At 40.4% G+C, this 63,841-nt stretch overlaps 2 protein-coding genes across 2 annotated transcripts; one reads left to right on the top strand and one right to left on the bottom strand.

Annotated features, from left to right (window-relative positions):
• Window positions 1–6,983: 6,983 nt before the first annotated feature.
• Window positions 6,984–54,769, bottom strand: TLCD4 (TLC domain containing 4). The gene is made up of 7 exons (XM_075182326.1): window positions 54,380–54,769; window positions 32,418–32,578; window positions 29,673–29,762; window positions 23,021–23,079; window positions 21,828–21,922; window positions 13,747–13,820; window positions 6,984–10,975 (listed from the first exon to the last, which is right to left on the bottom strand). The coding sequence occupies exons 2-7, from the start codon at window positions 32,570–32,572 to the stop codon at window positions 10,660–10,662; spliced, it is 789 nt and encodes a 262-aa protein (XP_075038427.1). The 5' UTR covers window positions 32,573–32,578; window positions 54,380–54,769; the 3' UTR covers window positions 6,984–10,659.
• LOC142100047 (inorganic pyrophosphatase-like) lies at window positions 41,030–42,133 on the top strand. Its single transcript, XM_075184042.1, has one exon. The coding sequence runs from the start codon at window positions 41,532–41,534 to the stop codon at window positions 41,928–41,930; it is 399 nt and encodes a 132-aa protein (XP_075040143.1). The 5' UTR covers window positions 41,030–41,531; the 3' UTR covers window positions 41,931–42,133.
• Window positions 54,770–63,841: the final 9,072 nt, after the last annotated feature.

Raw genomic sequence — 63,841 nt, 5'->3', positions numbered from 1 at the left:
CAGGAAGTGTGAGAACTGGATCCTAGGATGACCACTCCTGTCATCGACTAGACGTGGCATTTCCGGGCTTCTTGGTGCAAAAAGACTGCAGGTGACCAGCCTCTCCAAAATAAAGACACAGATGATTCTTAATACGGCGCTCATATTCTTCTTGAGAGAGGCTGGAGCGACCAATCTGTATAGGTTCCTCATCTGGAGGAGCTGGATACTGGAATCGGGGAGCGAAAAGTGTAGAAAAACGGCGGGCCTGGTCCTTCTCTTGCAAGAGTTCATGATGGTGAATATCTACTTTAATACTGAGGGAAATGAGGTCATCCAAGTTAGCAGGCAGATCACAAGATCCTAGATCATCCGTAATATAGTCACAAAATCCTTGCCAAAAAATGGCTACTAAGGCTTCGTTGTTCCACTTTAACTCAGAGGCTATAGTCCAGTATTGGACTGCATACTGTTCTGCCGAAAGAGACCTTTGGTGGAGACTGGAGGAGGCAGAAGAAACCTGACCGGGTTCGTAGAAGATTTTCTGGAAGTTCTTGATGAAGAGTTGTGTAACGTAATATCCTGTTCCACAGGGATAAGGCCCATGCAAGGGATTGACCAGTAAGGAAGGAGATGATGTATGCCACCTTGGATCTTTCAGAAGAAAAGTTCCCTGAAGCTAACTTGATTTGAATGGAGCATTGGTTTAAAAAAAACTCTGCAACCTTTGGGATTGTCATCATACTTCGCAGGAGTAGGAATACGTAGCCCCTTAGAACCAGCAGTGTTAACGGTAGTAGTGGAAGTGGTAGCTGGAACAGTTTGTTGGGTGGTCAAGGATCCCTGAAGAGAATCCAGATGAGAGACTACCCCTGGATGCATTGAACTAACTGTGCTTGATTAGTTTCCTGTTGCATAACTCACTGAGCCAAGTGAAGTGGGAGGTCGCACGCAGACGGTTCATCTTGTCCATCCATGGTGCCAGAGTAGAACTGTGTAAAGGATGGAGCTACTAGCTGGTATTGACACAACAGAATATGTAATCGCGGAGTCTAACGCACCCCTGAGACCCCCGCAAGAAGGTTTGGACTTGGCTGCAAGGAGTGCGCAGTTCTCCAGGACAGTCACCAAGGTAGTAGTAGTGAAGAGTAGTCGAACAGTCTGGGTCAAGCCAATCGGGAAGAAACAGTACCAAGGAAAATCGAGAGGATGGTCAGCAATAGCCAGGGTCAAACCAGGAGAGCTTATAATAACCGTATTACATTCCAGGAGAGTGGTCTAGAGTCAAGCCAGGTGAAAGCTAAAGGGATGCAGTAACAGGATAGAAGGTGCAGGCACAAGGCAACAGGGAATGCTGGAGAAAGGCTAGACCTGATACTCTGGCACCCTAGTGGTGCCAGAGCCAGGTTACAATAGAGGCAAGAGGGAACATATTGGCTGGTGAATGTGGGGTAGTCAGTAACGATGCTGACTGCCGAGCATAGCGTCCCGTTGCATAGCAACAGGATGAGCTACTACGCATGTGCCCGAAGGCAGTGGGACAGCCAGAGGAACAGCGTCTCTGCTGTTTAACAACAGAAAGCCCCCAGCCGGAAGTGACAGGCGGCCGTCCCTGCAGCATGGAGGGGATGTGGGGACGGCGTCTGACAGACAAGACTCAGACAGGATGATGCTAACCTCCAACCTATCTGGTCCAGCACTCTTTGTAAAATGTCAAGTGCTTCAGATGTCTCATCTTCTACTTAGATCACTGAGTTGACTACTGCTTTCAGATATTTTCGATAGTGTACCCACTATGGTTTTCAACTTAGCCTGAATTCCCTTGTCGAGCATTACATTGATATGGGGCTCATGGTCACTCTGTGAGCATATTTTCACTGTTTATGGTGGTACCTTTTAGAATGTGGTCATGACACCCCCAACTCCCCCATAGCTTTCAGGCTATTCTTGTTGTGTAGCAGTGATACCTTGTTTCCCCTTTTTATGTTTTTCTTGCATGCAATATCTTCATTTTGCTAATTGCTGGATTTAATTATTGTACATGATTGCTGTATTTTTGGAATGTTTGAGTAAATCCCACACCCTTACACTTTGTCATTAATGTGTCACTTTACTGCTTCTTTGGGTGCAAGAAACATACTGGTCCTGATTCATTAAGGAAAGTAAGGCAAAAAAAATGAGTATGTTTTCTCCTGGACAAAACCATGTTACAATGCAAGGGTGCATATTAATTTATTATTTTGCACATAAGTTAAATACTGTCCATTTTTCATGTAGTACACAAATACTTGATCTCTTTATTTTTACACTGAAATTTAAAGTGATCTAGGACATGCCCTACCCCAACTATAAATCTGTCTGCACATTTTAAATTTAGCTCCCACTTCAATGCAACATGGTTTTTCCAAGGTGCAAAGTTACTCATTTTTTTTTGCTTTACTTTCCTTAATGAATCGGGCCTACTGTATACATATGCAATTGCTGTCCGATTTCCTCATGCTCTAAAATTTCCTAAACCTGTTTTCAGTTGTTTTTTTTTTTTCCTGATAGGCATCTTATTTGATTTGGTAGGTAATGTTTATACATCAACTACATGTCAACATATGTTTTACATTTCTCAGTTTTCTGCTATAACAGCAAAATTGGTGGTTATTTCAGACTTCAACCTTACTATCAACACTCTTCTTGATAGGTCCTCTCCTTCCCCAAATACATGTGGGGTCTCCCATCTAAATTACTGTTGTGATTTAAACTATAGTGTGCCTGGGAGACGGTCATTTGCTGCTAAGGAAGCTGGGCCTACTGTCTGCAGATGACAAAGCCAGGTCTGAATCTTCACAGACTGATGCTGACCTCAAACCTATATGGTCCATCAACAGTCTTTCTTGCAAAGGGACATCTGCTTCAGCTAGCACTTCAGAAATATCATGTTGGTTCCACAAAAGTAGCACATTTCTAATCACAATTTAAAATTAGTTAAAGGAAAGCACATTTATTTTGTATTTCAACAGGTGCATTTTAGCCTTGACTGTATTGTTTTATTCCACCAGGTGGTGCCACATATGCATGTAATTTTCTACCATAAAAATCAGCTTTTAAATTTGGAAACAACTGGTTACAAATCCAGAAAAGTTTCTGATGCTAATAACATAGGGCCTGATTCATTAAGGATCTTAAATGAAGAGGATCCTTATTTGTCTCCTGGACAAAACCATGTTACAATGGAAGGGGTGCAAATGAGTGTTCTGTTTTGCACATAAGTTAAATACTGACTGTTTTTTCATGTAACACACACATATCAACTTTAAATTTCAGTGTACAAATAAGCTATCAAGTATTTTTACATGAAAAAACAGTCAGTATTTAACTTATGTGCAAAACAGAATACTAATTTGCACCTTTTGCATTGTGGCATGGTTTTGTCCATGAGACTGAAATAAGTAACCTCTTTATTTAAGATCCTTAATGAATCAGACCCATAGTTACTAATCATCAATATAAAGGAAAAAAATAATCAGTTTTTGTGGCATATGTGTCATTTTTAAGTTGAAAAATAAAGTGATCTAGAAAATAAAAAGAGAGGGATACAAAATATATTGAAAAGTGATTCCATACATCTGTATTTTGTATTTTTTTTGAGTAAATTAAATATTGTTGCTTCATGCTGTGGGTGTATAAAAATTCTGGACAGGGTCCAGAGGGTAAATGTATTAAGGAGCGATTTTTGGAAATCGCTGATATTCGGTGACTTTTACAGCTAAAGTTAAAATAGCAATGTGTTTAAGGCAAGATTTGCCTTTGACCGCTAAATTTAAAAGGGCAATGTGTTTAAAGTCGCTGAATATCGTCAATTTCCAAAAATCGCTCCTTAATACATTTACCTCCAGGTCTTGGCTAAACAAAAATACAGTAGTGATTCTGAGAGAGGGTTAATGGTTGGAGCATGTACTGGACACATCCTGCAGTGTATTGTCTGTTAGAGCAGAGCAGACATAGACCCGTATTCATAAACATAGACATTTCTTTACATCCGCTCCCTGCTGAATACGGACATGTGTATCAATGTATGTGAGTTTTGTTTAAAAAAAAATCACAATACATTCGATTTGTGTTATTTAATGAATTAGGCCCATTGTCTTCTATAACATTTACTAAACAAAAAAAAAAGTAACACACTCCTTTATTAGAGTTCCATCCAAATCTAGACTCTATGCCAATCAGCATGAAAGCTGTTTCCTGCTTGTGGTGAGCCAATGCGCTATTAAGGTACTTGCTATGCTATCATACTTATTTATATGAATACATTACCTTTATATTGGTAGTTACAAGTAGCAAGAGTTTTTTTGTGGTAGCAGCATGCAGACAGCAACTTATTCTGAATGGACAGGTCTCCAGCTCTTCCTTTGACGTCATCGCGACCTCGATTAATGTTAATTTAAAGCAGCAATGTCGGAACTCCGCAGATTAAGTGTTTAAACACTTAACTCGACATTGGTGCTTTAAATTAACATTGATTGAGGTCACGATGACGTCAAAGGTAGTGCTGGAGACCAGTTCATTTGGAATAAGTTGCTGTCAGGAGTTGATGATGATTGCTGCATCTTTGCTTTGGACGCATAACACTACAGGTGGCATGTATTGGGGTGCATGAACTCAAGTTGCAAACGTGGAAACGCACATCCCTGCTCATATACAAACAAGGCAGATTTACGTAATACGTTTTTTTTTTACCCCCATTTGCCCTCAGAACACCCTGAATCGTACACACAACATGATGTTGAAAGTGCAGAACCAAGATACTGGCCCACGTCACTTCCAATGGGTCCTGTAGTTACAAACTATCTGGTGAATCTCTATTCTGAATAGCTTGCTCCATTTCATCTCATGAATGCTTGAATGAATTGACATCTTGTGACTGACTACTGCATTGCACTGTATGAGGCCACTACATAGAACCATTGCAGGACTTTCTTATCGATGTAGGCATTAATAGTTGGGTACACCACTGCCCGAAAAGTACTACCCTAAATGACAACTGCATTCAGCTATTCTATTGCTTTTCAACTTTGATCTTGTCAGATCAAGGGATTCATTGTGTGCTATGAAAACACAACCCTCCAGCAAGATGGATCCTTTGACTCAATTTTGCTATTGTCTATTAAATTAATTTATTTGGTAAAGTGCTTTAATAACATTTTCAAGTAGCAATGTTGCATTTGATGTTCAATAAAAGATTTCATATTTGGCACTATAAGCAAAATATATGCCCAATATATCAGCTCCCCTCAAGACATGAATAAACATAGGATCTAAATATATGCTTATGGGATGTATGCTTTGCTAATATACTCTGAATATCTGTTCTGTTTTATTATTATGCAATTGCATATGCTTTTGATATATTTATTATAATGATCATAATTGTGATCATAATTTAGATTTTTGTATGAATGTGTTTAAATGCCTTATATATAATAGAAATGATATTGTTATTCGTTAATATATAGTAATTTAATCAAAATTGCAATTGATTAAATGAATGTAATATATTAAATAAAAATACAATTACACATCATATTTTTTTTAAAACTTCTAGGATAACTGCTGAACCTGCCCCCTATCTCTCCGTTGAATAGAATATAGAAGTAGTGGCATATGCCTAAAAAGCATGAGAAATTTACAGATAAGTTATAAAAAAAACAGTTTTCTGAATTGCTCACAATGATGTACATTTTTTTTTATGTACAGAACATTTTTGGAAGAGTGTGTATTGATCTTCTACACACTCTTTCCCTGTCATTTTGGGACTCGCTGTAGGGAGAGGAGCAAAGGCATGCTATTAACCCCAAGATTTAGTCAAAGACAGCGCAGCTGGACTCTGAAACAATATCACTAATTTCTGTGATGTTTAGAGCAGAGCTCTTGAGTGAGACATGATAAAAAAAAAAACTTATTTTGCAAGAGTTGCTATCGACAGAGAAAAGTGAACCTACATAAAAGTCACCACACCTCACAGCTGGATACACAGGGGTCTATTTAACAAGGTGAAGAACCTAAATACTTTTTCCTCAGTTTTTGTTATTTAGCAAAAGAAATCATTGAAATCAGATATTTCTCCAGCCTTAACTTAATTACTGGAGCTTAATGCCTACCCATAGACCTCTATGTGGACAGCAGCATTAGGCAATTTATAAAGCTATGAAAAGCTAAGATTTTAGCAGGAAAGTAACGAAGAAATGGCGATACTGGTTTTTTTCAATGGGATCCAGCTGAATCCTATCCGACTTCACTAGATCCCTCACCAGTGAAAGCACTTTACCATTTACCGGCAGTGTTAAGCTACCAGTAAAGAGGCAAAATAGTTCTTTGTGGAGGGAGGTCATCACCAGGGCTCAAAGAGCAGCCCTGCCATTGTAAATTGAAGCGGTACTTCATTATATATGGATGAGATTTGTAAGGATACTGATTGATGGTTACTGCGCTGGGGTCATAAATAGACCATTAGCTGTTTTAGTGGGGGATCTCAAGGAACAATCATATGGGACCATGACCTGTACTCAATTTTGGGGCCATGGGATCTGGTTGTGACTCAATTTGAAGGATAAACACAGGGGGTGTATGATTTGGCTTATTTTACCATAAAATAATCTCCTGATTCACCCAAATTAACAATATAAGTGGGAATAAGTTGCTGTTGCATATTCTCCTGTGAAAAAGGATGAACGAGGCAGATTGTGTGTCCTGAGGAAATTTCAGGTCATACAGGGTTCAAAATTATGGGATCCCCTATCCATGACCTGGGGAGAATCAATTCAGAGGGACATAATTTGGGCAATAATCAATCTTTACAGTACGATGTGTAAGAGAAGCATATCTTTTTGTGTGTGAAAATATTACAAAACCATGTGTCCCTATTTTCCATTACAGGGAGATCTGCTTAACGTTTATTACACCTCTTCGAAATGAGATCACATTCTATTAGTCAGATGTCATACTATAAGCCATTCTAGTTTAAGAGAAACTTTTATTGCATTCATTATTCAAAATAGCATAATAAATCTGAAAAGGGCCCTACTTGTAGACACAGAATAGCCCTGCAGTGGTGCAACATACCTAGACAAAAATAACATTTAACCTTTCAAAATGTCATAATCCATTTCATCCAAGTAACGGTTTTATTGGACATTAAGAGATTAAGAAAATAAAATCTGTTTATTTATTGCCCTCCTATAATTAGGAAAAAATAATCAAGAATATTATTTTGTGCGCAGACACAAAAATATCAAGTTTTATGTTTACCGGCGCAGTTTTACTGCTCCTGTAGCATTGTGGAACAAAAGACATATCAAACCATCAACAAATATGAACCTATTTACATTTTATCATCAAAGCACTGTAATAAAATAAATAAAAACTGAATCCCCTTTAGAGCTCAGTCTATGCCTAAACACAACAGAAAAACGTCAATGGATGTGATGGAAAATGTTCTAATTGCCCACCAATTTAAATGAAGGTGAAATTCATTAAATATGCAAAGCAATATTAATTATTTAGGATCAGAAGAACTCGGCTAGTTAACATGCTAGGATTATTCCTACCTTCTACTAAAACCATTTCATTTGTGAAGTGCATAAAAAAACACACTATCGAGAAAACCTGAGTGAATATTTCAGAGTACCTGCTGGAAATTCCAAGGAAAGCAGTTTGTTCCTGTGTGTGTCTTTTGAATCATTGTATACATTATCCGAGGCTATACCTGTGCCAAATGAATTATTCACAATAGGAGATGACAATGTAATTAGTATGCAAGGCACACCTGTCCTCTTAACACTCTTTGTGGCAAAGAATGTGCAGTCAAAATGCCTGGTTAACTTTTGAGAATGTCTCTTAGGGCTAGATTTACTAAGCTGCGGGTTTGAAAAAGTGGGGATGTTGCCTATAGCAACCAATCAGATTCTAGCTGTCATTTTGTGGAAAGTACTAAATAAATGAAAGCTAGAATCTGATTGGTTGCTTTAGGCAACATCCCCACTTTTTCAAACCCGCAGCTTAGTAAATCTAGCCCTTGGTGTCTTATGATTAAAATACTCTTTCTTTGAATTATAAATGATGAAATACCACAAGCCTCTCCATTAGCTCTAATAATACTGTATTTTTATTTTGTTGTTTATATCCATATACAGACAAAAGATTAATTTAGAAGAGTATGCCTTGATTCATTATAGGCTCTTTTTAACTTGTTTTCTAACTTATTAACGTATTCTCATTTTCTTCTCATTAATTAAGCAAATGAAATTTTAAGTTAGCTCTCTCTAAAGTTATATTATTAATTATGCTTACAAACTTGCAGTTCATCAGTAGGTATCAGAATTAGCATATCCATGTAGGAGGTTATACTTAATATACGGTTCCTTACTTCTTAATTTTGTTTACAGTGAATGCAGCCAGGAAGATAAGGTGACTGTAAACTAAAAATGGCAGTATCTAAATGGGGCTTTATTTTTCAATTAATGGGAAAAAATATTTATATAAAATATGAAAGTGCGTCCTAGTAATATGTTTTCAAGATTATTTTTTTTAATGATTAATTCCCTTTAAAACCAAATAGTCGGTGTGTCCAGTTAATACAATTTGGGTATTAAATTAAATTAATTTTTACAGTTGAATCAGCGCTTGTCCTCTATTTTTTACTTCTACATTATTTAGTTGGAATCAGATATCTAACTAGAGGTAGCAGCTGTCTACTGTACTCAACAACAATATTTGTAGATTACATAGCGCCCATTGTTGCTTTATTTTTATGTCCAGTTAATAGGCAGTCATAGAGTCATCTACTCAGTGCAAGTCACTTCATAACTGGAGCAAATTATGTCATTGCAACCAATATGCATGTCAAATTGTGTCTATTTTGGTCAATACGGTTCTGGCTGTGTTTGCTCATAGAAACAGGCTGTCTGGTTTCCTTTACTAAGTAAGACATGTCAGAGCACGTGCTGTGCCTGCAAATGTTGCCTCCAATATGATGGTCATAGTTGCCTATTATTTTAATATGTTAAAATGGGTGTTGCTGTACATTCCATTGCTTAACACGCAAACGTTTTGTATCTGGTAGCTGTTAGTGTCTGATATTAGGAAGTGAAAATCAGGGTCCGTATGGGAAAGCCAACTTCCTCAATTCACTTGGGTATGAAAGAGAAACACAACTATTGACATACCCATGGCCAAAGCATAACAAAAATAAAGGTGCACCCATACACATTAATTGTTTCATGATGTGATCATATTAAATAAGATCTTGGAATTTTTTTTATAAAGGGCCTGATTCATTAAGGAAAGTTAAGCAAAGGTAAGATAAATCCATGTTGCATGTGATGACAGATTTATCGTTGGGGTAGGGCATGTCCTAGATCAACTTTAAATTAGTGTACAAATAACGTTATCAAGTATTTGTGTGCTACACGAAAAAAAGACAGAATTTTCCTTATGTACAAAATAAACTAATTTGCACCCCTTGCATTGCAGCAAGGTTCTGTCCAGAACACTTGAGCAAGAAAACTTACTCAATTTTTTGCTTAACTTTCCTTAATGAAATTTTGATTGTGCAGTGGTAGTAGACAATTTCTATGTGAAGAAACTTATATCCCTATGTGTGTGGGCATAATCTGCCCATCCTCAGCATCAAGTTTATCAGATATACAGCATTTTGTGTGAATGAACAAACCGTTCAACGAAAAGATTGTTTGTGAAAAGATTTGTCAATTCAGCTGCAAATAATCACTGGATGTGTGAATAACTTAGCCTGAAATGAGCAGCGTAATGCTCATACAATGGTAATGTTCATTAAATGTGTGTGACGGGGCCATGGGAAAAAGGGAAACGGTGTTAGACATACTTTCAGCTTAAATGTAAACACGTGTCTCCTATGGAAAGTTCTGAAGCTAGCACTATACTAATTCACTCTGTCCCGGTATATGTATGTGCACAGCGGACAGAGGCCCCAGGTGACATAAATATGCTTGAACATAGATAAACTCAATGCAAATTGGCGCCTACACTGTGATCCTACTAAAAAAAAAAAACAACTATTGAGTGCTTAAAGTATCTCTCTGTGTTCAAGAATAGAAGAGTTCCAACTTTAACCACCACCAACTCCTTTCCAGAGATCTGCAAGCAGTCAAAGACCACACAGGTGAGAAATATTCACTTTCTTGGGGAGATCATGAAAACCAGTCAAAAGAAAATCAATTATCCAAAAAACTGTATTTATGAGCTTTTTATAAAGTGAATGTGTATTCATGATAATATTTAGTTAATTCTGTTTATTGAATATGAAGATTGCTTCATTTAATGAATGAAAGCCAAGAGGATCTGTCAAATGGGCTATGTGTTTCCTGACAGCCAGTACTCCTCTCACTTATGCATTCTTGTAAGAGCGTAACAGAATCACAGGATGTCTTTTAAAGATCTGAAGTCGAACACCTGGGATATCTCTACTGAACAAAAAGGAAATATGTTCTTTCTTTGGACTAGTGTATTTGTGGAAGTGTAAGTTGTGAACATAAGATTGACTTTGCAAAGAGGTAATAATGGTAGTTCATTAAAATGCATTTTATGTCAGAGGGAGAAAGAAAAAGAGACATGCAGGTTGATGGATGGAAGACACAAGAAAATATGTTGCCTCTACTCAGCTTTTCCATTTTTCTGAGTTTTGGTCAATATCCCATCAGTGTGATACAGGACTTTGTAGCATCCCCTTGTAATTTTCATCATCCACATGACGTTCATTATATCCAGGGAGATGCTGGAGATGATCCATGCACACTGTGCACCTAGACCCAGTCTATAAAATGCCTCCGTCCCAAAGGTGGAGAAGACACGCCCATAGTAGGTGGGTATGACTGCTATTCTCACCACGAAGAAGACGATTGTCATCAAGACTCCATTCACCATGTTAGGTAAAGTATGCTTGGGGTATCCGAGAACTTCAAAGAACCACCTGTAAGACTCAAAAGAAGTAACAACTTTAGTGCTAAATGGAGCCAGGTGGAAAACTAAAAACAAATTACTGAATATTGCAAAGAATCACACACCTTAATCTGCCTGGATATTAACATATGCTCAAATAATCATAGTTTCTTGAACGGAAATATGCATAAAATTAATTAAAGTATTTCTCCATGTTAAAGTTAAAAATTAACTATGCACTGTACTGCTACCTGCCACTTGGTCAAATGCTGGTGCAGCCTGCTGTACAGTAGTAAGTAAGCAAGGTTCTCTTTGAATTGATCATCGTACCCCTCTATACACGGACTGGAGAATTGTACACACCATCTATAGAGGGACAGGGTGATGAATTGTTCAAGTTGCACCTGGTTGATGCACAGTATGGTGCATCGAGAGATGGATGGATTTTCCAAGCTGGTGGGCAGAGGGAAATGTGAGAGAAAAGATGGTGAGCAGAGGAGCATGTGACAGTTAAATTGGTTGGTAGAGGGCATTTGAGAAATGTTGGTGGACAGTGGGGTGCATGTGAGGGAAAAGCTGGTGGGCAGGGAGTGGCATATGGGAAAAGCTGATGGGCCGGGTGGAAATGAGAGAAAACTTAATGGTCAGCAGGGGACATGTGAGAGAAAAGCTGGTGAGCAGTGGGGGGAATGTCAGTATGTACCAGTTGTGATATCAGGGTGTCCTGTGTATAATTATCAGTGTGACTTCTGTATAGGGAGCAGTGTGTAACAGGTGTGTGATATCAGTGTGAACTGTTTATACAGATCAGTATGTATCAGGTGTATGATGGATGTGTGACCTGCTTATAGTGATTAGTGTGTATCAGATGTGTGTTGTTGGTGTGACTTTTGTATAGTGATTAGTGTGTATCAGATGTGTGTCGTTGGTGTGACCTGTGTATAGTGATTAGTGTGTATCAGGTGTGTGAAATCAGTGTGACCTGTGTGTATCAAGTGTGTGACCAGTGTATATAGGGTAAATAAATAGAGTGGCATTGATCAAATCGGAGGAGGGGACCACAAACTATCTTGCCTAGGTCCCCATGGGGTCTTAATCCAGCTCTACATAGAGAACACAGGTTGCAGAATGCATAAAAACGCCAGCATTTGAATGAATGAAATGAGATGGGCAGCAGGGGTGAGATCACATGAGTTTACATAGTTTTTAACTTCTATGTGGAGAAACCCTTTAACTATCATTGAGTAATTGCTTACCTTTGCTTGAGAGTCCACAGGCTGCACTGAACAGTTGTCAATGCAGCTAATTGGCCAAGCTGCGGCAGACGTCCAAAATGCTGAATCAGCGACTGTTTAATGCAGCCTGTGTACTTTTAAACACCTTCAGGTTTTATGCCTGGAGAAGACACCACTACAATCATTGTCAGGGTGAGTTATTCCTAGAGTCCCAAGCATCAGATCCCCATGGCTTTTTAAAGTTGAGAGCAGAACTTCTTTGAACAAAATGTATTTTTTTTCCTGATAGTTCACTTTTAAAACTTTTTCATTTTATTTAAATGCATGCTGTCCTTTGAACAATAAAACAATTTATATGGTTGTATTAGTTGCATATGTTCAGTCTTCCACTCCTTTGCCTTTCTAATGGAGCTCAAGAAGCATGAATGGAATGGAATGCATAGGGATCATTAATTTCTATGTGAAGGCAGCTGATCCATTCCCACAAGTGTATGAGGAGACACTACATTTTCGTGGTCATACTACGTTTTCATATATGCCCATATGAATGGATGATGTGTTATAATATAAGGATCACTGATCCTTATACTACTTTGAATGCTGCAAATGTAAACATTAGGAACGCAATGAGAATGTCTTGCAAATGGGGGAAAAATCCTCAGATAAATATATCTATTTATGCCTTCAACAAAATACATGTAGAGTAAAGTGTTAATAAACTCTACCATACACACTAACAATTCGATTCTATCAAAAGCTATTTATGAAGGAAGAATATAGTATCGCACAGGGCAAAAATAAGGCAGTTTCCTATCCAATCTGTGCAGACATGGAAAAAAAAAAAAGTTTACTATGAATTAAATGTGCATGGTCTACAAAAATATCAACTTAAAGCCCTGCTTCAGATCACCGATGGACCTCTCCATATTTTAACTTTTGATTGATTTTACTCATTTTAATGCTCACTTGGACCTCATTTAGCAATTATAAAGTAAGAAAACATTGCTGTCTTTGTTTAAGAAGTCCCATTTTAATAAAAAAATAAATAAATACATTGGTTTATGGGAAGAGAATAATTAAAATGTTTTAATTTTATGTGTGCACACAGATTAACGAAAGCAGCTGAAATTAGTAAGAGAAGTGAATAACACCAAACATGTGCGCTTAGTGTGCAACTAAACAAATCCTCTGAGGCTTAATGCAAAACTGAAACACCTTCAACAACATCCTATCCTTTCCCCTTGTAGTGCATTTTAGTGTCTCATAATCCTGTTTTAGTGGTTGCTGGGCATAGTCAGTCACATAACGATGATTATTTTGATATTGATAAACCACAGCTCACTTTACCCAGATTCAACAAGGGTAAACAGGGAAGCCTCCACAAGAGATACCATGTTAGTGTACAAACCTAGGTGATGCCGTGTAAAATTAAGCACAAAAGCAGATTCAGGACATTTTTTACTGCAGGTACATAGATAACCCCCCACGTATTACAAAGGACAGCATAAAATGAGAACTGTACACACACATATTTAAGCATTTAGGTACAAGATGGGTTTCTACCTACCGTTGATTGACAAAGGGCGTGGAGAATTCGGCTAAGAGACGGAAATTACCAAAATATGGCAACATTCCTTCACCCTGGAAAGTGAAGCAAGTATGTAAAAATATTTGTTGCAAACATTTATTATATACAGTGCTCCCTCTTTTTACATTTTGCTTTACACTTTAAAAGTCTGGCTGTAGGCCAAGTGCTTTTATACAGGTCAACAATTTATAGTACGGGGTGCATCATTTTTTTGAATACACTACTCTCTTAATAATGCCACATCAGAACCCACTTACATATTATAATGGAATGTATACACTTTAATGTATTTTGTGCATTGCATATACCTGATGGTAAAGCATACTTGTCTACATTGACAAGGACTCCTCCGGGAGATCAGGGGGAGGTTGGCAGGCTGGGGCGGGGCCCGACGGGTCACGTCATTTGGCCCTGCCCCCAAAACCATCAATCACTGTTTCTGGCCAATTACAGCAGGTGTGGGGGCCACAACGATGTGAGAGTTGTGTCATAAGCCCCGCTCCCCACCACTTTACTATAGGTGGCGATTAGAAACCGGGAGAGTAGGCAACTATGTGGTAAAGCGAGGGTTGTGTTATAAAGAGGGAGTACTGTATAAACAAGAAAAGTGATAACACATGATTACAAAACATTGCAGAAAAAGTAACAAAGACAAGTCCAAAGATTACATACTATACTGTATCTAGTTATAAACGAGAAGTTGTAGCTGCAGAAGATCAGAAGTTAAGAGATTATCTCAGGGTGGAGTCACATGGCAGCTCAGAGCTGAATCACTTATACCAATGTTGTGTCACATGGCAGCTCAGAGTATTTCCTCTTCACTTTAATGTGTTCTATGGAGCAGAGGCGGAACTAGCGGGCTGTGGGCCCCGATGCAGGGAGGCAGGAGAAGTAAATTGGGCCTCCTGACCGCCTGTATCTGCCATGCAGCGAGCCCCATTACCTCCATGGACCCTGGTGCACTGCACCTGCTGCACCAATGGTAGGTCAGCCACTGCTATGGAGCGATTCTGGAAGTCCCTGTCCTATCTGCTACAGTCTGTTACATACACACCCTAGTACAATGAATTTAATGTTTTCCTTACTTTTATATATCTTCTCTGTTGCAATGTGCAGATAGACTATCAATGGCTTTCAAATCCCCGGGGAAAATACAGAAAGTTCACAAGACGTAGACTTTCAGGCTCATTTAAAGATGGACACATTTGAGCATTGAATCTACATAGGAAAAGCCGCAAAAAGGCATACTTTCCTGTTGATGTTGAATTGTACACAACTCAAGGTGCATCAAGCTCAAGTGTTAGTAGTAAATACCTTGACAGGTATTAATAATCGTCCTAGCCGCATTTTCCATATAAAATGAAATAAAGAAAAACCCTCCACATCTGTTGTTTACCACTTTAAAAATCAAATGTAAAAGGAATGAAGGAATGTCAATTAAGTAATGTGAATAGATGGCTGGGTCTTGATAGAATATAGCCACAACAATGACTAATCAGCCAATCAAAAGGCTGCTAAATAATGCTGCTGATAGTCATTATCATTAATGTGTATTATTGCACCAGCCCTCCAGTACCCACAAGAGAGACGCTTCCTAAAAGGCATATCTAGGGATGTGTCCATGTGTAATTATGTTGCAATTAAGTGAACGTGCCATTACTGTACTCAGCCTTCCTCCCCCGTTCCGCACCCCTGGGCATAAGTTAACGCGAGTCAACAATACACAAAAATCTACATATGGACTTTTGCACTGCCAGTTTTTGTGCGCATACACAGTACAGTAATGCCTAGCTGAGCTTGGCGTACGTCCAACTCTAAATGAGCCCACTAGTGTTTAAACAGAAAAAAAATAAGCTGTTACACAGAAAAAAAAGAAGTTTAAGAACCCCTGGTCTAACAATTTGGAAAATGAAAACTCAAATACAGGTTTGAATTTATAAGACAGTGATACTCATTATGGGCCTGATTCATTAAGGATCTTAACTTGAGAAACTTCTTATTTCAGTCTCCTGGACAAAACCATGTTACAATGCAAGGGGTGCAAATTAGTATTCTGTTTGCACAAGTTAAATACTGACTTTTTTTCATGTAGCACACAAATACTTGATAGCTTATTTGTACACTGAAATTTAAAGTTGATATTTGTGTGCTACATGAAAAAGCAGTCAGTATTTAACTTGTGCAAACAGAATACTAATTTGCACCTCTTGCAATGTAACATTGGTTTGTCCAGGAGACTGAAATAAGAATCCTCTTCATTTAAGATCCTTAATGAATCAGGCAGAAGATCCTTAATGAATCAGGCCCTATGTCCACAACCAGGCCAATATCACAACTCAGTATGGGTTACTATAAATCACATGTTCCTTGTAGTTAGTTAGCACTCAAAAGGATTACATTTAAAACAAAACTTGTTTCATGGAACATTTGGAGATGGTGCTGTTACGTCATTCTTTTTTTTTAGAATATAATGTTGACTAAAGAATGGGAGAAACTGCCCTATTCAAAGCACTCCAAAATATTCTTATGTGGTTATCAAGTACCAGGGAATAATAACATATAACAATAGTTCAGTGTCAAAATTGGTAGTGATGTAACCCCTTTTAAAAAAAGTGTAAGGTATGAATATGATATATCAGCAATTGTGGTATGTACAAACATTAACTTATTTATTGAAAAAGATTTTTAGTAATGCCCATTCATATCATTAAGCTCTTTGCAAAAGGGATTATACAATCTCAGTAGGGGATTTCACCTTCAAAGAAGATTGGAAGGTCATGGAGATGATCTTAATAAACATCAATGCAGGTTACTCACCATAGTATATTGTTAACTGTATTGATAGCTCATAACCCAGGTAATTAAGTTATGAGTTACCACATGAACTATAACAACCCTTATTTGTATTCTTACCATTTTGAAACAGGAAAAAAATACTACATTTTATAACGAATTAATCATCCAAAGCACGAGTCACACTAGAATAAAGATGCGTTAACTCATTCATTGCGAGGGGGTAGTGAAACAATATTAGATGACCATTATTTCTGGTACAGTTATTCACATGCAGTTGCAAGATTCTGAACATAGAAGTATCTGTGAATTTACGAATTTACATCTATTGAAAATATAATGACATTATTACATATATTGTAAATCTGATAGATAAATGTGGTTTGGCAGGAATCTTCACTATATAAAAAAAAATATAAACATATTCTTATTGTGGTCAAATTGTGCAGAAATAATTTTATAGCACGTGCACAACCCAAAAAAATGGCTCCCTCACAGACAAATGAAAAGAACACAAGGAAAGTTCACTTACATCTAATAAGAATACGTAGTGGTGAAAAGTATAAATAGATTGGCAAGGACTCTACACCAGTTAAACAGGGGATATACAAAGAGATGATAGCGATGGAAAGACACATAATTCACATACACATAAGAACAGGTAGACAGATATGGTATATACACAGAGTGGCGGCTGAGTTATTCAATATTCCTCATACTTGCCAACTTTGGAGACCACCCCTCCAGGAGATCTCCAAAGTTGGCCGTGTCTTGGGGGCGTGACCACGCTAATCGCATCATTAGGCCTTGTCCTCTGTTATACAACACCAATTTTGGTCTATTATAGCAGGGGGCGGGGCCAGGATGATGCAATTAGCCCCACCCCCACCCACTTCACTAACAAAGAGAGCAGGATTCAGGAGGTTGCCCTGCTCTCCCAAAAATTACGGAGTCTCCTGGACATTCCGGGAGAGTAGGCAATTATGATATTCCTTGGTCTGTATGTGCTTGCACATTGTAAACTGTGGATCTCCAGCTGTTTTCAAACTAAACCCCCGTAAACCTTACACAGGTAATATTTTAATGACAGTTGTAATATTGGTGGTTGCTTAACTGGATCCAAGTGGCAGGCCCCCCTCTTACCACTTAAAAGCCTGCTACACTAGCAAAGCATACTTACAGCTCCGTGAGTGCATATATACCTAAAAAGCAAGAGGTGACTCCAACTTAACAGATAAGAACAGTCTTTATACCAGTACTCTTACATACTGGTAAATCTATATATGGTCAAGCACTGAGGCTGCTTGGCTTATACTATTAGTATTACACACAGACAAGTCAGTAAATGGCTTATTATATGTTTGTGGAAGCTGAAGATAGGAGTTAAAGAACAACAATCTATTCTTATGTTTAGTATTGAGTACTGAGAATGTGGGCATTAGTCGGGGTTAAGATACTTAGAGACATATCACCATGCACTCAAATCCTCAAACAAACATCTAATTAGATCTATCATTATATAATAGACAAGTGACACTAATAAATGTATATAATATCTATACAAAATAATATCTCAACAAACAATGAGTCATCACTACAGTGTCCATTAGGATATTAGAAAAGTATGTATATTATAATTAATAATGCAGTATTACATGGTTATGGCTCTTGGAGACCTATAATATCCTAAGGGTACATTAATCTATTTATATATATATATATATATATATATACACATACATACATACATATATATATATATATATATATATATATATATATATATACATACATACATATATATATATATATATATATATATATATATATATATATATATATATATATATAATGTAAGGCACAGAAGGATGTACTGAGGGGGGCGGATTATTACGGATTTTAAAATTTAAGAAGGTATAGGAACTTTTACCAATATATATGTTAGGGTTATCAGATTCCTATGTATGCATGTATATCAGCTGCAGTTCTTACAAATGGGATTTACACAATTAACAGTACTGATGCCTACTTGTTTTTGGCAAAGTAATGTTAGATGTCAAAATAGAATTTCGCTCTAACTAAAGGACAAATATCTAGTATATGCAGGTGATATCCAGAAGTTAAAGGTTCTCAGATGGGGAGGTTTTAACAGTGTTTTAAGTCCCTTTAAATACACTGTAGTCAATGTTTGTCATGATACCTGTTATTGACATTTTTATCAAGTTAATTTTGGACACAATCCCAGTAAAAATGAATGTTCTGGAGTCACCCTTCTTTGAATCTTATCAAATGTTTATCTGTGCAATCTATACATTCCTATCTATAAGTAAGGGAACAATCAAAATGTATTCCTGAATCTGCATGGATCCATTAATTTATGCATTAACTTTTAATTTAGGTAATGATGGTACTCTTTAAGCAAAAATAGACCCATAATATACTTTGTGAATACCATCTAAAGCTGGGTACAAACCTATGCAATTATCGCAAGATTGACGACTGTGTGGTCACATATCGCAAGAGTGCGTACGCTCCCACGATCCTGATTTATCATACCAAGACAGAGCGCAGCTATTAATTTGGTTTTATAGACTTCCTAAAAATCACGATCAACAATGAATCAATATCTTTGCAGCAGATGGTTATGAGAGATGAAGATCACAGATCTGAAGGTAAATTGTGTGGGTGTGTATGCATGAATAGGCATGTTCATCTGGACTTACAATCATTGGTGAAATCGTTAGAGACATTGCATCTGAAGTATGATTGCATAGGGAGGTACCCAGCTTAACATTATGAACGGTGATGTAGCATAGTTGCCTACTTTGTGACTCGGTCCTCCGGGAGGACAGGTCACGTGACAGGGGTAGGAGGGGGCGTGGCGATGTCTTTGCGTCACCATAGTCACACCCCCACTATAAAATGCCTAAATTAACAGCAGTGAATAGCGGGGCCAGGGCTTAATGACACGATTAAGCCTCACCCTGATATTCAATGCCGTGAATTTCTGCATTATTTAGAATCCGGGAGGTTTGCCTACTCTTCCGGGAGGACTCCCTGAAATTCGGGAGCCGCCTGGAAAATCCAGGAGAGTAGGCAAGTATGTGATATAGATCACAAGGCAGACAACCTACAGCTCTCTAATTTAGTAGCTTTGAAGCTCAATTAATCATCCACTAATTTGTGAGGAACAACTTTTGATCATCAGTGTACACATTACTGGTATATGATATTCACAGTGTTTCACAACATGCTCACTGAGCTAACAAATATAACACATTACATGGAGTGGGGGGTAGTGTGTAAAACATTTACAGATTATGTGGATTACAACAAAATAATAGTTGGCAAGGACTTGAAGTGCTATTTCTCTCGGTTTAGTTGATAAAGATGCAGCTGGTATTCTCAGGATTCTATGATGTTATTTAATCATTTCTGTGCATTTACTCTAGAAAAGTTGGTTAAAAATGTTGAATGTTAAAAATGTATGCGTAAATAAGGAAGATATTTGGGGTCTATTTAACAATGATAGTCCATATGAAAGATTTTCTAGTAAATCTACTTGCGTCCAATTTAACAATAACATTTTGCCATGGCAGCTCAGCTCCTCGCGGTAAGAGGACTCTTACCAGTCTTTGGTCCATCTGCACATGCGTGAGCCGACTTGCTGGCTCACACGTGCACACTGGAACTGGAAGTCTGACATTTGACTTCCAGTTCCAGACTCGTTTTTTTAAAAAACAAACTAAATAATTAAAAAAAAAAAATGTTTAAAAACTTAATTGGACCACTCCGATTCAAAGAAATGCTTTGCCATGATATAGCGATAGGAAGTATATAGGCGCCCAGCGAAAACATCCAATAATGTTCACCAGACGGGTGAATAGGGAGAAGCCCTAAATTCAGCTAAAACTCCAGTTTTCGCCAGATGTAGGGCTATGCTATCTATAATAAATAGACCCCTTAAAGATATCCAGCCAAATTTTTTATTTGTACAATAAACCCCTCTTCCTTATGTTGTACAATCCCTATCGGAACCCCTGCCGTTTGAAAGGAGCTCCCCTTTGCTGGTATCAGTAGCTCGTTGATGCTCCAGAGCTTGAGTTTGAATGTAAACATATAACGGTAGTCTATGCAGCTCATTTGTTTCATTAATAGCCATTACCAGCAGGAGTCTACATTCACACTCCAGGTTGTGAGCTGTAGAGCATCACTGAACAATAGAACCACTGGGTTTTTGCATGACATAAAATACAACAACTACTTTTTTTTTTTTTTTTTCAAACAAAATTGCTGTCGTAACTGCAAACTTGTACAGTTAAGGGCCTCAGCACATGCAAACCTGGCTCTATGAAATGCTATTATTATCTCTAATACATGCACATATACGTTCAGGGGCTATGTACTCTAAGGGGTATATTTACTAAACTGTGGGTTTAAAAAAGAAGATGTTGCTATAGCAACCAATCAGATTCTAGCTGTCATTTTGTACAATATACTAAATAAATAATAACTAGAATCTGATTGGCTGCTATAGGCAACATCTCCACTTTTTCAAACCCGCAGTTTAATAGATATACCCCTAAGCGTTTTGCAGACAAACATGCAGTACAATTTCCTCTCGGATGCCATTAAATTGCTAACACTACCATGCAGACACAGAGGTGTTGGGTCAGTTTCACAAAAGGAAATAAATTCAGCATTCCATGCAAACATTCAGAGTTTCTTCACCACCAGGATGAACCAACGTGCATTACAGTGTTAGGCATTCCAGGCCCGGTCTGGCAGTGAAAAGTAAGATAACTCAAGCCATATTCTTACAAGACTGACCAAGAATGAGCTTTTCAGCACCTCTGCTTTATTTTTCAGGATATTTTGGTTTTGCTAATTCTTTGGAGATAGGTTGAGAAGTCATGATATGATGATTGTTATGTTTACACAAGGTGCTTCAATTTCATTTGCACTCACAAACTCCGACATCAAGTGCTATTATTCTTTACTAACCGGCCTTTATTTTTGGTTTTGGATACAGGAACACCAGATAAAAGATATGAATGAAGCAATCAGTTTCTAAAACCCAGCTTTACAAAGTGTGTTAATCCCCTGTTAATCTAATTAGGATTTAAGGTATTATTTGGCATTACATGCTCTTAAGGAATGCCGATCTCACATCCAATTAGATCATTGTGCTCAGGGAGTTCATTCATGGCCAATCCTGCCAACTTGTCTGCCTATACTACTGACGTATAAGTTAATATAGCACTCACCAGTACATAGTAGTAAGCATACAGAGCTGCCACATGATGTGTCACAAAATATATATCACCAATTGCCTTCCAGTAATAAATAATAAGCAACAAGTCTGCAAGAGAAGAAAGAAAACACAATAATAGAAGCATAACAGCAGTAAAACAAACGCATGAGCTGGACGGTTCGCAGCGACCCATGGACTTCCCGTATTGTTCCAAAATGTTTCACCGCAAGTAACATAAGATGGTAAAATAAAAAGTCTTATTTACATAGTCAGACGTAATCAAACCAGATCTGGTTGCTTTCTTACTAACCCCTATAAAATAAACATCTGCAGCCTCAGAGACTGGATCAGTTTTGACTTATACTTGAAATACTAGAAACGACAAAGAAATCCACCTGGGCACTAAGAATTTAATACTTATCAATCCAATCAATTATGTACAATTATCCTATTTATATATTTTCTTGTACTATGATCATATCTCTGACCCTTTTTCTGTTGAACAAGTTCCCACAGCCTCATATGCTATACAATTCATATCACATGAATGAAGAGTTTTAGAAAATATTTATTAGACTTCAATGAACCGTTTGGGGATGTTTTATTTAAGACGTTAAAATTGTGTTATTACCCATGTGAATCAAGTGAGCCTGTGAGATTATATATATATATATATATATATATATATATATATATATATATATATATATATATATATATATATATATATATATATATATACACACACTGTACATTGATTTTTTTGATTATTTACTAGGAATTATTTGCAATAGCAGTGATTTTCAGTCCATAGTTACAGATATGCTCGATAACAATTTTCTAGCAGTATAGTAGTATGTGAACAGCTTAATGAATAGTTAATAATTAAGTGTTCAACAAAAAGAAAAAAAGTGTTTATCCTTGAGCACAAGTTTTCCAGGAAGTGGGGGAGATGCCTTTGATTAGATCAATTCACCACCAAGAATGACCTGATCAATAAGCTACAGCCTAGTGATATGTGGTGCCCTTTCCCTGGGGCACATTGCTTTACTTTTTAAACCAGGGTTCCCATTTTGCTTAGGTAAAGACTCACAGGGGAGGAGGAGGGGGGTTGGTGGTAAATACTTTTTTAAAAGCTGTAAAAACTAAAGTTTTTCTTTAATGTTTTAATTCAGAACATTCCCAGTTGTCCAAACATACAATTACCTGAGATGAGGTAGCCTGAGGTTATTGCAACATTCAACTTGACCATGAAAGGATCTCCCCTGGAAAATATATTAGTTACACTGTCATACATACATACATACAAAGAATGATTTTTGCAATGATGAGTAATATTTTTGTTTTCCAGAATTAACTCAATGATTTTTTTTAACAGGTTTTTTTAAATATAAACTTAACCCCAACCCATAAAACTCCCCATGTCAACACTAACCAGACGAAATTGATATTACAGTGTGACAAGAAGGCATTTAACATTTACAGTAATATTGCTTACTGTAACCTAACACTCATATATAAGTAAATTATGATCACAGCCCTACCATCATTTATATTTAGAGCTCTATATATATAAAACTTCCAACATTCTTAGTGCCACCTATAAAATGCTGGTTGTTTGCTTGGCTATAAGAGTCATCAGTGACTTGAGAAAAGGGATGATTGCATATTTTAGTGGCGCATGATGATGATGATGATTTTCAGAATCTTCAATAATCAATTGAGTTTAGTTTTATCAGCAACAATTGTTCAGCATTGGGACAGTGGGCAGTTTATCAGAGGAGAACATTTATTTACTGTGAGCAAACATCCAGGGAAAATCATGTGTTGAGAATATGCTTAATAATATGTGGGATTACAGCACTATGGAGTATATAGATGTTTCATAAATGAACTAGAGCTATAATAATTATATATCTGCCAACATTGCACAAGTTGTGGATTACATTGATGACTCCAGCACAGTGTGATGACTGGCAATAAGATATAGAAGAAGTAATAGTAATATATGTAATAGGCTATGTAATGTAATGTATGTAATAGGCTATTTGCACAATGGTAATACAAAGCTCACTGTGTCTACAGTTGCTTCCTGAGTACAGTATTATCTTTTAATAATTAGAAACTAGAAATGTAATCACTCAGTAAATCTAAACTAATGACAGTTCAATGTCATGTGCATTACAGATTATCTGCTGTTTCAACAACATACACAGTATAAGAGTGGACATAGGCCATTAATGAGCAAGGAGCACAAACAGCCAGAGTAATAAAAAGATCTGTGGTTTGTACCCAGAATCAATGGGATTTACAAAGACCCCCCAACCTTTTATTCACAGCAAATGCTATATATGACTAGAAGGCACATCACAATGTACTACAATTGGTTTCTTACAGATCGCATGCAGTGGTATATATTTATTTTTTTATAAATTAGGTTTATTCATTCAGTATTAAACCAGAGTGCAATAACCAAGTACAATATAAAACTGATGGAGTATATTGCCCCAATGTAACATATAAACAGAGAAACAAACACATGTCTATGACCATAGGACATTTGTCTTCATCCCATTATGTAAGAAGTATACATATGTGATGTGACCATTGTTCCACCTCCACTAGAATAGAGAGGGATTAGTGATCAGGAGTGATCGGCAACAGGAAGTCCTAGGGCTCCTTGCGACCCGCAGAGCCTTCACCTGGACCCTCAGCTCCTTCCTGCTTAATTGTTAGATTTGTTTGGCATAGACTGTAACACTTGTTTAAAGTGCCCGCTGATATGCTATTACATGAATGTGTATCTTTCTGTCATTAAATGGATTGTTTTAACTTATTACTGAGATTAAGAGTAATGTGCGGCCCTTTTCAAGGTTAGAGGGCCACCCATGCGGTCCTTGAAGTGTATCAGGTTGTCTATCACTCTTCTAAAGGGGCAGTAGTCAAAGCAGTAGTGCTAGAAATCTCACCACTTCCTCCCAAAAACTGAATGAATGTACATGACCACATACGAGCCAGAAACTCAAGCAGCTATAACAGTTGTTGGTGACTTTGAGTTGTGAACACTCACTAGGATTAAGGTCCCCATTTATCAATATTGGGCGATACGGAAGATTTTCTATGACTGCGATAAGCCTCAATCATCCAATTTAACAAAAACAGTTGGCCGGGAGTGATACTAGGACAATAGTCACCATCATAGGTTGTGCCAGGTAGAGCAGTGTTCTGGAAGGCCTATTGATGTGATGTAAATAGCTGCAGTTGGAGCATATTTACATTTCTCTTCAACTGTAAACCCATTAGGCCGTGGTCCCTTATTGGGGGGTAACGCACCAATACCAACATCTATGAAAGGAACTTGTTCCCTTTCCAACACTGGAAATTGTCAGGCGCCGTCCCTCCCTTCCTTCGGGACGGCTGCCTCCCATGTCCTCTGCTGCAGCAGGTTGCCAGGCAACCAGACGCAAGACTTCCGGCTCTATTGAAGGCTCTGTTGCGCAGGCGGGGCGCTACTCGGATCACCGGCAGATGACATCACACCACTGACATTTTATTGCTTCCCAGCAGCATGTAGGGCAGACTCTGACACCATGCTGGTGCCAGAGTATTAGGTCTTCCTTGCTCCAGCATTCTCTGTGTGTTTCCCGGCTTGACTTCTGACTATTCTCCGCTCTCCTGTGTTCCCATTGATCCGGCTTGCCTGACTATTCTCCTTGGATTCTCCCTGTGCATACTATTACCGACCCGGCTTGCCTGTCTATTCTACTGGATTCTCCTGTGTACCGTTATCTCCTGCATCGCTGACCTGGCTAGATCGACCATTCTTCTTGATTTTCCCTTGCATCATCCGCTGTCAGAACGTTGCCGAACCGACTTACCTGACCACCCTTGTACCTCGCTATACGGCTCTGTAAGGGACCGCGACCTGCACGTCCCCATCAGTGAAACCCATACCTCCTTGCAGGGGTTCCTGGAGAAAACCAGGGGACGCGTTAGACTCCGCACCCTCTATCTGAGCTGCGTCTACATTAGCAGGTACTCCTCATTCAGAATTGTGACAGAAATTTCACAACCAACAAGTAATACACTATCTCTTGGGAGCTGCACTTTGTTCGAGAAGTATTAAAATAATATAAAAAACATCTGCAAAACAACTGTCATCATCATCATCAAACTATATCTTTAGATAAATGTTATACCATGTCTAACAAAATATTATACTCAGGAACCCCACTTGTTCTTTTACAGTGTGTGAAATTAGTTTCTTAGAATTATTACCCAGTTCAAAATATAATTGTTTAGTAAGGAATGATTTATATTTATGTTTCTCACGTAACTAATTGGAGTATTCCCTTTGTCAGTCAAGCCACTTTAGCGTGGTAGTGTCAGACTGGACAATGGTATGGACCCCTGTATTAGCATGTGCCACCGCAACGTGGCAGCACTCTACTGGAGGGGGGTGTCCAGCCTGTGGAGGGGGAGTGGCCAATCCTCACTGTGTGAATCTAGCGCTCAACAACTGCACAGTTACGTCCTGTTTCCACGAATTATCCACAGTCCAAAATATTTCTTGCTTACCAGTGGACACAGGGGCAGGGGGTATTTATGAATCTAGTGGGCATTTCTTTACTCACCCCCACCATATGTGACAAAGGAAGAATGGTGGGAGAACAAAGTGACAAGGGGACAATGGGGAGTGGATACGTCACTCTCTCCTTGTCACATATGTTCCACCACCGCTCATTTTCATGCGTTCCTACCTGCTGCAGTGTAGGAGGGCTCTGTCTTCATAGCAGCTACCTGCTGTTCCATGTGGGAAGAAACTCTGTGCAGAGCGCAGGAGTCTCCCACTGATGATGTTCCTGATGCTTTGCACAGATCGCCCACATCATAGAGTGCAGGGCTCTGGCTTTCTGTATGCGTTCTGATGTGTCCTTATATTGCACACATGCTTGTGCATACACAGCAGTCTTGTGTAAGTAATGTTTAGGAAGATTCAAATCGAAACGCATCTTGAGAGAGGCTTGGATTGAATATGGTCGGAACTACACTCAAGTTCCGTGGTTTGTAGATTGTAAATTGCGTGCAAGTTGCGTTCCGATTTGAATCAGGCCCCTGATGTTTTTTTGTAGCGGTAGGAAAGACATTACACCTGGAAGGACTCACACTGCCCAACATTTAGATTCCGAAGTCATTTTGCATGGTCGGCGGTCTTCTTTATGATTACTGAAAGAAAAAACTCACTATATCCATTATGATCAGAGTCGTAGTCGGGCCAGGCCAATTGTCAATCATATTGTAATGTCCCTTGGTAATTAATATCCTATTGCAATTAGAACTGAAACCTTATGTCACAGTTCAATTGAAGAAAATAAGGACCAAATTAAAAGCATGTTTAGTTATGGTTTTGTCAGATCTATATGTGCTGTTAATATGTAACTAATACAATTTACATTGATCTAGTGCATATTGGCAGATATTTGCATTGATTACTGAACCTTGATGTATGTGGGGATTTGTATTGAAGTTACTGCAGAGTGTGTAAAGAGCACAAAAGTCTACACCAACAGATGGGAGTAATTTGCGGATCGGGATAGTGCATAAACTCTATATGTTTCCAACCACTTCTTCGGGAAAGTGTATTTTTAAGCACATTTCAACCAATATAATAACATATTTACTAACGGCAGTCTCATTGTCCCCTCACTCTATTAGTAAATGAAGCCATTAACTAATCTAAACAAAGTAGTACTTAAAGAAAAAAGAGAATTTTGAATTAATAAAGGGGGTCTGAATGAAATGGACAAATAGGTACACTTGCATACATAAAGCAGTAAGACGATTCTGCATTTTTTGACACCAGCTAACAGGTCCTTTTGCTCCTGCCATTCCTTTGGGGATTGGCATCTATAAAAAGTGTTGCTGGGAATTACCAGCTATATTATATGGTGCTATCACATATAGCACAGTATAATTAAAATGTGAGTTCCAGGCACTACTATGCATTTGCCAGTCTTTAGTAACCATGTGGGAGATGAGTAGAGACTAGTGAGACTTAGTTTAGGTTATGGTGTGGATAACTGCAATAGGTGACTATAGGCACAATCATTTAAAGAAAAAAGTTAGAACAGTAAAAGATAGAGTGTGTATAGTATTATTACTTGGGGGCGGAGAAACTATTTATATCAAACTTGAAACATCTCTGGTGTAATCAAGCTCCAGTGAAAATATCATGACCATATCATAAAAAGCAATTACAAGAACTGAAAGACATTTTTATTGACAGAATATTGTGGACACGTCATATGGCCAGTCTAATGTATCAGAGACTACAAGAACAACAACAAAGATGGCACCCTTCAATTCACTGTATTCTCTACCACTCACTGCAGTAATACAAGTGTATGTCGAAAAGCTAGATGGTTCATGTAGAGCAGAAATGCACAAAATGTGTTTTGGGACCACAAGTGGGGCCTCAGAACCTCTCCTGATGGTCAGATCTACAATTCATTCAACTGAGAAACCACCTCTCTTGGGTTTCAAGAAAAATGGCAGAGACACTTGGGAGTCTCAAAACAATGGCACAATGGCACCTGGGGTCCCAACCAGAACAGCGGCACCCTGGTGCCTATGGTCCAGAACAGCGGCACCCTGGTGCCTATGGTCCAGAACAGCGGCACCCTGGTGCCTATGGTCCAGCACAGCGGCACCCTGGTGCCTATGGTCCAGAACAGCGGCACCCTGGTGCCTATGGTCCAGAACAGCGGCACCCTGGTGCCTATGGACCAGAACAGCGGCACACTGCTGCCTATGGTCCAGAACAGCGGCACACTGGTGCCTATGGTCCAGAACAGCGGCACACTGGTGCCTATGGTCCAGAACAGCGGCACACTGGTGCCTATGGTCCAGAACAGCGGCACACTGGTGCCTATGGTCCAGAACAGCGGCACACTGGTGCCTATGGTCCAGAACAGCGGCACACTGGAGACTATGGTCCAGAACAGCGGCACACTGGAGCCTATGGTCCAGAACAGCGGCACACTGCTATCTATGGTCCAGAACAGCGGCACACTGCTACCTATGGTCCAGAACAGCGGCACACTGCTACCTATGATCCAAAACAGAAGCACACTGGTACCCATGATCCAGAATAGCAGCACACTGGAACCTATGATCCAGAACAACAGCACACTGGTACCTATGGTCCAGAACAACAGCACACTGGTACCTATGGTCCAGAACAACAGCACACTGGTACCTATGGTCCAGAACAACAGCACACTGGTACCTATGGTCCAGAACAACAGCACACTGGTACCTATGGTCCAGAACAACAGCACACTGGTACCTATGGTCCAGAACAACAGCACACTGGTACCTATGGTCCAGAACAACAGCACACTGGTACCTATGGTCCAGAACAACAGCACACTGGTACCTATGGTCCAGAACAACAGCACACTGGTACCTATGGTCCAGAACAACAGCACACTGGTACCTATGGTCCAGAACAACAGCACACTGGTACCTATGGTCCAGAACAGCACCACATTGGTACCTATGGTTCAGAACAATTGCACACTGCTACTTCAGGTCCCAGAACAATGGCACACTGATATTTGGAGTCGCAGGTCAAGGGAAAACTAATACTTGGAATCCCAGCTAAAGAAATGTTAAGCACCAATGGTACAGAGGACACACAACTTGGAACATCTTGGTAGACAACAGAACAGCATATAGACAATTTAGACAGAGGTAAATTACTTCTTTGGAATCATGCTGAGCTCAGGGCAACTTATTTCTCAGTCAACTTTATAACACACTACAAAGAACATGTTCAAAAGACAGTTCCACTTACCAAACTGGATCAGCATTGACAGCATCATCATAAACTAAAATATACAAGCAGAAACATCCAACCACCAGCGCATGGAATGTTGACACGGTCCTGGGGAAGAAACAAGCGGAATGTAAGGTCGGAGGATCTGCTACTGTGTATGATGTCACTAAATAGTAAACACATATACACAGTAAATACATTACTGTGTTCTTGAAGCAATATGGATAAATGTCTAGAAAATGGAAACCCATATGCATTGGAAAAAGAGTTTTATTCCTTAAAGATATATTTTATAAAGTCCCTTTTATTCAAATAAATCCATATTGTAATACTATGGAATAATTTCTACACACATTCAAGGTCCTATTAAAGATATTCAGGACTTTTGATTCAACAGTCAGACAAAGATTTGAGAAATTTTGCATTCACTGTTAGAACGAACTTGCTAGTTACGATGCGCCAGATCCAAGATTCACTTTGGGATTTAAAGAAAATATTAAGGCTAAAAATAAAATTATTATTATTAGTAAATTCAACTAACTCAACCCACATCTTCATTTCCCTGTGAGTTTGTGCACAAAATATAGTTATTCTTTTATATAAATATAATATGAAAATTTAGATTTAATATTTGGCACACTCTTTTGTAACAGGATCCTGGTATGTATCTCTATTTACTAGTTCCACAAGTTGTGGTCAAATAAACACATAACATAGCATAGGCTGTTTGCGAATGTTTTCAGAGATGATTCAATATATATTTATCAATTGCATTTAAAACAGGTTTTTGTTGTTTTTGTGTAATTTGAGATCCACAGGGAAACCATGAGAAGTTGCCACTTGTACCTCAGTAAAATCTGTTATCATAGGTAGGAGCAGAACTCAGGGCCGCCATCAGGGCCCGGGCTCACCAGGGGGCCCAGCGGCACACACTTACCAGGGGGCCCGCTGTCCTCCAGTCCCGGCGTCTCCGCTGCCGTCTTCAGCCTGGTTGTCACAGTGACAGCCAGGCTGAAGACAACAGTGGAGACGCCGAGGCCGGAAGACAGCGGGCCCCTTGGTAAGGAAGAATGCAGAATGCGATCGCAGGGGCGGAGCAATCATTCCCCTGCGATCATGTGATCTTCCTGTGACAGCCAGGCAGCTGTCAATCGTGATCGCAGGGGAATCATTGCGCTTTCCCTGCGATCATGTGATCCTCCCTTCTTCCTGTCGGTTAGTGATGGTGTGAACTGACGTCACACTGATGTTCCCACCGCCGCTGAAGAAGGAGCAGCAGCTGCAACATCTTTGTAAGTATATTTTAAAGAAATGTTATTATCACCTTTTTTTTTTCCTGATTTTCCGTTTATTTCAACTAATAATTAAAAAACATTTTTAATGCTACTGGAGTTGATGGGGGGTGGGTTCAACAGGGGGGAGGGTTCGGGGGGATTGGGGATCAGGGGGCCCTGCCTGCTTCCTTTGTACTGGGCCCCATGATTTCTGATGGCGGCCCTGGCAGAACTATAATACGGTCTGCCTAAGACAGCCTACCCGGTGAGAATCTCAGCCAAAGTACCGCCATCGTTTCCACTGTGCAATATTAAGTCCATACAAGCAATCTTTTAAGGTACATGGAAGTGACAAAATGTATAAATAAATTTCTATTAAAACAACTAAATGTTGTGCTTTATAAGATATAATCCTCCCTTTAAAACGCTTGTTCCAGGAATGCTCCTATAGCATCTGTTTCTTTTCCTTTTCGTTGGTCTGTACCGCAAAGCACCACATAAACTTGCTTGTTTGCCAAGACTGAGGGAAAAGCTACTTTAAATTCCCCACAGGCACATCAGATTACACCCAGAGATACCAGTCAGTGAAATTCAAAGCTGAAAAGCATATGTGCATTGCAGGGAAAGCGGGGCCAAGAAATTGCTTATTATAAAACTTCGGAAGTTCCCGGATAATCTCAAACCCCATCAACAACCCATATGGCACAAGAGATTCATGTATTTGGTCAGTGCTAAATGCACAACATAATTGTGTGAGTCTACAAGTTGTGCTTCATCACTGGAAGACATAAAGGCACAGAGTGGATTATGTAACCCCTGTGCATGGTGCCGCGCAAGCCTTGTGGTCCCTTATAAATAAAATATAATAATAATAAAATATTAATACCCCTTACAAACAGTCAGTTTAACATTTGGTTGTTTTTTTTCAATAAAATCATACAATTGGAAACAAGTCTATTTTTTCTAGTTAAAAAAGGAGGATACAATACTATGATTGTCAGTATACCACATTACTAATTTTACCAAGATAACAGCTTATGATCTTGGCTCATAAGCCTTAGAGAAGATATAAATAAAGTTTTATTGGTCTTCCCTGGAAATTGAAGGTTGGTAATATTGTGTCATAGTATTATCCCATGGGCCTGATTCATTAAGGAAAGTTATGCAAAGGTAAGTAAGGCAAAACCATGTTGCATTGGAGGGGGAGATAACCTTAAAATGTGATGGCAGATTTATATTTGGGGTAGGGCATGTCCCAAATCAACTTTAAATTTCAGTGTACAAATAAGCTAATCAAGTATTTGTGTGCTACATTAAAAAACAGACCGTATTTTCCTTATTTGCAAAATAATAAACTCAACTTAAGGAAGAAAACTTACTCAATTTTTTGCTTAACTTTCCTTAATGAATCAGCCCATGTGAATAAAGTGTAAGGACAGCACAGTACACCATTCTTTACCACAAAGTAAAAATGATTTCTCTATTTTACCTGGAATTCCATTCAATCTTCTGCTTTGCATTGAGCTTACTGAAGCCAACAGTGAAACGCGTTGACAGCCAAGAGCTTCCTAAATAGAACAGGAGCTGAGATATGGCAAAACTTGTTGCAGAGATGCAAAATGTCAGGGTACTGAAATTAGGCATAGTAACCTGTGTGAGAAACAGATACAGATTAAATAAGTATTGTTAAATATGAGATAATGTTTATGCTTAACTTTATATCTTCTACTACTGCAAGTACCAACATCACATTTCTCTTAATGTCATCTTAAATACTGCATTATGTATACTCAGTGACACATTAACTAATTTCCTTGAACTGTGGCAGCATATTTTAAGAAAGAATTTATTACACATTCCAGTAGGTTGACTTTACTTATCAATGCTAGGGATGCACTACAGATAATATATCAGCTGTGAGCAACATAAATTGTTTGAAATTAGCTAGATATACTAATGGCTAAACATGTAAATCGTGATGATTAATTACTATTAAGCATTAGACAATTGATACATTACAAAGTATGTATTACAAAGATTGTCTAACTTCAGCTGATTTTTTTTATTGTTTTGCAATTTGTACTAAATACATTGCTTATACCTTTCAAACCTTCTTCTGTGCTTTCCAGAAATATTTTTATATCAGGCAAAGATGTGTCATACCACAAAACAATGAAAAAAGCTCTACCTCATGATGTAAACTATGTCTGAAAAACACATACATACACAAATATATATATATACACCGATCAGTCAACACATTAAAACCAACTGCATATTATTGTGTAGGTCCCCCTTGTGTCGCCAAAACAGCTCTGACACGTCGAGGCATGGACCTCTGAAGCTGTGGAACCTAGCACCAAGACATTAGCAGCAGATCCTGTAAGTCCTATAAGTTGTCAGGTGGTTGCCTCCATGGCTTGGACTTGTTTTTCCAGCGCATCCTACAGATGCTCGATCGGATTGAGACCTGGGGAATTTGGAGGCTAAGCCAACGCCTTAAACTCTGTCATGTTCCTCAAAGCACTCTGAAAGGTTTTTGCAGTATGACATGGCACATTATCCTGCTGAAAGAGGCCACTGCTATCAGGGAATACCACTGCTATGAAGAGGTGTAACTGGTCTGCAACAATGTTTAGGTAGGTGGAACGTGTCAAAGTAACATCCACATGAATGCCAGGACCCAAGGTTTCCCAGCAGAACATTGCCCAGAGCATTACATTGCCTCCGCCGGCTTGTCTTATTACCATAGTGCATTCTGGTGCCATCTCTTCCCCAGGTAAATGACGCACACACACACACCCGGCCCATCTATTTAAATAGCTCATCAGACACCTGAAATAACAATAACGCTTATACTTAAAGATTACAGGTCACCTCTGAGACATTGCCTCTTTTGTTACCTAAAAGCTGCAAGTCTATGATTAACATGATAATCAGGCCATTTAGCATGCTAATCAACCAGTCTTAAATGCCAATTGTAAACTAGGCAGTGCTCTCTACTCCATCCAATGCTCTATGTTAGTGCTTTAAACCAACGAGTACCCTTGACAAGGAAAAATAGACATCACTGGAGAGAGTGCTGCCCAAACAGAAATGAACATACAAAGCACATGTTGTTAGGAACAGCAGGTAATTGCTGTTTTCAGTTTTGGCTGCTGCAGTGTTGTACACCTTAGTATGTCAGCCTGGGTGTGCTCACATAGACTCCACTCACATGCAGCTTAGTCAGACACCTGCCCTGATTGGCCCACAGCTCGCTAGTTCCGCCTCTACCCTGTAACATCACCTTGTTACTCAGTGTTGAGATTATACTCTGCTTAATTTGTAGATAAGCACATATATGACATATGTTAGGAGGGTATTAACAATTACATTTAAACATTAACAACTATGGGACCAAAAGAAGTGCCGGAACTACATTTGTTTGTGTTCCCTCACAAATGAAGCCCTGATGACACTTACTTATACTGTAGCGCTGCAGCGCTATTGGTATTTAGTTTGAGTGGACACCATTCTTTTGGGCACAGTTACATCACAAAACCACATTTTGCAACATACAGCAAAGTGCTTTGCCATCACCCTGTTTGTAAAAAGTGTCCAATCAACACGCCACTTTACTTAGTCATGTTGTTGTGCTCAATGCTCCTTTCCTTTATTGCAAATAATGTTTTATGACAAGTCTCCTCCTTTTTTTTTAAATCTGGTTTTCATAATCTGCTATCGACACGTGGCAATAATATGAAGTTATGAACAAAAGGCAATTGTTAATTGTATCTACCTTTTAAGGGGTGAGTCATGTCTAAGAATGACAGTATGTAACGGTTTCAAAGATTAAATATTATACCAAACCTTTTGTGCCCAGCAGATTGTACCACATACTACAGCATCCTTTGCTCCCACACACTGTACCAGTCTGTGCCTTCACAAATTAAACCAGAATGTATCCTTAAACATTGCCATCTTCTACCAGTGCTGGTATGATTAGAATCGGACTTACCACTCACAGAGATCAGAGCCAACAAGGGCTGTGCAGTTTACTCCTGTACATTAGGAGCGCTAAATATCAAGAATCAATTTTAAGGATTGTACCTCAGTGGGGGGCGACTATACACCAATAAATGGAACATAAACTTGTATAGGTTGTTTGTTCAGGTATCTTTTCCATGCATAGGCAACTAGATAGTAGGACTGCAACAGAGTAGGAGGATATTACCCTGGTACCTCATAGAAGGATTGTTCTGTCATATCTATGCACTTACGTTTGTGTGGCTCCTTGCAAAACAGGATGAATGATGGATTACATATGAGTCATTGCAAGAGAAACACACCTACGTATGCAGATCGCTTCATACATGTAACTTGCACCCTCTAAAGTAGAAACGATCTGCTTGAATTCCAAAACAAGTCTGACAGCAGTTAGACTCTATCAGGGAAACAGAAGGAGCATCTGAATCCACTCTTCAGCAGGGAATCAGCTGTGAATTATATAAATAAACACACATTTGGCCAGGGCACAGCACTGTTTTACAACCTCATGTAAATAAAGTGCAGCAGCATCTGCTACACTAGTTGATTACTTGCACAAAATTTACCAAGAAAAGCATTAGGGAAGACTAATCCATTATTTCCACTTGGATACAAAGGGCCTTCAGTCATTATGGCAAGTAAGGCAAAAAAAGGAGTAAATATTCTCCAGGACAAACCATGCAGCAATGCAAGGGGTGCAAATTAGTTTATTATATTGCACATAAGTTAAATGCTGGCTGTTTTTCCATGTAGCACACAAATACTTGATAGCTTTATTTTTACACTGAAATTTAAAGATGAACTAGGATATGTCCTACCCCAACAATAAATCTGTCCCCACATTTTAAATATATCACCCCTTCCAATGCAACATGGTTTTGCCCAGGTGCAAATTACTCCTTTTTTTTTGCTTTGTTCTGCTTAGCATCATCATCAACATTTATTTATATAGCACCAGCAAATTCCGTAGCGCTTTACAATTAGGAACAAATATGAATAAAACAATATACTTTGTAATACAGACAGAAAGAGAGGTAAGAGGGCCCTGCTTGCAAGCTTACAATCTATGGGACTATGGGAGTTTGAAACACAAGGGCACGTGCTACAACATATTGCACATTGGACCAGCTAGAATGCAAAGGAAAAAGTATTGAGTAGGCTGTGTTATCAGTCGCATAGCAATGTTGGTCATAGGGTTTTTTGTCTTGTGTTAGCTGTGTAGAGGGTGATAATGGGATAAACTGGATAAAAATAGGATAAAAAGGGAGATTAAGATGCTGGTTGAGAAATATCATAAGCTTTTTGCAATAGTCGATGTGGGAGATGAGTGCATGAATTCTGGAAATGTTCTTTAGATGTATGTAACATGATTTAGATAGAGTGTCGATGTGGGGAACAAATGATAGTTGTGAGTCAAGGATTACACCTAGGCAGCGAGCTTGCGGGGTGGGATTTATGGTCATGTTATCAACAGAAATAGAAATGTCAGGCAGGAAGCTTCTGTTTTTGGGTGGGAATATTATTAATTCAGTTTTTGAAAGATTGAGTTTGAGTTGGCGAGAAGACATCCAAGATGAAATGGCAGAAAGACAGTCAGTAACACGAGACAACACAGATGGTGAGAGCTCAGGAGAGGATAGATAGATTTGTGTATCATCCGCATAGAGATGATACTGAAATCCAAAGGAGCTTATTAGTTTTCCAAGAGAAGTGGTGTGGATAGAGACTAGCAGAGGACCTAGGACTGAGCCTTGTGGTACTCCAACTTATAAAGGAAGTGAAGCGGTGATGGATCCAGAGAAATTAACACTGAAAGAGTGATTAGATAGGTAGGATGAGAACCAGGATAGGACGTTGCCATGAAGACCTAGGGATTGTAGCGTTTGTATGAGAAGAGAGTGGTCAACGGTGTCAAATGCAGCAGAGAGATCCAGGAGAATTAGGAGGGAGTAATGGCGTTCAGTTTTTGCTGTGATCAGATCATTGACAACCTTGGTCAGCGCAGTCTCTGTGGAGTGTTGAGAGTGAAAGCCTGACTGAAGGGAATCCTTCATCTTAATGACTCAGGCCTCAAATGTCTGCATGAGCAGAAAGGGAGAGTGCCCTGTGTCAGGAGTATAATGGCTTTTAGGGACCATGCTAAGCTCAGCACTATGTGGGGAAGTAAAGCGACCCAGCATTTAGCAAAGCATATCCTGGAGCTTGAATCCCTGGTGAACAGGAATATAGCTTTTTATTTTCTATAAATGCATAGTGCATATGACACCTTCTAATAAAAAAAAATCACAGCAATAACCAAACTTGTTGATAGGTTCCATTGAAAAAAAGAGTGGAACACAAATGGGAAAATGTCAATTGAAATGCAGCTATCCATTCCTTAGATGAAATACACCTAAATTCCAAGACCCATTGTACCCAGTGTATTAACACAACACTATCTAGGATAAGGTTTTAATATATTCTGTAAAAAGTTAAATTATTTATTTGCAGTTTCTATGTATTTTTATTACACTCTTTCTAATCTCTGTATTTTGGCTAATCTGTTTTCTTTATAATATATAGGTGACAAATTTTTGTTTCAACTAAACTTGAGAAGCACCAATACAAAACGCTTAGGCACATACTACTGGCCAGATCTAAAGCTGGGTACACACTACACAGTTTTCATCCAATAATCGGCTAAATCAGCCGACATACGACCGCTCGTTCAAAAGTCGGGTCAGTGTGTGCAGTGACACGATAGTCGAAAGTCTGCCCAAATGGACGATTGTCGCCTCATTTGGTTGGTCGTACCGTTTAATATTTTCGTTCCAATCTCGTTTCCATTGTGTAGTGTGTATAAACTTCCGACCGATCCACAACAGTGAGTACGAAATTACAGTCATTGCTCATGACAACATGGCTGTAAAAAGTTGCTAAAGGGACGTCCGCTCTTCCCTTTTCTCGTCCTAAACAAGGCTAGTGTGTATGCAGTCCATGGACCGAGCGATCGGATCATCGGTCGCATGTAAAATCGCTCGGCATAAAAAGTTGGTTGAAATTTCTGTAGTGTGTACCCAGCTTAAGTCCTGCTCTAATCACACAATGGTGACCTGGGCACAAACAGAAATAGTGATCACTGATCACTAGGTTACACATTCACAACCATTACAGCCAACAGGTTGCCATCCATGCTACGTCTCCCTCACGCTTTAACAGTTTATGGACATAGGCAGTAGGTTTTCTTACGGGTCAAATATTCCTACTTCAAAGTCAAATTCCGTTCATTTCACACTGTTGTACAAGCCCTAATTACAGTCAAACTCTAAGTGAGTTTTCCAAACAAAATATATTTCAAAGATGTTTTCAAATATTTTCCTTTGTATTCATATCATCTCATGTTATCTGTATTTTGTAGTATCCATTTCATGCATGATTTACAATTTATAGTTACATTTCTGGTGGGCTGTGCATTCTACCCCATGGACATGAGAATCGATCACACAAGAAAATCATTAAGCGTCCTTGAGAAACAGTGCGAAACACCTTAGATTGTGCTCATCAATGGTTCTCCCAGCACACATCAATTACATGCCTCCACTCAAAGTAAAAGTATGTCATAATGATGGTAGAGGTGGAAAAATCTCTAGAAGTGTAAACTTCACATCGAGGTACAATCCCGACACTTTTAGTACCACTAAACATTTCCACTTTTCTCCTAAAATACTGGGCAGTTACCCTTATTCATAGCTTAAATAAGTCATGAAAGTGAAGCAAAATCGGAACTGTTATGAGGACATCACACTTTTGTGTGTGTAACATTTACCGCATTGCCTGGAGTGTGCCTCAAAATGCTTCTCCAACAGGGAGGGGCAAAATGGTCTAATTTATTTGGTGGTGTTCCCAGCCCCCCTCAAGCCAGGGCCAACAATGTTTAAAGCAAAGAATAGTAATAAAAAAAAATAATGGGCCTCACATCCCCCTCCCAAACCCTTAACCAGCACTTGGCAGTCTAGGGTGGTTCCTACTAAAACAGGAAGGACGTGCGCGAGAGATAAATAAAGTGGTGAACGACGGTTTGGGGCAGATTCAGTTAAGATCGAAGTCCTGAGATTCCTTCACGGGATGTTCCTGGTTAAATTCTTCACTCATTTGCAGCTCGCAATTCATAGGGCCTAGAGGGGATCAGAAATAACCCCTGAGATTTCAATGCAAAGTTGGTATTACTGAGGGGTGGGGGCAGATTATGTTTTTATACCCCTCCTCAGAGAAGCACCAGACCTGCTCTTGTTTTCACTAGGGCAAGGGGACCTTGTGCTTGTGGTCTCCCTGTTATAATGAAAACCTGCTGAGACTGTCTAGCCCTGGGGCTGGGTGAAGATATTTGGATGTGTGTTGTCCTTTTCTTCTCTTTCCATTTTGTACTGATCAGTACAGCGTGCATGTGGACTATCTCGATTACAGTTAGCAATTGTTTGTGAAGTGGTTTATTACATATCTCCGTCCTCTAGGCATGTTCAGAAGAGCAGAGCGAGGGCCTCCTTAGAGGATTGACCAGAAGCGACTGCCCACCACCCTCACAGCCAGGCCACTGATTGGCATGCTTATTATTTCAGAACTTAGATTAACAGGATGAACTGTAGGATATAAACCACCTAGGTTTTATTTAACCAAACTGAGGAAACCTTGGTAGAGGTGAAAAACAAAAACTATTGGAAAAATGGTTAAACCAGCGCTCCCCACCAACATAGATATATAAAGCTGCCAATTGGGGAGAGGTCAGAGGAGACCCCCAATCCTTTCAAAGAGCAATATACAAAGTAGTACAGGTTTCTCCCCAGCGCTATATGTAATGGGTACGATCTGTCTCAAGTGAGTATGTAAATAGTGGTAAATTGATTTACCAATGTTTAATCAAAAATTGAATATAAAAGCATATAGACATTAATAAATCAGTGCACTGATACAGTCAAAATGACTGTAGCTCATTCAGAGGTTCTTAATGTTTATGTTTGTTTTATGAACTTTGATTTTAGTTAATGAAGCTTCAGTGAAGTGAACACAGACAATCAATCTCAGACTTATGATAACTTTGCATATATAGAGTCCAAGCACTGATTTCATTTTATGCTTGTGATTTATAGCTACATTTTCTATTATGAAGAGAGATGCATCAACCAGCCTATGACAACAGAAAGGCTGCCCTGTCCATCACTGTCAATTTGTAGCATGGGAGCTCACATGATGCTTTCTACAGAGTTTTATATTTATGTGGAGAAGACCCAATGACTCTTATTGTATATTTAGTGCATGACCAAGGGATCTTGAGGGATTCAAATGCTATCTACTTCATTAAACAGAACTATTCTAACGGTCCATTATGAAACATCACTAAACAAAGTGAAATGATTAATGAAACAGTAGTTGATGACTTCATTAATATTGCTGCCCAGGAAAGGTGCTGTAACTCCTAACAACTAGATGAATTTTTGTATAAATGTATTTCTTAGAACATCTGCACAAGTGAATATGAGTGGGAGCTGTTATTGTGCTTACGTACAGTAATAGAGAAGTGGCATAGAGTGGTCTAACTGGATGAGTGGCAGCTTAGCATTAACAACCAATGTGGATGATGGGACTGTTCACTAAATAACTTTTGAACAACGCATACCACAGTTGTGACACATGTGCCAATGATGTGGTTATTAATGAACGCTGCACACAAGGACAATATTACATAGATCCATGCATATAGTGAACAGTTCAAACAATCACATAGCAAGAGAAAAAAATGCAATGTTACATCATTTCCTTTCCACACCTGCACTGGACTGTACCTCTGTATAAGCCTAGTGCAAAAATGTGCATACATATGCCTGGGGTTTTTGCTATGTAGAATAGTATTACCTACCCGAGCATTAATAAGGTACTCATACAACCTGATAATTAACCACTGCCTATCTGTTCGTATGGGGTACGTTATTCAACGCTTTTAATAGCGACAAGGAGGATGTAGACAAAACAATTCCGATTACAATAACCTTGGCATAGTTTAAAGGCAGACTTACATTAAAATAGACAAAGGACTCCATCAACCCTGAGCAGACGGCCTCAGATCAGCACCATGTCATTCAGCACTGAGCAGAGGGCCAAGGCCAACAGCCTGGAGTACCGGCTTTTATTCAAAGACAGCAAGGGACAATACATTTCTCCATTCCATAACATTCCTTTGTATGCCGATGAAGGAAATGGTATATTCAACATGGTGGTAGAAGTCCCACGATGGACCAATGCAAAGATGGAGATTGCCACAAAGGATCCTTTGAATCCAATTAAACAAGATGTAAAGAAAGGCAAACTGCGTTATGTGGCCAAGGTTTTCCCTCACAAGGGCTATATATCGAATTATGGAGCCATACCACAGACCTGGGAAAATCCATCTCACATTGACGACAATACTGGTTTTGGTGGCGATAATGACCCTATTGATGTATGCGACATTGGGAGTAAGGTGTGTGAAAGGGGAGAGGTCATTAAGGTTAAAGTCCTTGGTACCTAGGCATTGATCGATGAAGTAGAAACTGATTGGAAAATAATGGTCATTAACGTTGAAGACCCTGAAGCTTCACTTTTTAATGACATCGAAGATGTCAGAAGACTGAAACCCAATTATCTGGAATCCACTGTCGACTGGTTTAGAAGGTACAAGGTTCCCGATGGAAAGCCAGAGAACCAGTTTGCTTTTGATGCAGAATTTAAAAATAAGGATTTTGCAATAGACGTGATCAAATGTACCCATTATCAATGGAAGGTGCTAGTGACCAAAAAGACAGACGGAGGAGAAATCAACTGCACCAATACCATGGTAGAAGGCAGTCCCTTCATTTGCAAGACCGGTGAAGCTAAAGCAATCGTTGATGCTGCACCTCCATGTGGGTCAGCCAGCCCTACCCCAGTAGATGTGGACAAGTGGTACTATTATCAGAAGAACTAATTAACAGGTGAAGACCTCTCGCTATTATTGCATGCCTTTCCCCAGGCATTTGAATCTGCAGCATAGAGAAGATATTGACGGAACAGACATATTTAAGTAAACAGAGGCTGCTGTAACTCTTCTAAGTGCTGAATGGCCCTATTCAAGGTAGGCTATGGATGATAAGCTGCTGCAGCACCAAATGGGTCACCATTAATAACGGACATTATCGTCGCCATGCATCAGCAGTTTTGGCTTCTGTTTAGGTCCTGATAGTTTTGTAAAAGAAGACTGCAGAATTGGCATGCTGAAATCTGCTACATTTTCCAACCTCTGTAGATTCAATGTACAATAGAAGCAAATAAAGCTACTTTTATTGTTAAAAAAAGAAAAAAAAAAATAGACAAAGGACATTTCCAAACACAGTGGAATGCAGACTGGTATAAATTGCGAACACAGTGCAAGCCGGCAATTTAAAGCGGCAATGGCAGGCCCCGACGCCTAACCCTATCCCTAACCCTTAGATTAAATTGTCCAGTTGTCGGGTCCTGACATTGGCGCTTTAAATTCTGAATTCTCCATGTCGTTCTGTTTAGTGACATCAAAGTGAAGTGTCGGCATGCACTATGTTCGCAGTTTATACCATGTCCTCTGTCTATTTTAATGTAAGTCTGCCTTTAAACTATGCCGAGGTTATTGTAATCGGAATTGTTTTGTCTACATCCTCCTTGTCGCTATTAAAAGCGTCGGAATAGCGAGTACCACCGATCTGTTCCTATACACACAGACTCTTTTTAAAGCAATGTATCCAAATAACTATAGATAAACTTCCGGTTTGACACTAAGGGGTCTATTTATTAACACAGTGCAGTAAGAATCAATATGCATGTCTGTGAATGCCACGATACATAATGAAATAACCTTGTTAGTGACCATGCCGTGGCTACTCTTAGAGTCCCGGTGAAAACACAATCCTTCACAAACCCGTTTTGCTCTTCACAGACAGCCTACCGCTACCGTCGAATGGAGGAAGTGCTATGCACATGGCACTTTCATAGGTGAGGGATCCCGCAAAGCCACAGTTGGATCCCATAGTATAAGACCAGTAACATCATCCTGAGATGTTACTTTGCTGTGAAAAAGCAGAGGTCTATGGGGATGCTCTGGTAATTAGGTTAAGGCCAGAGAAATCAGAGATTTCTTCAGCGTTAACCCTTTGTTAAATAACAAATAGCGGTTATATTAAATATCGGGATAATGTCATTTGGGGCAGCACGGTGGCGTAGTGGTTAGCACTACTGCTTTACAGCACTGGGGTCATGAGTTCAATTCCCGACCATGGCCTTATCTGTGAGGAGTTTGTATGTTCCCCCCGTGTTTGCGTCGGTTTCCTCCGGGTGCTCCGGTTTCTTCCCACTTTACAAAAACATACTGGTAGGTTAATTGGCTCCTTACAAATTGACGCTAGTCTGTGTCTGTGTGTATGTGTGTGTTAGGGAATTTAGACTGTAAACCCCAATGGGGCAGGGACTGATGTGAGTGAGTTCTCTGTACAGCGCTGCGGAATTAGTGGCGCTATATAAATAAATGGTGATGATGATGATGATCCATTATATTGGTCCACCGCAAAAGAAGATCATATTGCATGACCAGTGAATTTTGTTCCTAAATTTAGTTTATACTTTATGTCAAGTTTCAAAAATGCACTTACAGGTATACATCCCCAATCCCTCAACTGTTAAACCCAATTTGCAGCGCAAGCACAAAGCCAGTGCACATCACAGAACTAGACATAATGCCATTCATATTACTAATTATCTGAGTTACTTGTGATCTTAGAATTTGTCAGGCAATCACCTCAGGGATCAATAACCCTAAACTAATGTGGAGTAAAAAGGTGTAAAAACAATGCATATTTACTGGACCTTAAAATTGACCTACAGCAGATGTAACAGGACCTATTGGAAAAAATAGCAGTAGGTTCCTTTGATGCATTAGCTGTCAGGAGTGCAAAGGCTAACTGCTTGCTCTATCATTGCATAAAATTATTTATTTAAAGGGTAAGTCTACTGAAATATTATACTGCCTAATTAAAATCATTATGATGGTTACTAAAACCTATTAGGACGACTTCTGATACCTTAATAATGACTTTGGCTTAAAATCTCCAACTTCAAAAATACTCTGTTGCTGCCATTTGACGGATTGGCTAAGGACTAACCCTCCTTAGGAACGCCTACAACCATATAAACAACCAGTGCACGCCTTTTTTACATGGTTAAATTTTTTGATAAAAAATGCAAAATTTAACAAGCTGTCAAATAGCAGCAACATTGTGTTTCTGCAGTTTGAGCTTTTAGTAAGTTTTAGTACCCAGCGTGACAATTTTAATTAGGCAAAAGCATTCTTAATGGAATTACCCTTTAAAAACATGGGACCATATGCACAAAGGTGCTGTAACTCATTGCAACAAGATTAGTTACGTTTTCAAGTACAAGTTAGAAAATGAAAGCAAATTCCTATGGGTTACAGAACAGTGCACAAAGCACTAATTTGTTAAATAAGCTTCATAATGTTTTACTTTTTTAGGTTTTATGATGACTTTTACCTATTCTGTCCTTTGCAGAGATGGTCCCAAATGTGTCACAATGTCCATAAAGTTGTGAGATTCTATAAAGGTGTTCCCCCAGAAATAGTTAGATTTATTATATAGCTGGACTGTATAGGGATTGGAGTCAAGGCGTGGTAGTTACCCTGTTAGTCAGCAGACTGATCAAGTCTCACTGTACTGTCATGGTGCTTGCAACTCTTGAAACTATGAAACACATTTCCCAACATCTGCAAGGAAAGCTTGTGCCTATTTGTTAAAGAACAGTAAACCGGCCTGTCAATCACTAGGAATTCTATCACAAACCATGATATGGGTATAGACTGGAACAATGTGGAACGTGAAGTTGCTCTGCAAGTTTTCTTTTGCACTCTGCACACACTGGAAAGTTACAGTATGTGAAAAGCACTAAAACAAATTTAAACTGACCCCAAACATTTGCAGCCTGCTAAACAATGTTTTTGCATCCATATAGACCAGTAATTCTCAATATATTGTAGCAAACATAAGATAAAATACTAGCATTCATTTGGCTTTTATGTCCATTGTGAGGTATTATTATCTGTTTCTGTGGAAATGTTGAGAATTCAGAGCTTAGCGAAGTGAGGCAAAGAACTATCCGTGTGGCGTTTGGTGATGAGTCATCCGGGGGCGGTACTAAGAATCTTCTGGAATGAAGCACCAGTGGATTGTCTGCAGGCTACAAGTGATGGAATGACTAGTATTGAATGTCGCCACACAGATTTTAATTCATACATGCAAATTTTGTACCGCCAACGAATTTTGTCCGCCAGCAGGGCCGGACTGGCCATCTGGCACCTCTGGCAAATGCCAGAAGGGCCAATGGCCAGATGGGCCGGTCCGCATGTCCGCCGAGCAGCAGCACTCTGCACGCTGCTCGGCGGACGGAGAATCAGTGACTGCCAACTATGTGAGTAATCACATGGGAGGGCACCACGTGACAGGCCCCGTCCCATGTGATTACTGCATAGTCGGCAAAAAGGTAAGTGTCTGTGTGTGTGTGTGTGTGTGTGTAAGTAATAGTGTGGCAAACAGTGGGGCTAACAACCAGACAGTGGAGCTAACAAACTAACAGTGGGGCTAACAAACTAACAGTGGGGATTACAAACAGTGGGGCTAACAATCAGGCAGTGGGGCTAACAGTGTGCCTGTGGGGCTAATTTTGTGCATGTGTGGCCCCATGTTGCTATAGTGTGCGTGCGTGTTTGGCCATGTTCATATAGTGTGCGCGAGCGCAGTATTTTAAGTATAGCGTGTGTGTGCGTGCGTGCGCGCGCAGTATTTTAATATAATATGTGAGGGAAGGGAGGATCTTAATAAAGTGTGGGAGGTAGGCTATTTAATGATGGAGTGTAGGTGGGGGCTAATTATTTAAGGTGAGGTAAAAGAACCTTTAATTTAATGCTGGGGTGGTTTAGGGCTATCAATTGAATATGGGGCTGATTTTGGGGAGAAGGGCTATTTATTGAATGTAAATATAAATTATTTGTTGTCGGGGATGGTTGTGGAAAATGGTTATATTTATTAAACTTTAATGCTATTTCATTTATTGCTGGGACTGTTTGGAGGGAGGGAAATATGTTTTGAGTAAATGGGTATACTGTTAATTTAATGTTGGGGTTGGTTCGAGGAAATTAGGTCTACTTATTAAATGTGAATATTATTATTATTGTGGGGACTGGAGGGAGGCCTAATTATAAAACATGAGTGCTATTGTTTTAACACCAGGGCTGGTTGGAGTTTTCTAAATCTAATGTACCCATATTTTTTTTCAAAATAGGGCATCCAATTGCCTTCTCTCTGCTGGTTAGTCGGTAGATAGTTTACCTTCCTGCCTACCGCCCACCACTAGCCCTCTCTTGCCCTCCCAGCCTCCCTGGTCGCCTCTGTGCCCTTCTCCCACTGGGTCTCCTCTGCTCACTGCCCCCACCACTAGACCTCTCTCGGTCTCCCTGGTTGCCTCTGTGCACAACCCCCTCCCCCCTCGCCTTGGTCCTCACATGGACACGCTGCCACTATCTTGGGCCCAGATCTAGTCCTATCTGCCCACCTGTTCTCAGGACCCACCTAGTCCTTTTGGCTCACCTTTACTCTGGACCTTTATTCTGCACCTAGTCCTTTTGCCCCACCTGAACTCTGGACCCACCTAGTCCTATTGGCCCACCTGAACTCTGGATCCACCTAGCCCTTTGATCCACCTAGTCCTTTTGGCCCTGGTCCACCTGAACTCTTGGCTCTCCTGCTCCCTGGACCTCCCTCACCTCTGGCCTCACCTGCACCCTGGACCCACATTCTCTCCGGATCTCTCCTCTCACCTGAACTCTGGTCCCTTCCACTCACTGTCGCTCTGGCGACTGCCCGTGAGCTGCCTGAACTTGCCTGGTTCCTGAGGTCTCCTTCTTCAATGCATGGTACCTCTACACCTGGTCCCTCACCATATATTTCTCATTTCAACTTACCATTGGTCGCCTTAACCTATGTTTTAGTTTAACTCATTCGACTGTATTTTATTTCATTGTATTTCATTCCAATTTCCCTTTTGCTGCCCTCCCTCTGTGTTTCTCCCTCACCCCTCCCCTGCCTCCTCTGGCCATTCTCTTATTCCTCTCTGTCCCCTGTCTCTCATCATGCCGCCTTGCTCCTTTCCTATACCCATCCTCTCCCCCAGACCTATCTCTCACGGTCCCATCCCCCACCCCTCGCTCCATCAACCCTGACAATCTCATCCATATCTCCCCTCGTCCCTCCCTCTCTTTTTCGTGTGCCCTCTGGAACTCCAGGTCCGTCCGTAACAAATTGTCCTCCATCCATGACCTCTTCATCTCCAACTCTCTCAATCTCCTTGCCATCACTGAAACCTGGCTCATTTCTTCTGATACTGCCTCTCCTGCCGCTCTCTCCTATGGGGACCTCTCTTTCACCCACTCCACCAGACCAGACGATCGTCCAGGAGGTGGAGTGGGCCTCCTCCTATCCCCTAACTGCACTTTTCGGGTCATTCCCGCTCTACCTTCCCTCTCCTTCTCCTCCTTTGAAGTCCACTCCATTCGGCTCTTCTCCCCCATCCACCTCCGTGTCTCCGTCATCTATCATCCCCCTGGCCCTACCTCTCTTTTCCTTGACAACTTTGCCGCCTGGCTCCCCCACTATCTTTACTCCGACCTGCCTTCCATTATACTTGGCGACTTTAATATCCCTATTGACAACTCTTCTGACCCGGCCACCATCAAACTTCTCGCCCTTACCTCCTCCCTGGGCCTCACTCAGTGGACCTCCTCCCCCACCCACTGTCTTGGTCACTCCCTCGACCTTGTCTTCTCTCACCTCTGCAATCTCTCTGACTTCTCCAACTCTCCCTTCCCTCTCTCCGACCACCATCTCCTCTCCTTCACTCTGTCTGCCTCCCCCGCTCCCTCCTCGCCTAAAGCCACCCTCACCAGGCGCAACCTTGACGCCATTGACCCCATCTCCTTCTCCTCCTCTCTTGAAACTCTCCTATCACCCCTTCCCTCTCTGGCTTGCCCTGATCAAGCCTCCTCTCTCTACAACCACTCCCTCACTACTGCCCTCGACACTGTTGCCCCGGCCTCTTCTATTCGCCGGCGTCGCCTTATTCCCCAACCCTGGCACTCCAAACTTACCCGCTCCCTCCAAAAGTGCTCTCGCAAAGCCGAACGCCTCTGGAGGAAATCTCTTTCCCTGCCGGACTTCCTTCACTTTACATTTATCCTCTCTTCTTTCTGCTCTGCCCTGTCCCTTACTAAACAATCCTTCTTTAAGTCCCTTATCTCTTCTCAGTCCTCCAATCCCCGCCACCTCTTCACCACATTTAACTCCCTCCTCTCCCGCCTTCCCTTTTCTGCCTCTGACTTCGCTACCTTTTTCTCTTCCAAAATTAAAGCCATTAGACAGAACATCTCCTCCTCCTATCCCTCTCCCACCACCCTCATAGCTTCACCTCCCTCCATTAACCAGCTGTGGTGCTCCTTCACCCCTACATCAGGTGAAGAAGTTTGCTCCCTTATTTTTTCCTCTCCACCCTCTTCCTGTCCTCTTGATCCCATCCCCTCTCACCTCCTTCGCTCTCTCTCTCCTACTGCCTGCTCTTACCTCGCACACCTCTTTAACCTATCACTCTCCTCTGGCGTAGTCCCATCCTCATTCAAGCACGCTCGTATCTCCCCTATCCTCAAGAAACCCAATCTTGACCCCACCGCTCTTGCGAACTACCACCCTCTCTCTCTTCTCCCCTATGCCTCCAAACTACTTGAGCGGATTGTCTGCAGCCGCCTCACCAGTGACCTCTCTGACAACTCCCTCCTTGACCCACTCCAATCCGGAGGCAATCTGTAGCTCTCCAACAACTACAAATCCCAGCATGCCAGGTTTAGGCCATATAATACTACAATGAAGAGTACTATCATTTATATCTTAACACTGGGAACATGTACTACATATTTTAAACATGTTTGATTTGTCAGATAGCACTCATCACCCAGGCCAGGATTATCTAATTGTAGTATGCAAAACATTGTTAGGCTCCGTTTATACAGCACAAATATGGATAAACCATAGCAGTACATAAAAGAGTGCAAAGTACACCACTAAACCTGGAAGAGGGAATTGTTTTAATAAAGAGTTACTAGCCACATTTACAAAAGAATCTCTGAAAGCTTATCAGAACTGAAGAAATGACATTGCAAAGGAGTGGTTGCAAACCAACTCTAATCTTGCCCCCTGACCACCACCAAGCAGGGCCGCCATCAGGGGGGTACAGCCAGTACTGCTGTGAGGGGCCCGGACAGAGTAGGGGGCCCCGACAGACCTCTCCGTCTGTCCAGACTCCCTGGACTGTCCGGGCCCCGCAGTCAACCAACCATGCCTCTGTGATGCTGCAGCTCTGCCTCCCAGACTCTGACAGGCTGGGAGCGCGGGCGCGGTGACGTCATCACCGCGCGCTGTTCTCCCAGTGTATCAGTGACCGGGAGGCAGAGCTGCAGCATCGCGGAGGAGAAGGTAAGTAAATAAGCTCTTGTTTTTTTTTGATGGGGGGGGGGAGAGGGAGAGCCCGGGGGATCTGGGGAACCATAACTGTGGAGGGAGGGGGGAGAGCCTGGGGGACCATAATTGTGGATGGAGGGAGGGAGGACAGGAGGGGGGACCTGATCTGTGGAGAGAGAGGGGGGACCTGATCTGTGGAGAGAGAGGGGGGAAGAGGGGGACCTTAATTGTGGAAGGGTGGAGAGGGGGGGCCTTAATTGTGGAAGGGGGGAGGGAGAGGGGGACCTTAACAGTGGAAGGGGGGGGGAGAGGGGGAGAAGGGGACCTTAACTGTGATTGGGGGGTGAGAGGGGGACCTTAACTGTGATTGGGGGGAGTGGGGACATTTACTGTGATTGCGGGAAGGGGAGAGGGGGACATTTACTGTAATGAGGGAGTGGGGGAAATTTACTGTGATGAGGGATAGGGGGCGCATGTATGGCGAAGATGGAGGGGTGCATATGTATGGGGAGCGGGGCACATGTATGGGGAGGGGGGGCCCCACCAGATTAATTAGTACTGGACCAAAGGGGGGAGGCCCCGTCAGATTAATTAGTACTGGGCCCCACAGTTTCTGATGGCAGCCCTGCCACCAGGACACGAGTGTGGTGTGTGTGCCCACGGCCCCACTATGTCGTCACTGTGGGAAGCGTGGCTGCACTATGTGAAGCACAGGGACGCACAAAACAATGTGAGCATGGGCTTTAAAAATAAATAATAAAAGATACCCCCTGGCGCTTGATAGGCTAGTATACCCCCACACTTAGTGTAAGGGGTCTAGCCCCAAAAAAGAGATTTGTACAAAGATGCAACATTGTGTAATATACCAATTACAATCCAGGTAAATAGACTGCGGTAAATTAAAAAAGTATATTTATTCACAGATTAATTCATAAATTGTAAAACCATATAAAACATTTAAATAAAATAATTACAAATGAGCTCTATGTAAATTGCAACGATATATCAATTGTATGGAAAAAAAAAAGATCTTAGCTGGATATTGGAGCTGAACACACTATGGTATGCCTCAAACACTGTGTTTCATCTATATTCTGCACTATACAAGTGTATTATGATGTCATTAGTACAACCCGAATCCGGAAAATCCAGTTAATTCTATGAACTGAAATAGATGGAAGTATTAACCATGTAATACCAGTAACACCAGCCCAGGTACACCAGTAACAGGATATGCTAGCAGCGTCAGTCACCCCGAAGAAACCCGGTTCTGGATGTCGGTAAGGAGTCCAGTGGTGGCAGCACGTGTAAGCCCCTCCTACTGCGGCAAGAGGGCACATTTGGGATAACGAAAAAGAACAGTGGCAAAGTAAGCACAACCGGTTCCCAGCAACAGCAGACGCGATGGCATAGGCGGTCCATCCTGTCACAATACGTTTTAAAAGTGAACTTCCTACTACACTATGATGGTGGAACCAGTGTTATAAAACTGTAAACCTGAGTACTAGGTGAAGAGGGAATACAGAAAATACTACTAGTATGTTATTGCTGTACACCTGAGACTAGAAAGAGGTTTGGACAGGTAACAACACATTTTCACCTGAAGTCTGCAATAAATACACTTAATTACAGAAAACCTGTATTTTACATTTAAATTAACTGTTGCCTAATTGGCGCTTACAATATACATGAACATTACAGTTTTACACCCTGGTCGATGCCCCAGCTACAGACTCAACATTTCACTATTCGTTCGCTGGCACAATCTCCACATCCTTTTGCACAAGCGTAGAGCCCACACACACACACGACCGATGATGGCAGCCGAAGCTACCAGCAAATGAATGAGGAGCAGCCCCAGAACGCTCACATTCCAGCTTGCACAAGAAAATTATAATGGCTCTCAGAGTAGACCACCCACCAACCCCCAATTACCAGCAACCACTGATATATATATATATATATATATATATATATATATATATTTACACACACACACACACTGATCAATGACAACAAATCACTGACCAGTGAATTTGAGGTGTTGGAAGCAGGTAAAATGGGCAAAGCACAAGGATCTGAGCAACTTTGACAAGGGCCAACTTATGATGGCTAGACGGCTGAAACGGCAGTTCTTGAGGGGTGTTCACTGTATGCAGTGGTTAGTACCTAACAAAAGTGGTCCAAGGAAGGATAACCAGTGAACTGGCGATAGAGTCATGGGCATTTACCTGGGGAAGAGATGGTACCAGGATGCAGCATGGGAAGAAGGCATTCATGTGGATGTTACTTTGACACGTTCCACCTACCTAAACATTGTTGCAGACCAAGTATACCCTTTAATGGCAACCGTATTCCCTGATGGCAGTGGAATCTTTCAGCAGGATAATGCGCCCTGACACACTGCAATCATCGTTCAGGAATGGTTTTAGGAACTTGACAAAGAGTTCAAGGTGTTGACTTCACCTGCAAATTCCCAGATCTCAATCTGATCGAGCATCTGTAGGATGTGCAGGAAAAACAAGTCCGAGCCATAGAGACCCCACCTTGTAACTTACAGGACTTAAAGGATCTGCTACGTCTTAGTGTCAGATACCACAGGACACTTTCAGAGGTCTTATGGAGTCCATGCCTCGATGGCTCAGAGCTGTTTTGGCAACACAATGTAGTCCTACCCAATATTAGGCATGTGGATTTAATCTTGTGGCTGATCATGTATATATAACTTTTAACAAGCAAATAAAACAAACATGCGTCTAAAATCTCAGTTTTGCCCGTTTCTTATAAATTTTGGTCAACGGAATTTCTGTTATGATTTTTCACTTGTAACTCTAGTAGCTAGGATGTAGACCTATAGTACGTATAGTATCTCAAACAGATTCAAGGATACTTAAGTCTGTTAGATATAACTAAAAAGTAAACGTAAATTTGTTAGTTAAGAATAAAGCATAAAAAACTAGAGAGGTATATACAAATAAATAAATGCATAACGAGTGGCTTGGTATCAATTTAAAGATTAAGGGGTACTTTGAATACATTTATACACATTAGGGCAGTGATGGGTAACAGACGGCCCTCTAAGCCTCCACCTGTGGCCCCCATCTCTTCATGGCTTTATTGTCAGATTTGCATGTTATAGCATGGAATACTTGTTTAAAAGCCTGCTGATATGTTATTACAGATAGGTGTCTCTCTCTTTGATTAAATATATTGGGCCTGATACAGAGTTGAACGTACACCTGTTTGTGTAGCGTAAATTGAGTGAATTTGCTCTGCCAATTCCCACAAAAACCTGCATGTATCTACTCCTACGTAGAGTTACATGCATACACACTTACGCCTGCTTGCGCCAGAAGAGGAGTGATGGGAGGGAGGGGCCTTTCTAACGTTGGCCGAGTACAATTAGGGCGTGTTCGCGGCACTGTGTGCAGATGCAGACCTGAAAACAGACGTAGATACTCCTCTTACAGCCGTATTACTTGCACCAGCTTAAGGTCTGGTGCACATACACACTGATGATGAGGACTAGCGCCAGCACTAGCTAACCACTTCTGATTGGCTGATTGCGAATTCACCTCTGAAGCTGCAGGCTACTTTCTCCATTGATTGTGCATATACTATAGGATTTTGTGTGTGTATTTAAAAAAAAAAAAAAGTTGTTACTTTCATTCATACATGAAGAGACATATTTGCTGTATTATATATAAGCACTCTGGTCCTATTGGGAGAAAAGCACTATACAAATAAAACTATAATTATTATATAAAACCTAATAGCAAATGCGTTTTCCACTATGAAAACAAATAGTTACAAAGTTGTATTGCTCTCACTTCCTTGTTCTGTGTATGTGTGTATAAGTCCACCTGCCATGAACTTGGCACATAAGCTACAATGTAGAGCTGGTTGCATATAGGGGCATATTCAATTGTTTGAATTCCCCGCAGCAATAAAACCATTACCGTTATTACGGTAATACTAAGCCGGATTTCAGCTCGCAGCTCCCTGAGTGAAAGGTACCGTAATGACGGTAATAGTGCGCACGACGCGTTACATTTCCAAGTAACTCCAACAATTGAATATGCCCCATAGACTGAAATATACTATTTTTGCATTGGCACTTTCGGCTGTAAATTAATCCCAAATTGCGTTCAACTCTCCATGAGGCCCATTGTTTATACTGAGATTACGGGTAATGTGCGGCTCTTTTGAAGGTTAGAGGGCCGCCCATACGGTGCCTTTAGTGTATCAGATTGCCCATTAGTGCTTTAGGGGGTACTTATTATAAACAAACACCCTTTGGGGAGTGCTTCCTAAATATTTATCATCACATACTGACCCTCCTCTAATAATTACACAGCATTATGCATATGAAAACAACAACTAGCAGCAAAGCCTTGTTAAACAGGAATGATTTGGAATACATACACTACATGATATTGTTTCTCATTATTAATGGAATGCATTTAGTGGAGGTTTTGTAGACCAGCATCCCTATATGAATCATTCAAATACTGATACAAAACAGGTGCATAATGCAACTGCAGATATCACCTGTAGAAAAATATGTTAAAATAATAATATAATAGATGAGGAATTGATGAGTTGTTAAATTAAATATATTCTGCTTTTCCTTTTTTTTTTTTAAATGCATATAGTATTAACAGTGTATAATGAACAGTTCTCCTTGAGTGTGTTAATGAGTTGAGAACAATGGATTAAATGCAACATGAAAATGACAAAGACGAGAAATAAACTAAATATAGCATTATTAGAGATAATGATTTGACAATAGCAGAACACACAAGGATTAGAGGCCTAGTCACCAGCAGCAGTGGATTACCTGCGGGTAGGGGTCCTACATGTAGGCCAGTGTGATGCTGTGGGAGGCACATTGCTGTCTTAGCTGCAGGGGACCATGCTGGATAATGCAGTCAGTAGAGATTCAGGAAGCAGAGATGGAGGCTTCACATGCAGACTAGGCTGGAGCTGTGTTCCCAGGCAGTACGTGTATGTGTGAGTGTGATCTCTGTGCTTGACGCCCCCTCCCCGGGCCTCACTGAGCAAGAGGAGGAGGCGGTGATCACAGTAAGATAGGGAGATGCTGCTATAGGAAGACTGGGCTATGCAGTATAGAGCATTATAGCAGCTGGATCATGTTTCGTCTATTGTGTTAACCCTTGCTGTGCTAAACAGACCTGCACTCAATCCGTATGACTGTCACCATTCAGTGCCGACGCTGCTAATGATGCAACCAGATGCACAAAGGGGGATTCACTCAACCAACGTAGCTAACGCCAAGCGTCCTTGTGATGCAACATATCCTGCTAGATAAATGGGCACGATAAAGACACATAAAAAATGTATATAAAATCAGGATTTACATCTCCTGCTATGAGGTGTGTTTAAAAGCATTTGAATTTGTACACTATTCCATCAAAATAACTCTCCAAAATATGTCAGAAACATAAAGTTTTTTGGGCGACAAACAATAGTGCCAGTTACATTGACGTCTAGTTAGGGGACACTGAAAAGCATCACAGTAATTGACTCTGTCAGGGAAATGGTTAATAAGCTCCTGCTCCCATCAAAGCTTTGTTGCGTTGGTCAATTTACAATGCGAAGCCATCTACTGGTCAGTTATGTGTATTACATCGTCATTAGCGAGCTGATAATCTATTGGAAAAAGTGGTCCAGACATAAAAAAATGGAGTGCAGTATGAAGTAGGTCATTGGGTCCCTCCTCTACAAATAGTTTGCGTAAAATACTTAATTTGTCTCTTATTGAACACCCCACACCCATTTTTCTTTTGTTATTTTAAAATATAATTAAGAAAGAAAACATTTCAAGAAATGACACAGCAGCATTCCCCCCAACATTTGCGTAAGCACTCTTGCGACAAGGGGCGTGCCTATGGCATGATAGGAGCAGGCTGGGCGCATGAATACCACTTTTGAAGCACTAGGCTCTCCTTCTCTCCAAAACCTTCATTGCGCGCACATAACATCCGTTTACCACTGCTCTGCATAGTGAACAGGCAATATCTCCCTAATTTCCCACTGATTGGGACAAAGCTGGGGTGGCAAATCAGGTCCGTCCCGCCTAAATCAGGACAGTTGGGTGGTATATAGCAGAAGCATGTTTATTGAAACTTCTTCTGCAGTTTGTAATGTTTGCACTTAGTTTTGTAAATGTACATGCTGGATAGGATTTTGTGTTCTTATCTTGAAATACAAAATATTTAGGCATGCACATGGCTGGGGGTTTCTAGATGCACGGAAACCCCCCATACTCATGGCCGGAAACGTAGCCACAAGGCCAGCTCACTAGCAGTTCTCAATGCTTTTGAATTTTGGACATTTAAGAGTCACCTGCTGCACTACTGACTGAAATAGAACAGAAAAGTAACTAGTACCAAAGAACAAGATGTATATAGGGCAAGAATAGCAGCCATAAGAAGGTTCATCTAGTTCAGAAAAAAGTTTATTCCGGCACTTAGTCCTGTTGTTAGACACAACAAAGCTGGATTCTGTGCAAAGTTTGTCAGGTACCAGGATCACAGTATCTCTTTTCGTTATATGATTTGTGTTCCAAAAGAAGACATAGCCATATTGTACACTGTGTGATTACTGAGGGTAATATGAAGTCTAAGTGCTATTGCACTCACTTGTGCCAAAGAAAAAAAGACTATGGACATTTATTATACCATTATCCGTCGGTATGTATGATTCCACTTATTTATAGGAAATTTATTCTCAGACAAAAATACTGTATATATTATTCATTAAAACATATTTAAAAAAGAATATACTACATGTTTTAGAATGTACATATTGTAACAAACGCACCCTTCTTGTAGCACTTTTGACACCACTTGTTGCAAGAGCGCCCTGCAGACATCAGCAACATGGATCACTTCTTGTTCCAAATCAAAATGGTGCTTTATTGTTGCATCACAATAACAGCCAAAGCAAACATCACACATCAGGATGACACCAGGCAACCTACATCTGGCTATACAGCAGTTCCTTAACTACCAGTTGGCCACTAACTGGCATCGGTTGCAATGCACAATGGCACAGTACAGGTCTTTATAGTCGAGACTCCTCCAGCCTTGGCTTGATGGATAGGAGACACTCCCATTTTGCCTTTAAAAGGAATTCTCCTTAGGTGCTCTGTAACTCATATTCAGACACCCTCTATCATTTTGCTGTAGCTGTGGAAGATACTTTTAAAGCATGTAAGTAAAATTACATTTCACATTTCAGCTTGTAACATATGTCTCAGATCTGTACATAACAAAACCTAAGTGTAATGCTTCACCTGTATATAACTTGGTCTGCAGTCTTTTACCTGCAGACTGTCAGCTCCATAGTCAATTCTACCCTTAGAGGCCCATGGCATGCCACTCCCATTGCCATAATATATGGCCATAATATATATAGAAATAAAATAAATGCAATAGGTAATATTGGTGATAAATTGGGACCGTTGTGAAGGGATCATTAGAAAATAGACTGGAAATGACTGGAAATGAATGTTAATGCTATAAATAGTAATATAGGAGTACAAACAGCTCAAAATGACATTATTTTACCTACTTTCGCAATTTTTAATTAAATCGATATCTAAAGTAGAGAGGGTCAAAACTTCATTGTGACGTCGTCTGATCTCGGATCTCGCGAGTTTTAGAATTAATAAATAGCCGCCTCCACAGCGATCTAGCGCCATTTGAGAGAAGGACAGAGAAGGGTTAGGTTGCAGGAATAGAGGAGTATAGTGGAGGAATTTTTACTAATTTACACTACAAAGTGTTTGGGGTGTTATATTCCCCCCTTCCAAAAAAACTGTATTTGCTGACTGCTGAAATAGTAATATAGCAGCACAGTCTATATATGGATTTGCACTACAAAGTGTTTGGGGTGTCATATTCCCCCCTTCTAAAAAAAAAATATTTTCTGCATGCTTAAATAGTAATATAGCAGCCCAGTATATTTCTGAATTTTCACTACAAAGTGTTTGGGGTGTCATATCCCCCCGTCTAAAAAAAAATGCATTTGCTTACTGCTGAAATTCTAATCTACCAGCACTATATATTTCTGAATTTGCACTACAAAGTGCTTGGGGTCTCATTAAAATGGATTCACAGCAGTACACATATGAGCAGGAGCAGCAAGCAGCTGCTGCTACCAGTCCTGATGGTAATCTTCCCTGTACGTCATCTGGTAAAGCCTATGTAGAAGTACATAGTCTTTTGAAGTCAGGGGAAAAATCACACAAAAAACACCTTTTACCGTGTTGAAGAGAAAAAGAGCTGTAATAGAGGAAAAGTTAACTGCCGATAAAAAAAAAATTGCCAACATGCCATTCTACACACGTAGTGGCAAAGAAAGAATGAGGCCTTCGCCTTTCTCTATTAGTGCGAGATCTAAAAATGTAACTGAGACTTCTTCTTGTAAGGACCAAGCAAGACCAAGTAATTCGGAGTCCAAAAGTGGTGCACAACTACTGTTATGTGTGAAAGCCGAGCTGCAAGATAACAGTAAGGCATTAGAGGAAAATATATGCTCAGAATCAGAAATGACACCAATCCCTGAGGAGAGTCCATCCACGAGTGGTATGTGTAATCGTGACCATTCTGATAGTGTACCCATAAGAAGGGCCCTTTCAGCATTTCTGCTGATGTGTGCCTGAACAGCCCGAGTGTAGCCAGTGTTACACCAATTGAGGAAGCCACTTTGGAATTGGAAGAAGACGAGGGCGCTAATGAGGATGTTGATGAGGATGAGGTTGTTTGTGTAAGTCCTGCACCAGTGGAAGCAGCTCTGGCACGTGACAAGAAGAAGGCCATTGTCATGCCTGGGCATAAGACCAAAAAAGACACTTCTTATGTGTGGAATTATTTCTACCCAAATCCTGACAACAGTTGTATAGCCATTTGTAGTGTATGTAAAGCCACAGTCAGTCGAGGGAGGGACCTTACCATCTTGAAACCCCATCCATGTTACACCATTTGACGAGAGTTCATGGCAAGGTGTTGGGAAAAGCTGAAAGTTATGGCAAAAAAATAACTACAAGCACCCCATCATCAGCTAGGATGACCATTCTCTCACCTACATCCCGACGCCTGCAATCTACACCCACAACACCGTCCTCATCAATATCCTCAGTAGCGATCGGAGTTACCCCTACATCCAACTTGGTAAGACTCGATGACTCCTGCACTATAATTGATTCCTCTGAAGAATGTTTGAGTGTTAGTCCCACTGCTGCTGCTGTTGCTGCTGCTGGGGCTGAAGCTTCCTCCCATAAGAAGCCCAAGAAGAAGAGCACTAGTACTTTACAACAATTAACTGTGAAACAATCTTTTGCTAGAGGAAGCAAATATGACAGCAGTCACCCAGTCGCAAAGCGGATCACAGACGCCATGGCGACTAAGCTAGTGTTAGATCTGCACCCAATATCCACTATAAACGCAGCTGGTTTTTCACAGTTAATTGATGTTTTGTGTCCCCGTTACAGAATTCCATCGCGACACCATTTTTCATGAAAAGCTATTCCGCAACTGTACCAAAACGTTCGTAAAAATGTACTAATTGGGCTCAAAAATGCCATTCTACCCACTGTACACTTAACCACAGATATGTGGACAAGTGGAAGTGGCCAAACCAAAGATTATATGACTGTGACAGCCCACTGGGTTGGTCATTCGCCTTCACAAGCAGGAACAGCAGCAGCATGTACACCACTACGTAACATTTGTCACAGGCAGGCTACTCTTTGTATCACCAGCTTCACTAACAGGCATACGGCTGACAATTTGTTATGAAAACTAAGGGATGTCATTAATACATGGCTTATACCACTTGGACTCTCCCCAGGATATGTTATTTCTGATAACGCCAACAATATTGTGCGAGCATTACAGCTGGGTGAATTCCATCACATTCCCTGTTTTGCTCACACAATAAACTTGGTGGTGCAGAGCTTCTTGAAAAATAACCGTGAGGTGCAGGAGATGCTTTTGGTGGCCCGTAAAATTTCGGGGCATTTCCGGCATTCTGCCACAGCATGTAGGAGATTTCAGCAGCTCCAAGAACAATTAAACTTGCCCTGCCAACAACTTAAGCAAGAGGTGTTAACAAGGTGGAATTCCACCCTGTACATGCTTCAGAGGATGGATGAACAGCGCAAAGCGATACAAGCACATACAAGTATTGCACAAGCCATGACATTGGGAAAGGAGGGGGAATGTATTTCAGTCTTGCACAGTGGAGAATCCTTTCTGTGCTGTGCAAGGTGCTGAAACCATTTGAAGTTGTGACATGTGAAGTGAGTTCAGACTCTGCGTGCTTAAGGCAAGTCATTCCCTTAATTCAACTTTTTGAAAAGCAGCTTGACATATTGAAGGAGGAGATAAAAGAAAGCAATTCCGCAAAGTATGTTGGCCTTGTAGATGAAGTACTTAATGCGCTTTGCAATGATCCAAGAGTTATTAAAATCTTGAAGTCGGATCACTATGTTTTGGCAACTGTGCTTGATCTGAGGTTTAAGACCTACATCGATACTATGCTTCCAAATGACCGAGATCTGAACAGTTGCAAGGAGCTATTGGTCAGCAAGTTGTCCGCTGAACTGGGCCTTGGCTTGACGACGTCTCCTCCTTCAGTTTCTCAGGCTGTTCAGAAAAAATTGCACTTTCCAAAGAAAAGCAGGGATGATGCAGGTGGCAGACCACAACAGTTTGACATCTGGGCTGGTTTGAAAGATTTTACCAAAAAATGTGTGACCTCGGCCATAACTCCATCCAATCCTACTATTAACATGGTGGAGGATTATTTTCAGGAGTTAATTGATATGGAAATGTCAGACAGTCCTTTTCCATACTGGGAGGAAAAACAAGCCATTTGGAAACCCATGTACAAACTTGCTTTGCAATACCTAAGCTGCCCACCCTCCAGTGTGTACTCAGAAAGAGTATTCAGCACAGCTGGGAACCTTGTCAGTGATTGATGTAGGAGGTTACATCCGAAAAATGTGGAAAAGATGATTTTCATCAAAATGAACTACATCTTCCACGAGGAAGGCCTTTACCAGCAAATACATCCAAATACTGACACTTCTCTAATGGCGGATTCCAGCGGAGATGAATTAATAGTCTGTGATGATGTACACACTGACGCGGGTGAGGATGATGCTGACCATGATGACGACATCATCTTGACAGTGTAGAATTCACTTCACATCACTGTTGGTCTAAGATGCCTTTAGGCCATTGATAGCTTGTTTAGGGAGGGCCTAGCAGGGATTAAACTGTATTTTTCGTAATTTGCACTAATAAGTGTAGGGTGTAATATACACCAAAAGAGAAAAGGTGCTTTGGGCATTATGATTTATCGTACAGTCTTTGCAGGCTGCTTTTTTGTAACGTACACTATAAGTGTAGGGTGTAAAATACACCCAACTGGCTTTTTACTTTTTATTTCAATAGCTCTTTTTAGTGCGTTGCCTGGCACCCTGGATTGGTGTGTGTCTGATAAAAGCACACATCCCGGGGGGTCAGCGCTCGTTGACATTTGTTAGCTGTAGAATTACCTCACTTATCCAAGAAGCAGGTGGAGCGATCGATCGTTGCCATGTATTACCTGTAGAATTACCTCACTTATCCAAGAAACAGGTGAAGCTCTCAATGTTTCCTAGATGTGGTAGGAACTGCCGTGTGTTTGAGTCATTGCTTTGTCGCTTACCATCCAGCCAGATCGCTGCAGTATTTGGCTGAAAGTGTATGAAAAGCATATTGTGACCTGTGAGATGGTCAAAAATGAATGTAAATGACTGGAAATTAGTGTTAGTCAGGTTAATAATAATAATGTAGGTACAAAATAATATCTAAATTATGTTATTTACCCCAAAAAATTGAATTTTGTAAAAAAAATAGCAAAATAAAACCAAAACCAAAACACGCAAAGGCGGTTTTGGCAAAACCAAAACCAAAATACGAAGGTAATCCAAATCCAAAACACGGGGGTCAGTCTAAAGCTAAAACCAAAAGCAAAACCTCTCGCATTTGTGAGACAAAACCGGTAGCAAAGCCGAAACACGAAGTTGGTTTAGAACTGAAACACGAGGGTCAATGCACATCTCTAATAGATAGATAGATAGGTAGATAGCTAGATAGATAGATAGATAGATAGATAGATAGATAGATAGATAGATAGATAGATAGATAGATAGATAGATTGGTCAATCCATAGTGGTCAAAGTCAAAGTGAAAATTTAGAAGTGGCCGTATGGAAAATGTAAGTGAATGGATTTCTTAGCTGTACAATCAAAAATAGGAAAAGTGGAGGTATGTAAGCACACTTGTACTACTATATTATTCACTTAATTTGTCAACATTAAAACCACTGACAAATGAAGTGAATAACATTGTTTTTCTCATTACAGTGCCACCTGCCAAGGGGTGGGATATATTTGGCAGGAAGTGAACAGTCAGTTCTTGAAGTTGATGTGTTGGAATCAGGAAAAATTGGCAAGCGTAAGGATCTGAGTGACTTTGACAATGGCCGAATTGTGATGGCTAGACGCCTGGGTCAGAGTATTTCAAGAATAGCAAGTCTTGTGAGGTGTTCTCGGCGGAGGCAGTGGGATGCTCTGGGCAATGTTCTGCTGGGAAATCTTGGGTCCTGACATTCATGTGGATGTTACTTTGACACGTTCCACCTACCTAAATATTGTTGCAGACCAAGTACACCCGTCCATGGCAGCAATATTCCCTGATGGCAGTGGCCTCTTGGTTTGAGGAACATGACAAAGAGTTCCAGGTGTTGACTTGGCCTCCAAATTCCTCTGATCTCAATCCAATCAAGCATCTGTGGGATGTGCTGGATAAACAAAGCCCCACCTTGCAACTTACAGGACTTAAAGGATCGCCTGCTAACATCTTGGTGCCAGATACAACAGTAACTGCCCCATTTTTTAATTCCTAGTAGGGATGGGCAGCACACTCTGTACATATGCCTGTCGGCAGAGACAGGCAGACAGAGGATGCTAGCTCCCCACTCTCAGTGTTTAAAACACAATCAATGCAACCGCACAAGATTCTCTGTCTGCCTCTCGGCCGACAGGCACGTGTATATAGTGTGGGGCCACATGCAGCCCACCTCCTGGGGGGTGGGGCAATATTTCTAATTTTTTTACAGCAGACAACGGTCAGGAGGTATGCCCCCGTTGTGCACAAAGAGCAAGCTGCTTGTAGTAAATAGGGGTTGCATGTGGCATTACAAGGGAGAATGGAGCAGGCTAGCAGAAGGCTAGTGCATTTTAAGTGCTAGTCTCACCCCCTGAATGGCCTGGCCAAGCCCCCTGTAATAAAACATTTGGCAAGCCTCCTCCAGTAATCCTGGGCTTGCCTCTGAATTCGTTGTTTCAACAAAAAAAAACTAAGGACTGTAGACTGATTATAATTATACCCTAATTCTGTATTCTATCTATTTAACTAAGGTTACATCTGAGATCAAATTCTAGCTATCATTTATTTAGTACATTCTACAAAATGATAGCTAGAATCTGATTGGTTGCTATAGGCAACATCTCCAGCTTTCAAAGTCGCCGGAAAATTCTCAGCTTGATACATTTACCCCATAGTTGGGGTAATATCTTGAATCTGCAAATATTTTTTCTAGCTAATGCAAATACAATCAATACTACATTTTTATTCTCTCTAGTCAATTTTGAAGGATTAGTGATCAGTCCCAAGATTGCCCAATCAGGGGATTTAATGACATATTTTAGTAGATGTGAAGACAGGACCTCTAGGCTCGTAGTGCCCCCTCGCCTTCCAAGCCAGGCTAATAAGCGGTACTTAAAAACATATATGTCCTAGTCATTGTCAAGATAATTACTAGTCATATAAAACTTCAAATATGTGTTTGTGAATTAATTCATAGTATTAGCATGGTGTGGCTCCAGTGAACTCTGTGTCCAGCCATGGCTTAAAACCTGAAAGGGAGGAGGCTAAATTAATGTATCTCTTTCATTGTTTCTAAACTCTTGTGTTCTACCCATGAGGTATTTATGGGTAGAGATTTCCAGACACATAGTTACAGATGAGTGCCTAATACCAGTTTATGGCATGGGACATAAAAGCTCTTGAAAGCTCTATTTAAGGTTATATCAATAACATCTGTGATATCATCATCATTTATTTATATAGCGCCAGCAGATTCTGTAGCGCTTTACAATTGGGAACAAACAGTAATAAAACAATACTAAGTATTACATACATAGAGATAAGAGGGCCCT

This window comes from Mixophyes fleayi, chromosome 8 (assembly GCF_038048845.1).
Source record: "Mixophyes fleayi isolate aMixFle1 chromosome 8, aMixFle1.hap1, whole genome shotgun sequence".
In the NCBI taxonomy this organism is placed as follows: Eukaryota; Metazoa; Chordata; class Amphibia; order Anura; family Limnodynastidae; genus Mixophyes; species Mixophyes fleayi.
Note: the sequence above shows the minus strand (reverse complement) of the source record. Positions and strands in the feature narration are given on the sequence as shown.

What these genes read in the sequence shown, in the direction of transcription:
- LOC142100047 (XM_075184042.1), top strand. Translation starts at nt 41,532, where the DNA reads ATGGTCATTAACGTTGAAGACCCTGAAGCTTCACTTTTTAATGACATC.
- TLCD4 (XM_075182326.1), bottom strand. Translation starts at nt 32,572, where the DNA reads ATGCCTAATTTCAGTACCCTGACATTTTGCATCTCTGCAACAAGTTTT. An exon ending in CTCAGGCTACCTCATCTCAG is followed by an intron (nt 21,923 to 23,020) that starts GTAATTGTATGT and finishes CTTCTCTTGCAG; the next exon opens with ACTTGTTGCTTATTATTTAT. An exon ending in ACGCCCTTTGTCAATCAACG is followed by an intron (nt 10,976 to 13,746) that starts GTAGGTAGAAAC and finishes TGAGTCTTACAG; the next exon opens with GTGGTTCTTTGAAGTTCTCG.